At 37.3% G+C, this 71,133-nt stretch overlaps 2 protein-coding genes across 8 annotated transcripts in view; one reads left to right on the plus strand and one right to left on the minus strand.

Annotated features, from left to right (window-relative positions):
* Nucleotides 1–6,913, plus strand: part of LOC145978584 (sphingomyelin synthase-related protein 1-like) — a 40,167-nt gene extending 33,254 nt beyond the window's left edge. For 2 of the 3 annotated variants that reach the window (XM_083111293.1, XM_083111301.1), the window contains exons 5-7: nt 154–225; nt 2,741–2,891; nt 5,939–6,913. In XM_083111293.1, coding sequence (XP_082967419.1) covers nt 154–225; nt 2,741–2,891; nt 5,939–6,321 — 606 coding nt within the window. In that variant the 3' untranslated portion in view covers nt 6,322–6,913. The remainder of the gene's footprint in view (nt 1–153; nt 226–2,740; nt 2,892–5,938) is intronic. The other variant, XM_083111310.1, reaches the window with a different exon arrangement.
* A 14,103-nt stretch (nt 6,914–21,016) lies between these two features.
* LOC145978601 (E3 ubiquitin-protein ligase RNF4-like) lies at nt 21,017–54,728 on the minus strand. Of its 5 annotated transcripts, none has more exons than XM_083111323.1 (2): nt 54,624–54,728; nt 21,017–23,330 (listed from the first exon to the last, which is right to left on the minus strand). In XM_083111323.1, the coding sequence occupies exon 2, from the start codon at nt 23,306–23,308 to the stop codon at nt 22,661–22,663; it is 648 nt and encodes a 215-aa protein (XP_082967449.1). In that variant the 5' UTR covers nt 23,309–23,330; nt 54,624–54,728; the 3' UTR covers nt 21,017–22,660. The 5 variants fall into 5 exon arrangements, with proteins under 5 accessions (XP_082967449.1, XP_082967483.1, XP_082967467.1 ...); XM_083111357.1 differs by lacking the exon at nt 54,624–54,728 and adding an exon at nt 54,600–54,615; XM_083111341.1 differs by lacking the exon at nt 54,624–54,728 and adding an exon at nt 54,231–54,248.
* Between the last annotated feature and the right edge of the window lie 16,405 nt (nt 54,729–71,133).

Consider the following 71,133-nt stretch of genomic DNA (forward strand, 5'->3'; position numbering starts at 1 on the left):
ATCACATCACATTTTTAACACCACTGAAACACCCTGTTTGGCTTGTGTTACATTTTACAGATTGTATGTGATGTATATGTCTGATTACGAGTCATGAATTGGAATACTTGGTAGGGTATGGTGGGAGTGAGAGTATGTATTCGATGCTTACAGGTATTTTCTGTTGGGGAGGAGAGACTGGGAGATAGATCACATGCTTCCTCGGGTGCAGGAGACAAAGTAGAGGTATTTTCACTAACACATTCATGGCTGATCGTTAGTCTGAAAATAATTAAATTGTGCCGTTATATTTGTATGTATGTAAATGTGTGTGTTTTATATGAATCCTACATGCATCATTCGAATATGATTGAATTTTTTTGGCATATGTTCTTATGCATTGATAATGAATCGTGTCTATGTAACCCTTGTTTTCTGCTCATTTCTTATACCCGATCAACATTTCTTGCACGCAAAAGAAAAGAGAGAAGATTCAATGTGCAAAGCAGGAAAAACATTCCGAAAGAAAGATGATGCATTTGAAATCTACTTTAGGGTTTAATTTTGTATAAGTGCAGTAACACAGCAGGATAACATAAGCTACTTAAACATTAATCTTTATGAAATAATTAAATGAATCTTAAATTATTTTTTTTTAAACTTCTTACATCTTTGAGTTTAAAGAACACACCAATGGAAATTGGAAGGCTTTGGCCAGCATGCTTAGCCCTTTCTGTACTGAATTATAAAATTATTTAAGTTCTTAAGGATGTAGTAATAAACCTGATGGCATGTAGGTAGTTACTATTTTTGTTTTGTAGGAATTTGTAAAATAAAATTGGTTACATAATTAGTGGTATAGTCATATTTTTTTATGTTACTGCACTATGTAGGGGATTAATCTTAACTGAACATCGTTGCTGATTCCAACATTATGTGTTGATGAAGAACCTCTTCTCTCGTCTTCAGGCAAACTGTTTTTCTTATCCTAATGTCGAGATTAAACCCGTGATGTACCCTGTTACTACTGATCCGGTGTCCTAACAAAACTACTCAATATTTAGAATTACTATAAAGAATAAAATAGACAGTATCATATCCAAATAAAAGTGCACCACATTGTCATTGATGTTTTTAAAGTGAAAGCAATTATTGAACAGAAATGGATGTCCAGAATGTGCTAGATTGAAGAACAGTTATGTCAACATTCCGAACCATGTAAACAAAATATACAGTTGGATTTCATTTCCCTCACCTTTCTAGTTGTAAATAAATATTTCAAACTTGAAATTGCACCCACACTTCACCAAAATTACTGGACTTTAACATAATGATGATTTTTGTGAGCTGCATATGAATGGATTTGCATTACACCTTTTAACATCAATTTTTGACAGACAATTTTAAATAATAAAACCAAAACCTTCAGTACTAACGATCAGCCATAATTTACTTGTGATATATTTGTATTATTTCATACTCATTTTCATATAAACCTTTTATGTACTTTTTTAATTTGTCTTGTAGATGGGAAGTTAAATGTAAGTTCATTATGTGCAAGTATTGCATGAAAGCATGAATGTTTAGGAACATTTGTTGTCTACACAGTTCTTGGTATGTGGAATATGATGCTAGTATTGTCCCCATCATTGAATTCGGACATTTTTTAAAACAAGGCATAGTGTGTAAAGCATAAGTTGTTAGAAATCAAGAAAGCCATATTGCTGATATTAACTTCAAGTTCAACTGTATCCTCCATGAAGTTTAATTTAATGTGATCAGTTTTTTTATATTAGAATCTTTGCATAAAGAGAAATTCAGACCTCAAAAATGTTTGTTTACTGAATGTTCACATTTCATTAGTAAATTGAGATATTTCACAATCAGAATGTTGAGAGTTGTGATATTTTGAAATTTTTCTTTTCATATGAATTTTGTACTTTTTAAAACTTTACAAACCGGTATAAAAGCTAGCTTGGTAACTTTACAAACCAGTATTTAACCTAGCTTGGTTTTATTAATTTCAGTGACTGAACCTGTTGATCGATTTGTGCATAATATTGCCACCAAATGTTCTCAGTGTTGAGTCCTGGTCTGGGCATGCGTTCGTTCCTCTGTGAGTTTTCATCTGATCAAAGTTCATGCTCATTGCCAAGAGAGGCAGAATAACATTGTTAAATGACAAAATTTTAGGTACAATGTCATGAAGAATTTTTCAAAATATTTTTTTGATTTTTCAATGACATCTGCACTACCAAATTCTTGCTAAATCCAGCGCATGAATCATGATGATCCTACATATAAAACTTAAGTCCAAAATACACTGGTTTATGGCTCAATGTGAAACATTAATGCTTCCGACAATATTAACAATATGTTGATTACAAATATAACATCAGAATCTGTGAGATTGAAAAGCACAACCAATTCCAACAAAAATATTTTTATCTAGTTTCATAACTTGGAAATTGTTGAATTGATTTTCAGAGTTCTACAGCATTACTGTACATACTGTAGAATTTATATTTCCCACCCCGACCCCACCCTTTTGTCATAAATACTCTCAAAGCACATGCACCAAAATGTAACATGTTGAATTTCATTTGAGGTCTGTATCTCTCAATGCGATCATCTTTGTTATTTGTGTTGAGCAATGTAGTTTGTAATAATTTAGATTTTATGGTCAACTTTGAATGTCTATAGCTTAAGATAAAGTGATAAATAAATCATGATCAGTAATGATACATTTTGTGTTTCTTAGCCGTATGGAGATCTATGGGCAAAAATTTACCAGGCTTACTTAATTTGGCGAGGAGCAGGCATGGCCATTCAAGGAGTGCGCACGTGTGGAGATTACATGTTCAGCGGACACACTGTGGCACTCACAATGCTGAATTTCTTCATAACCGAATGTAAGTATTTGCATGATACATTTGGTTCATTCTAATATTACTTTTTTATTGTTTTTAACACCTTCCACGCAGAGAATGTATATCTACATTTTCTTGTATGGTGCACAAATCACAAATAACGTAGATATACATTCTTTGCTTTTGAATGCCTAAGGAAACTTGTATGCATTTCTATGTCATTCGTTGAATGTTTTGATGCAAACGTTTGATAATTCAGTTCATAACTTGCCTGCTTGACGGCAACACAAGTGCTGTTTCTATATTCTTTCTCTGAAAATTCATTGGTATGTGTTCGGTGCTTTTTTTCTATATGCCACAAAGGCTGACAAAGTTGCTCCAGGTCGTTCCTGCCAGATACTCTCCCAGGATGATATTTATTATTGTCTGGAGAAGGTTGTGAATGATTCTGGGTCAACTGAAGAAGTGAATGTAGAAAGTGATATCATTCACTGAATATTTAGAAAAATAGAGATAATGAACAGACATTTTTTTTAGAGATTTTTTATTATGATATTATACTGATTATGTATAGTTTGTAATTTGTAAAATTTAAGGTCTGTCCAGTACATAGTGACGAAGTAATAAAGAGAGAATTTTAAAAATTGGAATTTTTGTATAAACAAGGATAACAGGTCACCTGACACTGATTAGCCTTTACACACTAAACTTTCAAACAGGCTTAAAAACAGTACTATCCTTTTTTACTTTATTTCTGATAATACAGTGGAACCCCGATTTTACGTTCCTCGGTTTTACATTTTACCGCGTAATACATTCAATATTCACGGTCCGAATAGAGCAAAATGCTATAAAATTTTCCTCGATTTTATATTTTCCCGCATTTTAAGTTTTTTCAGCTTGGTCCCCTGAAAAACGTAAAATCGAGGTTCCACTGTAACTGCATAGGATGTATGATCTGCTTCTCTTGCTCTGCAAAGGAAAATATCAGTGTGTCTACCAGTCTGGAAATCCTGGAAAAGTCATGAAAATTTACTGTGTTTCTGGAAAAGAAAAAAAAAATCAACATTTTTGTATTAGTAAACTAAAAACAGGTTTTTGAACGAAGAAAAATTTACAAATAAGAAATTTTAAATTTGTTTTGGATAACTATACTTCAGTTTGATATACTGCATAGCAGTGGTAGTTACAGTAGAAATTGCATGTTAAATACTCTAGGGAAAGGGGCCATGTTTTCAACTATTTTCAAGTAGAACATCGGCTACAGTAACTGGCTAATGGCATTTACCACTGAATTGTTGAAATTTTTGGTTGATATTAGGATTAATACATATCTTACTGAATTTTACTATAATTATGTATTCTCTATGCTATATGCATTGTGATGTCTGTTGTTGGCAGCACATGCATAGTGGATGCTTCTCTAGACTGGATAGGGATTATGTCGCTAGCCACTTTGGTGTAAAACTCCTGTGTTGCTTGTCACTTTGTTGTGAAGGCTCCCTTAGACTTAACACAGGTGGGGGGGTTGCTGGTTATTCGTGTTAATTGACACTTTATGGGGGAAGGTGGGTTGATTGCCTAATTTTAAATGTGGGTGATCATCATTTATTCTTTAACTACCTCTGTCACCCTTCCTGCCTGTTCTCTTAACCCTTCGTTGGTATATGGTGAGCGGGGTGCTCACATATGGATTTCATTTTTTTTGTCATTTTTTCGAATATCTTTTTGCATTCATTATATCAAAAATAGATTATAAATATGTATTGCCTAATATGTATCACTTACAAGTTAAAATTTATCTTATTATATAACAACAAAATGATATTCTTGTATTGCAATATTACTCATTACCTATTACGAGAGACAAATTATCAAGAAAAACAAAACATTTTTTGTAATTTTATTTGTAATTTACTTTTTACGTTAACTAATTTGCATAACATTACTAATAAATTCAATAATTTATTACTTGTTGACGAGAGAGATGTACGTTCTACTTCGTAGTTTCAATCCTGCCCAATGTATTGAGGAAAGAAACAAGCATTGCTTTCATTATCACTTTTCAATGACTCATCAGCAAAACATTATCATCTGGGACCTTAGAATCAAATGCTCTGCCCAGGTTTTCTCTATTCTGATCACTTGGTTCAGCAAGCAATGCTCGGAACTTCTGTTGTTTGTTCGTAACGAATATCAGGTAGCAGTGTTCATTTAGCCAGAAATAGTGGCAGTAATAAGTGAATGAAATCAAATCTAATAATTACCGAAGAATCAAAACAGAAAACAGCGACACAACACGAATTCAGCGTACACAGAAATAAAATATGTGTGCAAAAAATTGTTACACGGGTGGTGTACGTGTGGCTCAGGCATGTCTGCACAGACTAAGAACAATGCCACAACCTATAACGTATCATCTAGCCATAGACAGTACAAAAGAGAGCTACACAAGACCAGAATGTGATATCATTACCTGGGCCTGAGAAACTTACAATTATATCCTAGGGTGAGCGCCACGCTCGTACCTATACCAACGAAGGGTTAATCTGCCTAGAGGTTCCTTGTTTGATACTTGATGGAGGCAGATAGTGGTAAGCCCAGTCCTGATTAACTTATCAGTGCATAAAGAGGATTCAAACCTTAATCTGCCCATGAGGCAGCATGTAGCCAATTGCAGTGTTGACCACTCCTGTAGCTGATCATACAAGACTCAGATTACCTGTCTTTATAATTTTTATCAAGCATATCACAAGGTTTCTTTATCCTGATTCTGTATCCTTGTTCGTAGAAGGCTGGATGAAATAAAAGCTACTCTATTATGAAGAAAATAGTGCTTTCCAGTCAGGTTTTCCATTAATTTCTAGAGCAGTGGCCATAACAGGAAGATTAGTCAAAAGCTCATCTCGTCTAATATGTTTTAGTCTTATTTACGATAAATTTTACATTGGCATTCCCATAATGAAGACATCTTGAAGAATAAATGGAAAAATTAAAAATAAACATGCCAAAGATTAGCAGTGTATTGAAGCACATACCTTTGAATCCATTATGCATAGTATAGATATATATATATTTCTTTTTTCCAGATACACCAAGACAGTTGTATTTCATCCATACATTCACATGGCTGATGAACATGTTCGGAATATTCTTCATCTTGGCTGCACACGAACATTACTCGATTGATGTCTTCATTGCGTTCTACATTACCTCCAGACTTTTCCTTTATTATCACACCCTAGCGAACAACCAAGCACTTATGCAAAGGGACTCAAATCGAACCAGAATTTGGTTTCCGCTTTTCAGCTTTTTTGAATCTGAAGTGGATGGAATTGTCCCAAACGAGTATGAATGGCCAATATCGATTACAAGAATTAAAGCATGGGTGAAAAATAAATGGGTGAAACTTGTGCTTAATGTTCAGGATTCAAATTCATACAGCGCAACAAAAAACAATAAAAGCAATTGACCAACGTATTGGTTGCCTGCAAGATCTGTGATGAGCACAAAGTATTTTGTTGTGGAACCTTACAAATGTGAACGGACTGTGTGTTATCGGTTCAGTCAGGATTGTTGTAGATGTGTATGTGCAAGGCAGTAAGCATTGTGCTACCAAAGTGAGTGTTATATTTATTTCAAAGGAATACTCAAATGTTATTGTCAGTTGACAACTTGTTTGTTTTGTATGTACCATTATTTGGTTTATGACTCTCACTTACAAAAACAACTTCATTTTATTTTTCATTTCAAGATTAGTAATTTATTGCAGGTCTTTTTTAAAATTGTGCATGTACACAAACAAAATTCATTATATGTGTGTATGTATGTATGTGTGTGTGTGTATAAGAAAGACATTTTGTACCTAAGTCACAAAAGTAATTTATATATAGTTTATGTTCTGAGAGAGAGATATATATATATAACATTGTTACAAACCAAATTTTTAAAAACCTAAATTCCATTGTTTATATATTAAAGACAACTACAGAAATGTCATGCTAATTCATGCAATGTTACATATTATATATAAAAAGTTATGCAATATCAAAATACAAAGTGTTCAATCATTTTAGTGTGTATTTTTTTTAGGTAATATACCTTAGACAATTTGTAGTGTAGAGTGAGTACAACTGGAAATAACTAATTTGCTCAATAGCAATCATTAGCCTTCAGATCATTTCGTTGTTTTTCCAAAGCAAGAAGTGCTGTGGGTTATTTCCATAAAGCAAATTTCTTTCCAGAGCCTTTACCTGGTTGGGAGAAGGTGCAAAGAGTGTATTATGTAGTCAAAGATTTCAGAGTTTAATGAAACTATCAAGTTTCAGTGAAGTTTTCAGAATTGTGTACAAATGATTGCAGACTTGGTAAAAGATAAAGTTCCCTGTGCATATAGCACCGTGCCATGAAGGCACATATAGGGGATGTTGGGTATGGCCCCCACATTCTCAATCTCTGCCATTTTGGAGGTGATGTGACCAGCACTACACTCCGGCCACCTTTGCCCCCCCCCCCCTAGTACTCATTGATTTGAGGCTGGGTAAGCCCCAGAGCCCCTTTATGTGGGACAAGGCTGGGAAAATCCCAACCTTAGATCACCCACCCCAAATCTCCCGCGTGGCAGTCAGATGCTCTACCAACCAGACCACAGTGGTGGTTGTCTTGCCGTACATGAAATAACAAATCTATCTATCTATCTTCGACCTGTCATTACTCAAGGCAATTGTTTGGAACACACATTTTGTCTTTATACAGGGTGTTTCATAATGTTCTTCAGGGTTCTTCACTGGCCTCAACGAAACCAGGAAGTCAATTTATTTTCACACGTACAATTGTTCAATATGTGCACACTGGGTGACATGACAGATGCCAACACGATATTCCAGTTCATGCCACACACTCTCCAAACCTTTGTTCTGTGGATGCAGTAATTCACCCTTTTAAGTCATCAATATCATGTGGCAGCAATCTTTTTCATATCCCCACAAAAAGTCGCAAGGTGTGAGGTCTGGTGATCGTGGGACCCACAGCATGAGGTGTTGGGTCATGTTCAGCTGCACATCCTATCGAACACCCTGGTAGCTCTGTGTTCGGGTAATGACAGACTTCATGGTGGAAGTGCCATCCTAATGATAAACAAAATGCAGGTCATCAAGCAATTGGAGCATAACCAGATCCGGACTGGGAATGTCAAGAGGGCAGTGGAAATTTTCCCCCAAAATCGGTGATTGTAATGTCAGTGTGTTTCAGTAAAGGCTGAATTGATTTGATTGATTGTCTTTATTCATTTGGTTTATTTTACTTCGCATTTTTGCAACTTTTGGCTAACAGTGAAGATGAGAATGACTGACAATATGAGAGCCTCCCCGATGGCATAGTGGCAGGGTTGTTAAAGGTCCAGTAATTTGAAGTAAATTCAATTCCGGTCCAGGAGAGAAAATCAGCAAGCGTAAATGGGTTCTGGACCGTAAAGAACCTTTTTATCTGTAAGGTATTTCAATTCGTTCCAGGAACCTTTTCCCTGCTGAATTTAAATTCAGTCCAGGAACCTTTTTTTCTGCTGAATTTAAATACTGTCCAGGAACCTTTTTTCTGGATCTGTTTATGAGTCCAAAGTCCTATATTGAAATGAAACAATACGAAACTTGGTCCGAATTGTGCGAGAAAAAAGGTTCCTGTTCTGTAACAGAACCCATTAGACTTAAGAACGTATTTATGTGGGCGTCCAGGGGGTCCTAGGACCCCCCTTCCCTGAAAGACTTACTAAGTATTAAAATTAAATATTGAAAATAATAAAATAACTTAAATTTAGTAATGAAAAATATACTTGTTGTTGAATCAAGGGTGTATTATTTCAGCCAAACTACTAATTGGAAGGCAATGATTATATTGGGATCATACGACTTTGAATGACAGAACCAAAGAAAACTTATGCAAACTCTGTTACTACTAACAATAATGTGCATAAAATATTACCAGGAACTTTACTTTTCGTCAACTGGATCTAAAATCCTTTTTTTGATATTCAATATTCAATTCTTTATCTTTTTGACATTAATTTCCTTGGCAGGGGGCTTGTTTCTTTTCTTCACAAATTTTTGCGACAGTTATACATAAGCTACATAATGAATATGTGCTGTTACATCACTATCTTTAACCAGTCTTTTACCTATTCATGTAATACAAATATAATTAATTTGAATATTTTCATTAATACTATATTATTATTAATTTGAGACACTTGGTTCAGACCTCCCTCGAAATATATTTCTATATGCGTCTCCTCCTGGATCTTTAAGAAACCCAGGATTGTTAAAGGTCCATGAATTGTAAATAAATTCAATTCCCATCAGGGAGAGAAAATCGGCAAGTGTAAATGGGTTTTATACTGTAAAGAACCTTTAAAGTATTTCAGTCTGGTCCAGGACCCATTTCTTCGGATGAATTTCAATATTGTCCAGGAATCTTTTTTTCCGGATCAATTTAAACACAGTCCAGGAACCTTTTCTCTGGATCAATTTAAATAGTCCAGGAACCTTTTCTCTGGATCAATTTAAATACAGTCCAAGAACCTTTTCTCTGGATCAGTTTAAATACAGTCCAGGAACTTTTTTTTTTCCAAGATCAATTAAATACGGTCTAGGAACCTTTCTCTGGATCAATTTAAACACAGCCCAGGAACCTTTTCTCTGGATCAATTTAAACACAGTCCAGGAACCTTTTCTCTGGATCAATTTAAATACAGTCCAGGAACCTTTTCTCTTGATCAATTTAAATACAGTCCAGGAACCTTTTCTCTGGATCAGTTTAAATACAGTCCAGGAACCTTTTTTTCAAGATCAATTAAATACGGTCTAGGAACATTTCTCTGGATCAATTTAAACACAGTCCAGGAACCTTTTCTCTGGATCAATTTAAACACAGTCCAGGAACCTTTTCTCTGGATCAATTTAAATACAGTCCAGGAACCTTTTCTCTGGATCAATTTAAATACAGTCCAGGAACCTTTTCTCTGGATCAGTTTAAATACAGTCCAGGAACCTTTTTTTCAAGATCAATTAAATACGGTCTAGGAACCTTTCTCTGGATCAATTTAAACACAGTCCAGGAACCTTTTCTCTGGATCAATTTAAACACAGTCCAGGAACCTTTTCTCTGGATCAATTTAAATACAGTCCAGGAACCTTTTCTCTGGATCAATTTAAATACAGTCCAGGAACCTTTTCTCTGGATCAGTTTAAATACAGTCCAGGAACCTTTTTTTAAAGATGAATTAAATACGGTCCAGGAACCTTTTTTCAATGAAACAACTCAACTTGGACCGAATTAAAACTGTGCGAGAAAAAAGGGTCCGGTCCTGCAGCGGAACCCATTAGAATTTATGGGTTCCTGGACCTTTGACAACCCTGTACAGTGGTAGCTTTGTTAAATTGTAATCAAGGGGTCCCAGGTTCGATACCGGTGGAGGCACAAAGCGCAGTGGTTCGGATCCCACTTTAAACTGTAGGTCCAGTCCTGACTTCCGTCACTGCATAAAGAGGACTTAACAAACAAACGAATGATGAAATTGATGAATGGACATTCACAATGAACACCCATGGCCTTGCCGGGATTCGAAGCCTGGACCCCTGGGGTCATAACACGGTGTGAAACCACTCCACCACGGAGGTTGGCTAAAGGTTGAATTGGAATTCATATTTTTATATATATTAAAAGAAGACAAGAAATTCAAGATATTGTGGATTTTTATGTAATAAGTACAAAATATGTAACAATCATTAATAAAATATGTACAGTAGAGCGTCGATTATCCGAAGTAATTGGGGGACATGGGTGTTCGGAAAACTGGTTTGTTCGGATAATCGAACTGTACATGTTTATTTGCCAAAAATAAGTACTGTACAGTAAATTTATTCATAAAAACAGGCATCTCTTTAAGTATTACAAAGTAACGTACAAAGGCAACTTTAGTAGGAATATATAGTATGTGGTACAGTTTATTAAACAAAAATATGTACATATTACATACGCATTTTGCATGAACAATACATACACCGACAGAAGTGTGCTGATTGTTGAAACACAGCGACTGGCAGCTTGGCCGGTCAGCAGCGCCTTATGAAGGCCCCATTAGAAGCAATGTTCCGCCAGCGGTGGCTCAGTGCGGCAACTACTGTGGGAAACTTGGTTTGGGAGTTAGGGGGATGATGGACGGTAGGGTGGGAGAGTAACAGGTGCGAGCGAGTACACAGTTTGGTTAAGCGGTCGTTCGGTTGACCGACGTTCGGATAATCGACGCTCTACTGTACTTAAATATGTATTATCAAAAGGATATATAACTAAATATGTAGTTTGTTTTTTAATTTGAATTTAGAACTTTGGGTGCATCAGCACTTAGGCTATTTTGCACCCTTACCGTAACTAAAGTAACTAAACTGTAATTTAGTATAACTAAAATATTTAAAAACATTCTGACTGGTTAATACTAGGAGGACAGTGATATCCTAACTAAATTTTAGGACGAACCCATCATTTTGACTGGTATAGTTTTTCCATGCAATATTTCTCTCTGCTTTTATTCTGAAAGTGAAAAAAACTCCTCTCTCTATTTCCTTTATTTTCACATCATTATAAATATTCATTACAAATTCTGCCTCATGCAGTGGCTAATAGAGGGGCACAAAAGGAACAAAATGTCTGGTCAGAAGGACCGTGTTATTCATATTCAGTTAAATCATGGAAGACATGGGGTTAAATTAACATTGTCAAAATTATGAAATATATCCATAAATATATAAATAAATCACCAAGGTGTGTATGTGTATTTCATGTATTTATTTAATTTATTCTTTTTTTTTTTTTTAGAAACATTTTTCATTACCATTTAGATTACAATTCCCTTCTTCATTGATGGGAACTTTTGAAAAATATAATTATGTTATTCTATCAGAATAGTTAGAATTACACGAACACTCACTTGGAAACAAGAAAACGTCGGCCTCTGTGGTGTGCTGGTTATCACATTGCGCTGCAACGCCGGGGTTCCTAGGTTCAAATCCCGGCCTGGGCATGGATGTTTGTGAGTGTCCATTCATCAATTTAATCATCACTCTTTCCCATCTTCGCAATTAGCCAAAAGTGGCACAAAAGCGAAGTAAAATAAACTAAATCATTCGATAAAAAATCAATACAAGAGGAAACATCTATCTGCCGACATTCACATGTATTGCCATCATCTTGCACACCTTCATCTGAAGATAATGTAAACAAGTTTGTAAGTCGTACGTAATTAACATCTATTCTGGCATTGTCATTATCTACTCTGAACTCACCATATTCATCAATATTGTCCTCTCCCTCAGATTCGACATTGACAAATCAAGGAGATAATGAAGTAGGTACATCACAATCCAGTAAGCCAGGTTTGGGTGACATATTAGACACTGAACTGAGCCAAATAGATTACTCTAGATAATTCGTTGGCCTATCTGAACTAACATTCAACTTGAAAATACGTCCGTTAAACGAACAATAATGAGCAAATATGAACTAAAGTTCACTCACACTTAGAATACGCTACTGCTAACAGATGCATCTACCTAAAAACTGTACCCGTCAAAATGACGGGTGATCATACTTATAGTAGTAATTTAATCTATTATCCTTTACACGTGAGATAAAAATTTAACTTTTTACACAAGGGTATAGCATTAATATTTGTTAAAAGTCGGAGAACATGGAAGCCGTGGAGTAACATTAACATTGTCAAAATTACAATAAAAACAGGGTCACTCATGAAATTGACAGGTCCCGTCTTTCCAGTGAAGTCTCCTGTAACGGTACAAAGAAGATTCCAGCAACAATATGGACAGGAAGCACCAGAACGTCATTACATTGTTAAATGGCATAAACAATTGCTGGAAACAGGGTCTTTGTTGAGGAAGAAAGGTAGTGGTCGGAAGCGTATGAGCGAGGATAAAGTGGTTGCAGTTCAGGAAGCTTTCCAGAGAAGCCTGCGTAAATTTGTGAGACGTGCTAGTTCTCAACTTCAAATTCCACGTTCTACTGTGCATGATATCGTACATAAAAGGTTAAGGCTTAGAGCCTACAAGTTACAGCTTGTTCAGAAACTAAAGTGCAGTGAGATCTAGGTTTGATTATGCTAGTGAAGTGCTATCACGCATTGATGATGACAATGAATTCCTGACACACGTAAAATTTTCAGATGAGGCTACCTTACACATTTCTGGAAAAGTGCATAGGCATAACTGTAGAATATGGGGTGAGCAGAATCCCAATGCAGTTCTTGAACATGAAAGCGACAGTCCAAAGTTGAATGTGTGGTGTGGTTTGACACAAGATTCCGTAATTGGCCCTTTTTTTTTGAGGAAGCTACAGTTACAGGTGCAAGTTACCTGCAAATGTTGCAACAGTATGCTGTACCTCGTATACCTCATGGGTACATGTTTCAGCAGGATGCCCCCCCCCCCCCCACATTATGCCCGTTGTGTTACTAACTTCCTTAATAACAATTTCGCTGGTAATTGGATTGGGAGGGGTGGACCCATTAAATGGCCACCACGGTCACCAGACTTGATTCCTTTGGACTTTTTCCTTTGGGGTTATGTGAAGACTATGGTTTACCAAACACCTGTGCAAGACCTCAATGATCTCCGTGAAAGAATTATCGATGCATGTGGCTCCGTCACTCATCAAATGTTGAAGAACACTTGGATGGAGGTTGAGTACCGCCTTGATGTTTGTTGCGCCACCAAAGGAGCACACAGTGAGATCTACTAAGGTGAATTTTTTTCTTGTTCTTTGGTTAAAAAAAATTATATGGTTTTCTCTTCCAAATAAACGTTATTTGACATTTCTATCGTTAACGATTGTTGAGTTATTTAAATTCTTTATTGGTATATTTTTTCTCGGACACACTGTATGTTCAATCATGCACAAGTTCCACTATGGAATATAGCTTCAGCACTAAAAATTACCTTATCCAGAAGAGCTTCATCAGTTGCTGCAGTAGTTGAAGACTGTATGGTTTGAAACAGGGGTAGACAAGCATAGGGTGCCCAGTTGTTATGGCAACCAAAAAATTTTCAAATCTAGTCATATATTTTTTAAAAATTAAAGTTCACTTATGAAAATTTCCCCGGTCGAGAAGACCTACAATGGCTGGGGGTTCGTCGGGCTGACCATCCGTCACCCCAATACTGGTCTAAGATCTCCACGCTATAACAGGTGATGGAGGAACAGTGTGGGAGGGAGACCAGCAGTCGGTAGGTAAGCCAAGGCTCTCATAGGGCTGTCGCGCAGTGGTTATATATGAAAATTTCCATTACTTTTTATTAAAAATGAGTACATGTGTTTTCTGTATTATGTCAGGGTGGCTACAAACAAGCAGAAATGAAATTCCCTGACTTTTCCAGGTTTTCCAGGACAAAATTTACATTTTTCCCTGACAATTACAAACTAAACTAAATCGATGTTTTTGCAAATGGAAATAATAAACTCATACAGATCCACGTATGGTTTTGTTAAGTACCAATATTATCTTCTATGAAATTGACTTAATTTCTCTATTCTCTATGATTTGAAATCGAACCGCAAAATAGTGAACTTGGAAAATTATTACAATTCACAAGCTAGGGAAGGATTACGGAATTTTGTCATACGCAATAAGAGTGAAGAGTGATTGATTAAGAAATAAAATTTGTAATTTATCAGTCTCCTTATACATTCTCGGTATTATATGTTCATATTTCCACTGAGGTTTGGAACCCTCTGCTTGCAAGAACCATGAGTGCGGACTCATTTTTCAATGCATAAAGCTACTTCTCTCTTCTCTGTAAAGCAAACAACTTAACTCTTGCATATAAGTGAAATCAATTGAATCAAACAAAATAAAGTGTCATATTTCCTTACATTATCAATGGGATTTCTGCTTGAGTACAGTATATCCAAGTGAAGTACTGTGAAACTGACAACATGCAGTTATACTATTAATGCTGGTGAAAAGGGTATGTAGGTATTAGAAATTTAACGCAAGGAATTTATAGAATTGCATTGTATAGGTACCTGATTTAGCTAACCACACATTAAAAAAGGAACACACTAATAATAAAAGCTTCTGAAAATTCATATACGAGAGGCATCATGAAAAAAGCTCCAATGGTGCCTATACGCAGCACTAGTGGTCAGAGATACACACACAAACATGCAGGCAGGAAGAAGTGGCATGTAGCTGTAATCTGGTACAGTTGCAATGCAGCCGTTTTAGGGCAGTTCTAGGTTAAACATTGCAGCTCTCATACAGTCTCCCACCGACTGCGATGTAGCCTACATTGCACGCTCAGAATTTGGCACAGAGCCACCACCAGCAATTGTGTGAGGTGTGCAGACCGGACGTCGTGAGTGATAGTATGGTCAGACGATGGTGCAGACAATTCACGGATGGCCAATCGAATGTGCACAACCCCATACAGCTGAGTACTGTGGCTGAGTACACACGGGCCCTTTGCATCACTTCAGGTGAGAGATCTTGGACCACTCCCTGTACAGCCCTGGCCTTGAATGTACCGACTTCCATCTCTTTGTTTAACTGAAGAGGTTTCTGGCAGGGCAAGGATTTGACAGCTACACTGCGGTAGATATAGTTCCAGTCTTTGCTGTCAGACACATATACCACGGGCATACAAAATTTAATGCCATGCTACGACAAATGCCAGAACAACGGTGGTGATTATGCCAAAAATCAGGTTAGGACTCACTGTTACTAATGCAATAAATTCAACTGATATTCTTGTTTTATTTATGCCGAATCGGTAGGCACCTTGATATTTTTTTAAAAAAATTGGTAATTTTTTTTATTTTTTACTATACTGTGTTATTTTTCCCAAAATCCTCATTTTCATTTTAGCGCATTTTCTGGCAAATATCTGAAATTATACCTTCATGGTGTTTTTAAACTACTGCTTCAAATTGTAAGTCACATGGTTTACGCCTCTTCGTGAGAGTTTGATATCTTAAAAGTTATTTTCCATACCCCTTTTTTAATTTGAAGGTAAGGATTTTAGATAATGGAATTTTCCCCGTATATAATGAAGGGTGCATAATGACCATATGTGGCGACGCACCCAAAAAATTAAATCAATCAATCTCACTTGACAGATACCGATATATTATGGCACCAAAAATTGGCATTATCTTTTCTTGACTTGTTAGTGTTACGTTTCCCAAAATTCGCGTTTTTGTCTTAGAACATTTATCTGTCAAATATACCGAAACTTAATACTCTATTATGCTTTTAAACTATTATTTTAAATTGTAGGTCACATGGTCTACGTATTTTCGTGAAAGTTTGATATGTTGGAATAGATTATTGAGGAAGTAAAAGTACAGTGCTCCCCTGCACTTTTCCATGAAGGTGTATAGGGGTGTGGAGTTGGGGCCCCACACTTTCTTGATCACGGCTGAAGGTGGAGGTGATGGGATCAGCACCACACTCCTGGCTACCTTTATCCCTCAAAATTTCCTCAAGGTACCAGCTTCATATGATGCTGGGTGGGTGCCGGAGCAGTTTGAATAGGTGGAAAACATCCTGGTTCTGCAGGGGATCAACCCCGGGTCTCTCGCATAGTAGTCAGATGCCCTGACGACTGAGCTCCATTGTTATTCGTTCGACAAATGCCGATGGTGTGCACTTAGCTTAGTAATTCAAAACATATCTCGTGCGACAAATACGAAGATGTGGCTCCCGTGTGACGGTAGATACGCACTCAATCTCCTGTTAGAACCCTGCCACTTTGCTCTGTGATGCAAATGGTTTTGATAGAAGTTGAAAAAATCGTGGGAAATACATGATTTAATGTGGCTGTCAGAATTATTACATGTACGTATAACTCTATAGTTTACTCTTGAGTAAAATGTTGGAAAACTTCCATGTTCTATGTACACAAACATGGCCTAGAAAAGACAAGAACGTAGGATTTCATGGAATTTTTCGTTGTTTTAGGACATTTCTTTTTAAAAAAATCTCTAAAAACGCCAACAATTCGCATTATTTCGATATTTCGAAGGGGCAAAAAATGTGTCCAGACATCACTGCACATTCCTAAACATAACTTCGCAGCAATTACCATTTTTCACAGTTTTGGCGTTTGCGAAAAATCAATGTCCCTACTAATTGGAAATTACTTTCTGGTCACCCCTCGTATAAATAAGCAGATGGAAAGAGAAAATTTAGCAGGACTGGCAGAGAAAAGTCAAATCTTGAAGAAATTGATGTGCTTTTATGATTGAATGATTCGAGTAAATATATTAAAATATTTACGTATTTATTATTAGTATTTTATTTCATAATATTGGACATTAACCTTACTCAGTGAGAGATTAATGACCATTTCTCACGAGTTTAAACAGACAGGACAGAGAGAGTGGTGTTAATTTCATTGCAATACTAGTGTTGCAGTAAATTTGAGGTTGGGATCATGCACTTGCCAATTTTTATAACGTTCACCAATGCAGATTTATGTTTCACTTTTTCGTGATAGTATTCAATATATATCCAGTTTCGTTGGATTCTTCTTGATATCTAAGAATAGTGTAATGTCATTGTAAACGTATGTTAACTTGTGCGAAACCAGTAATACGTCAGGATGATGAAAGAAAACCTTCGTAAGCATTGCTACATTAAATAAGGTGAAGTGAGCCAGAAGAGTAATAAAATTCCAGCAGCATAGCGTACTTGCAGTCTAAAGCTTTTCTTGTTTATGCATGCGATTTTTGTTGGATGTTGCAGTCCATGCAATTTGTCGCATGTTTTAGTGAGATACTTTGTGGTGGCGATATTCGACAAAAATCGTATGTATCAATGGAACCTATTTGTTTCCATGTCCCTTCAGTTTGCCCAACAAAATGCCTTACTACGAAGTCCGACAACTATCGGACGGCACCACCCGCTCTTATCCCCTCCATCTGTTGACAAGTCCCCTTACTACTCCCATACGGACAAGAAAAATTATAATTCAATGCATTTTCCACGTAATATTTAGAGGCTTAACCAAACTCCCCCGATGATACCATATGGTATCATCAGAATAAGGTCGTACTGGCCCAATGATACCAAATGGTATCATGGTGCTGATTACGAAATGAATGTGCTTTTTGAACCTTCATACTCTTATGTTTGGGTGGAAACTCTGACACAGGTCTGGAGCAAGCCTGGGAAATTCATATTGATGACCAACCTCCCCCCTTCCCGCATCATATCCATGCCACATTTCCGAACATAGTTTTTAGGCTCATTATTCATCTTGTATGGCACCCAGGAACATGAAATATGTTTCAATCTCTTTGGAAACGTCCATTCTTTGAAGAGAATACTAAGGTTTGCACCTTCTCCACAAAATTGCAGGAGTAGAGGGGACAAACTCAAGATTTTTATGTTGTTTTTTTTCATTGAAATTCGGTGGTCGCACCCACAAACCCCCCTTTCTCGGTTCGGCGTTCTGAATTGTACATGGTTGCATGCTATGATGTTTTAGCTGAAAAACAAAACTTATCCGAAGTAGATTGCTCCCATAGTGCCCGAGTTATAACAATTTTCCTCCAAACATGCAAATTACCTATTTTTCGTAAAGAAAAAAAATCCCATTTTGGCTTATTATTCAACTTGTATAGCACCCAAGAACATGAAACATGTTTGATTCTCTTGAGAAACGTCCATTATTTGAGAAGAATACTAAAGTCCGCGCCTTCTTCCCAAATAGCGGGAGAAGAGGGGGCAAACTCCAGATTTTTGTTTTTTCATTGAAATTTGGGGGTCGTGCCCCCCAAACCCCCCTTCCTCGGTTCGGCGTTCTGAATTGTATACGGTTGCATGCTCTCCTGTTTTATATGCAAAACAAAACTTATCCGAAGTAGATTGATTGCTCCCATAGTGCCAGAGTTATAACAATTTTCTGAGCAATATGCAAATTTCCTTTTTCGTAAAAAACAGAGTTTCACATTTTGACTTATTATTCAATTTGTATGGCACCCAAGAACATGAAACATGTTTCACTCTCTTTGGAAACGTCCATTCTTTGAAGAGAATACTAGGGTTTGCGCCTTCTCCCCAAAATAGTGGGAGAAGAGGGGGCAAACTCCAGGTTTTTATGTCTTTTCATTGAAATTCGGGGTTTGTGCCCCCCAAGCCCCCCTTCCTCAGTCCGGTGTTCTGAATTGTACACGATTGCATGCTCTGGTGTTCTAACTGCAAAGCAAAACTTATCCGAAGTAGATTGCTCCCATAGTGGCCGAGTTATAACAATTTACCTCCAAAAATGCGAATTACCTATTTTTCGTAAAATAAATCACATTTTGGCTTATTATTCAACTTGTATGGCACCCAAGAACATGAAACATTTTACGTTCTCTTGAAAAATATCCATTATTTTAAAAGAATACTAAAGTTCGCGCCCTCTCTCCAAGATAGCGAGGGAAGAAGGGGCAAACTCCAGATTTTTGTTTTTTCCATTGAAATTCGGGGGTCGTGCCCCCAAGCCCCCTTCCGAGGCCCGGCATTCTAAATTGTACACTGTTGCATGCTCTAATGTTTTAGCTGCAAAACAAAACTTATCCGAAGTAGATTGCTCCCATAGTGCCAGAGTTATAACAATTTTCCTCCAAAAATGGAAATTACCTATTTTTCGTAAAAAAAATCACATTTTGGTTTATTATTCAACTTATACGAGAGCACCCAAGAACATGAAACATGTTTGATTCTCTTGAGAAATGTCCATTCTTTGAAAAGAATACTAAAGTTTGGGCTTTCTCCCCAAAATAGTGGGAGAAGAGGGAGCAAATTCCAGATTTTTGTTTCTTCCATTGAAATTTGTTGAACTTGTTCCCCCCCTAAGCCCCCTTCCTCGGTCCGGTGTTCTGAATTGTACACGGTTGCATGCGCTGATGTTTTATCTGCAAAACAAAAGTTATCCGAAGTAGATTGCTCCCATAGTGCCAGAGTTATAACAATTTTCCTCCAAAGAGTGTTCAAATTTAAAATCCCGGGCGAGAGAAATTTCTCTCTCTCTCTCTCTCTCTCTCTCTCTCTCTCCCCTCCTGCCATCATGGTTTCTGGCACCGTGGTTGTGTTGCGCATAAAAGGGGCCTAAAAGTTGAGGCCGATACTTACGAACGAGATTTCCTGTTCCCGTGCAGAGTTCCATAACGATATCTTCAAATAAATAATAATAAAAAAAAAGTCAATGAAGACGAAATTCCCTGACTTTTTTTGACACCTCAAATTCCCTGACTTTTCCCGGTTTTCCAGGTCTGTCGCCACCCTGTATGTGTATCATTAAATCAGAATAAAACATGTCATTTTAAATTTTTGCACTGTTGCTAGCCGAATTTTAAAATTTCAGCGATATTAAAATATATTGCATACTTATTTTTGTGATGTTACCATTCAAGCCTCCTTTAGGTAGGTACTCTGGTGCAAGATTCAATCGTGCATTTATTAATTAATCATGTTTTAAGGTCACATTTCAAAAGCTGGCTCCTGAGAAAAAGCAGCTGGCACCCAAATTATTTTTAGTTTTTATCTACCCCTGGTTTGAAGCATAAATGTTTAAGAAGAACCCTCCACACAGTTGTTTTTGACATATCCTGTTATGTAGTTGAATGTGCGACTGACTTCTTTCAGCTATGCAGAAAATTTGTGTGATGCTGGTAGGTGGGTGACCAGTCTATTTGCAATTACACAGGCAACTTGTTTCACTAAACTGTTTATTCCACACGCACATTGAATTGCAGTGATCAGAATGTTACATTTTAAAAATAGCTCGCTACATCTACTCCTCTGCGCTACTCGCTACTTTTGCATTAAAAAATAAACAACTACATGTATATTTTTTTAAAAAAACTCATTTTTTAAATAGACTAATACGAAGGCAGTATTTTGAACGAAAAAATATATAAGTAGCAACACCAGTACAAAAATGTGCAAATGCCTTATTGACATTAAATTTCTGATATTTCCTATTCATCCTTTTTTAAATATATTTTTATTTTATGCTGTTTGATGTCTTTAGTATTTACAGAATTTTTTTCACTGTTAATTTTTATTCCAGAAAGTTTGAAGTTTCAGTAGCCATGAATGCCAGAAGAAATACTAATTGTTTCAAATTGTTTATTCTTAATTAAAATACAAACTTTGTTTTGTGTATGTATCTTCAATTCACAGACAAATTAGATAAACACTGATAAAGTAAACTCTATATACACAGAAAATAAAAAAAAATATATGTTAGCTGTTTGAAGGGAAACAAAGTATGTTTTTTATACAAATTATAGAATGGATACAAATAAAAATAATAGACACAGGACAGACATTTCCCATAAAGCACTACTACTACTACATAAAATAAATCTTCACAGTTGCTGTGTACTGTACAAATGCAATTTACATTAACTTTATCAAGTGAATGAAATAATAATAATAGACATAGCCAAGAAATTATGACAATTTGCATACAAGTACAATTTACAGGATAGCATCCCTACTTCTTTGCCACAATGCAAGAAGCAACTTTATGACTGGACATGATAAAAGCAATGTGGATAGAGTAACTTTAGTCCTTTTGCTGATGAGACCCTTCATGATAATTTTTGTAAAAAAACAGACAAGAGCTTACCCTAGGGTGCACATCCCTGGACACTCATTTAGTCACATTACAACAGGACATTGAAAATACATCTGAGTAAAGTAGATGGGGAAAATCAAGGCAGGAAATAAAAACCTACTTTGAAGAGAAACAAATTCATGAGTATGCATTAGTAACCCACCAGCTAGCAATTGTAACAAGTATAGGGGATTACTAACTCCTGTGAAAGAATTTCCCACATCTTTGTGTTGAGAGCACCACTTGTAACATAAAAATGAGCATCATAAGTAAGGCTGTGCTAAAATACTCGAGTATGAGAAATTGAAGGAAAAAGCATTGAAATAATGCAATATACAGAATGAGAAGTACATGTGTTGTACAAAATATAACTCTCCATACATCAGCCACATCTTTATCAGTTCTAAATATTTGAATATTCTTCTTGTGTTTTTCCTATTCCCTACACTACTTTATGAACTAAAAGAAACTCATTTGAAAATCTACACATCAAGCAAGAAAACCCAAGCTAATTTAGCATATTTCTTGATGCTATTTATTGCCTGGAATCAAATTTGTAAGATCTTTAAATAGTGACATTTTACTTTAATTGCATGCCAATTTAGTTTTGACAGATTTTGGAGGAAATTTTACAAATAGTTAAGCACTTTTTTTCTTAGTATTGTAAGGTTCTTAAAGAAAAATTTTGCATTTTGGCATGGATATATATAAATTTTGAAGTTTTCTGTAAACCTGTTTACCTGACTTTCAATTTCACGGTGAAAATTAAATAAATAAAAGAATTTATTAAAAAATCGTGAAGCACTAGATTTGGGAAACAAACCCTCCTCTTAATACGCATGAATTAAAATTACTGGCACTTGCTCCTGTTTATTGCATTAAACTGTCTATTACACCAATTTATTGTTATCCAATTGCTGAAAGCTAGTACTACAGATTTTATGTATATCACTATAAGTTGACTCATTACTGTCCACTGTATGTAAATCACCCTTAATTTAATATTCTTAATTAAGAAAGAAGAGAAACAAAAAGAGTCAGTCTCATTTTTAATATGACACTCATGAGAGATCAAGCACAATATCCAAAGTATCAATCACAATGCTTTAGAATAATGATAACAATGGCATGTGTAGCTCACAGATAAAGTGGGTGCACTTGCTTTTGGGTCAGCTTCTTCCGACACATAGGACACTTCCGAAACTTGTCCAAAATACCTTTCATGCATGGCTCGCAAAACACATGCCCACACATTGTGGATAAAATTTGTTTCTTAGCTGCTGAGAGGCGTGACAGTGATTCTAGACACACAGCACAGGCTATGGTGGTCGGAGGAGTTTGGTCTACAGGATGTAATATAGATGAAGATGAAGGAGTTGATGCACCTGCATCATTACCATAATCACAGACAACATCGATGACTGTATCAATATTGTTGCCATCACCAGAAGCACGTGCTCGAGAGACCAGCGTAACAGGGGTAAGCTCCTGGAGCGGTGTTGCCTCTCCTGCAATGTACACCACATCACTACTCTCTGCATCGTCAGCATCACAGGTAAGGTCAATGATTGAAACAGACAGGTCAACTGGCTCGGCAACAGAAAGATCTACTATTGGTTCTTCCAGTACTTCCAACCTCTGGACAGTGTCACCATCCAACAGACTGGGTGAGCCTCTTGTGGACTGCCTGGTTGTTCTACCAACTCGAGAGGATGAAGCATTTCGTTTGCTCCGAGTGACAACTCCCACGGCAGCAGTTTCACTATTTCGTTCTCTAGCACTCATAGCTACTGCTTAGATGAAAAATCTAAAAAGTAGACAAACACAATAATTAACCTAACATCATACTTGAAACATTCATTTAGTCACGAATAAATAAATACACAAGTAATAAAGTTCTTCACATGTTACTACACTCGCATTCAACAAATAATAAATGTATACATCTTATTGTGATAAATTTTAAAAATCCTTCAATGCTTTGACCTTGTAAAGAGAGAAGTTGAAATGGCTGAGGAAGGTAAAAAAAAAGTTACAAAAGTTGATTGTCAGGTAACACACCAAACTGAAAGGAGTGGTTGAGGAAGGTAAAAAAAGGTTACAAAAGTTGATTGTCAGGTAACACACCGAACTGAAAGGAACTATCATTGAGGAGTACACACTAACTTCCTGTGATGTGATCATTTTACAAGGACTGGAAACATTCAACTGAATCAAGCTCTAGAAGTGTAATTCCAATACAAATTGCTATAAGAACTAATGGAAAGTTTTTTACAGTAAAAATAAAATTGTTTCTTGTCTTGTATTGAACAGAAAAGCTGAAAAATATCCCAGTAATTAAAAACTATACATGCAATACTGGGATAAATAAGCGAAAAACAAAGCCAGAAAAAGTTAATGAGAAGCCACATTTAATTTACATGTGAAGGAATGGGTAAGGAGGCAGTATGTTTGATGGGTTGTCGACTGGAGTATGTCCACTTCTTGCCTTCCCTCTGGTGTCATCACTGCTGATTAGAATGCTGCATCGAGGGTTTTTTGCTCGAGTGTCTAATAGTTCGCATAGATGATGCTAGACAGCGTACGGAATTGGCAACTTCTTTGCTCAAGTGAATAACGCTCGAACAGGCAAAATGTTCGGTATACGCTGGAAGCCCAGCAGTTCACGTATAACTGTAATTCGTCTGTGGTAGCGGTCCCTCAAATATGGATCATGAAATTGAAACTTAAGTGAACATAGTCATCATCTCCATGTGAAAATGTAGTTTAGTCTGTCTTACCAATACTTAGTGATAAGTAGGGTGCAGTTTTTGCCTATTTGCCTTTTATATTCCTTTGTAGTAGAACATAGGCTTCAATATTTTAAGTTCGTTTCATTATGTTTCTAGTCCAAAAATGCATTTTTATAGTGCCTATAAATGTCTATTTTGAGAATTAACGCCTATTCTGCAATTTTTGCTTACTTCGGCTTTTATATGCACCATTGGCTTTCCTTGCATTGAAGAAGGTACGCCTTTGTTCATGTTGAACTGATTGAAATCTGGTATTCAGCTGATTTGAGAGTCGCAAGGGATGTCAGATCTTTGGAAATACCAAGTGTCCCTTAATCAGGGCATGCAAACTGGACAACCTGTTGGTGACTCGTACTTGGACAAAACGACGCCAACCCACTCCTTTTATTCCACCTGAAAGCTTGTAGGAGTCAATCAGTACTCATTTGCTTTGTTGTGTGTGAGAAATCAAGTAGGCAGTTATCTGTGGAGATATCGTGTTCATGTGTTTAAAAATGCCAAAGTACATGATGGTCACATGTGTATTAATTAAAAAATGGATTGCTGCAGAATCTTGTTTTACCACAGTCGCTTTCCTTCCACTTTTGTTTAATTACGACAATTAGTATGAGTGGCAATATGATGAAATTTATGAAGGAACACTCACACGAACACCCATGCCCAGACTGGGATTCAAATCCAGGATCTCTGGTGCAGTAGCCATGCTGTGCTAACCGGTCTGCCACGGAAATCAGCCCCACTGACAGAAAAGTAATTTTCTGTCAAGCTTGTGTTAAATTACATTACAAATAAACATTTATCCCACATGTACTTGTACATGCATAGTTTTACATAATGGCCTTGTTTAAAACTCTCAGCTGACGTGATTTCCGGCTCCTCTGAAAATGTTATTCGGAAACAAGGAAATGGTGAACAATGCACACTGTGATGAACCATCTTACATTATCTCAGTTCTGAATAGAATAATGGTAAGAGTGTATTGGTCTTGTGTTGCATAGAGAGAAATATACCCACAGATTCACAGCTCACATACTCATGCAAGAAAATGTTCAAAAGCTTTAAATTAACCAGAGTGTGTTATCCTAGCCTCTCTGCAAATGAGGACTTGATTCAAACTAATGGCTATAGTTCCTGAAACATTTGTGCGCAACAAGCACAATGGGTAACACAAGTTCATTTCTTCAGAGAAATTTTGATTGGAATCTCCCTTATTATGTCCTTGTTAAAAGGTTACAAATTGTTCTTTCATCACTTGTGAACAATTGGGCATGAAACTGGGACATTTGTTCAAATTGGCACAATCGTTAGCACATGCTCTTTACGTGAGAATTACTTTACCTGTAAATGTGAATTTCTATGAAAATAACGTTAATAGTTAGCACTCTTCTATGTATAAACTGTAATGATAATACAGTATAACCAGAAGTGTGCCCAATATTTTTGAAAGGTAGGGTTACATATACTTTTTTAGTAGTCAACCCTAATTTTACCATAATTTCTTGCCTTTCATGTTCTTTTTTTCTAGGAATGCTGGGCCAAGGGGGAGTGTTATGACACCACACAAACCCCTTTAGGCATGCCCTGAGTGTAACTGTGTGTGGAAGAAGACTGAAATAAGCTCATATTTAATGCCAATTCTGTTTTGTTTTTTTTGTATTTTGGGGCAACCTTCAAGTGCCTATTTTAATTTTATAGCACCTTTTAAGTGCCTATTTGCATAATTTTCTGTGCCTTTTTGCCTGCCTATTTGAGAGGTTTTTAATGGCTATAAATCCGTACCCTAGCAATAAGTGAAAATGAATACATGATTATGGGCTGAAACTACCAGGGCAGATTTTTACACATGCACATATATTTCTACGATTACTGAAATGATATTTGATTCTATACGCTCAAGCATGTAACTCGAATGAGTACGATCAAACGACCATGCAGTACTCTACTGCTGACACATAATGCACGAAGTCCTATACTACCAATGGCAAAGTCATCTTTTGTGATATTTATGAACAGAAACAATCAAATCCACTGTTTGTCGTATGCAATTTGCCCTCATAAAGTAGCATGTTTTCAGATATGGGCTTATTGCAAGTAGTTTTATTTTGCAGTAAATTGTGTTTCCTCATGATTGTGGTTATGGAGTGCAGGGGTGGAAACTAGTGCTCAGTCCTATATCAATAAATGGTCATCCTTAAAGTAAAAGTGGCATTTCATTCTTTTAAATTATTATCTGGCCCCATCATCCTCATAAGCCAGCCATCGCACAACCTTATAATAATGATGAGACAATGTTTTCATTATTGTACAAAATTACGTAAGGCGATAAAACAATCCTTCTCTCTTTTTTTTTTAAAAAAAAAAAGAGTAGGCTGTATAGCAGATAATGAAATTTAAAAGATACTTCTTCAATTTTGTTTTGTTTTATTTAATAAAAATATATTATTAACCTTTAGCAGATAGGCATGCACGAGCTTTTCAAACTTGCCGCGATGCACCAAAAAACGTAACAGGAGAACTTATTGTCATAGATATATATTTTTTTAAAGGAGGATAAATTTATACATTTTACCTCCCAATAACTCAACTTAAAGGAATAAGAAAATCAAAATTTTACACAAAAATGTGTTTCTCACACAGAAGTGAATTTCTATGTACTGTATTGCCCCGAATATAAGCCACACATTTTATCCAAATTTCAATTGTGAAAAAATAGGATAAGTCATGTTCGCGACCTTAAAAAAATTATGACATTTCATCAAATCATATGCTGTTAAAAATTGTAGAAACTGGCCGCACTGTAGATACCATAATGCTATCCAACAATAGCATTGTTGTTTCTAGCTGGAACAATAGCATTGTTGTTTCTAGCTGGAACAATAGCATTGTTGTTTCTAACTGGGCATTGTAAAAACTGTCCGCATTCTTGATAACGTACTCTTTGATTTTATTAATATTGTGTTCCTTCTTTTCTAAGCTTATACACGTATTCATTTCTACTGAAGGGTCGGTCAATCCATATGAAATCATACAACCTGGTTGCTTGACCATTTTTAAAAAAGTTTATTTTTTGAGTGGTGTGAGCCTCATATATTGACAGTTCAGAACCACTCTTATTTTATTTTTACTATCACCGATTTGAAGATGGCGGGCATTTATTTATCATGGCACGCGTCATTTTCTCCATTCGTAAGCATCAGCGGCAACTTTTTTTCCTCAGCTCTGGTAAGTCCTATGACAATGAGATAAAATCTGTGATGTTAAGCACATTATAGGCTACAATTATATTTCTGTGTAATTTTCTAAATATTATTCCTTCATAATAAATTTTAAGGTTAAAATTGTGTATTTTAATCGCTCAAAATGACATTTTCGGACATTTTTTTTTGGGGGGGGGGGAAGGCAGTTTGCTTGACACTTGAATTTTTTTGTGCAAGTACCTGTGTACCAATACAGTATGTCGAAATTATTTGAAGCTTGAGACTTTAATATTTGTTTTTCTACAGGGTCATAAACATGTACTTTTTGTTAAAAAATTCCAAGTTCAGGGTTAAATATCTCTGGTGGGCAGTTGTTTAAAAATCTGAAATTTGTACACAATACAGTACTTCAGGATAAGTAACTTCAGTAAAAATTTTGAGTTTGAGATTTAATTGGTTTAGGAGATACAAAACTCGTGAAAAATTCAACATTTTGCATTAAATATGGCATGTCTAATTTCATTTCTTATTAACATTTTGTGTTGAAATTCTGCAAACTGTAATTTGGAATGTCAATGAACAACATTACAATCCTGAAATGGCTCTGCAATAAAGTATATATACGAGGCCATGCTGAAAAGTAATGCTTCCTATGTTTTTATTTTCTTTGTTACCTTGTAAACGCATTTTGGATTTTGAGCAACCATACATTGCACTTACAAGACTTTCCCACTTCTCCATTGAAGGTTTCAAACTTCTATCGCCAGGGGGTGCTGAACTATTGCGAGGAAAATGTCAGCATGTAACCATGCAATGTTGATGAAGCGCCTGAAGTAGCGTGCCGTGATTATAACCGCAGAAAATGTGCTACAAATTGACATTCATCTGAGACTGAGGGAATATTATGGGGATGAATGTGTTAGACATCAGTACTGCGCGATCTTGAGTATATCATGCTCTTAAAGAAAACCCCAGCTGAACACGGTTCCGATGACCTCCATCAGTTGCAATTCGTGGCCTTTCACTCCATTCTCTCGCATAGCTGAGATTTTTTCAGCTGTGGGTTTTCTTTAAGAGCATGATATACTCAAGATCGCGCAGTACTGATGTCTACACATTCATCCCCATAATATTCCCTCAGTCTCAGATGAATGTCAATTTGTAGCACATTTTCTGCGGTTATAAACTCGATCACGGCACGCTACTTCAGGTGCTTCACCAACATTGCATGGTTACATGCTGACATTTTCCTCGCAATAGTTCACCACAACCTGGCGATAGAAGTTTGAAACCTTCAATGGAGAAGTGGGAAAGTCTTGTAAGTGCAATGTATGGTTGCTCAAAATCCAAAATGCGTTTACAAGGTAACAAAGAAAATAAAAACATAGGAAGCATTACTTTTCAGCATGCCCTCGTATATATACTTTATTGCAGCGCCATTTCAGGATTGTAATGTTGTTCATTAACATTCCAAATTACAGTTTGCAGAATTTCAACACAAAATGTTAATAAGAAATGAAATTAGACATGCCATATTTAATGCAAAATGTTGAATTTTTCATGAGTTTTGTATCTCCTAAACCAATTAAATCTCAAACTCAAAATTTTTACTGAAGTTACTTATCATGGAGTACTGTATTGTGTAGAAATTTCAGATTTTTAAACAACTGCCCACCAGAGATATTTAACCCTGAACTTGGAATTTTTTAACAAAAAGTACATGTTTATGACCCTGTAGAAAAACAAATATTAAAGTCTCAAGCTTCAAATAATTTTGACGTACTCTATTGGTACACAGGTACTTGCACAAAAAAATTCAAGTGTCAAGCAAACTGCCTTCCCCCCCAAAAAAAAATGTCCGAAAATGTCATTTTGAGCGATTAAAATACACAATTTTAACCTTAAAATTTATTATGAAGGAATAATATTTAGAAAATTACACAGAAATATAATTGTAGCCTATAATGTGCTTAACATCACAGATTTTATCTCATTGTCGTAGGACTTACCAGAGCTGAGAAAAAAAAGTTGCCGCTGATGCTTACGAATGGAGAAAATGACGCGCGCCATGATAAATAAATGCCCGCCATCTTCAAATCGGTGATAGTAAAAATAAAATAAGAGTGGTTCTGAACTGTCAATATATGAGGCTCTCACCACTCAAAAAATAAACTTTTTTAAAAATGGTCAAGCAACCAGGTTGTATGATTTCATATGGATTGACCCTGAAGTGGATCTACCGGGTGACTACTCTAGGATCTTGACAAAATTCAAGCATAATTCCTGGTTTTCAAGACGAACTTTCTAAAAATTCAAGGGTACAAGAAGATGTTTTCTCTGTTTCAAGCTTACGTATTACCGCCTCTCACCACCCATACATAGACATACACAAATATATTAACAATATAAAGGGCCTACGTGATTCCAATCTATCCAAAAATTCTAATTTAATTCAATTAAACAGTATATAAACCTCAGTATATAATTTAAGGTGCGGAGTTTGCATTTGCCTTTTCACATACTCAGACTCGAAATAAATCTGCAAACACAAGTCGCAACTGTTGCAGGACATACTAATCTACGAAAAATTGTTAATTGTATAAGAATTTCAAACTGGAAATTTACCTAATCAACTTTCAAGATATCTTGCAATAATCTTCCGTCTGCCAATGCGCCATAGATTATTCTGCAAAGGACACTAACAAAGCAAACAGATTGACAGAATTCTGTTTCTTTTCTTTTCCTTCTTCGATAAAAATAAAAGCTAAACTGTCAAAGCCTTGCCTCAGGGCATTAATAAATATGTATAAATTCAATGGGATTGGGATTAATAAAAGTTGCCATTTTTCACGTCTATGGAGAAAAATTCATGTAGAATTCACGCATAATTCCTGGTGAGTATCCACCCTGATCTACAGGTTTGTAGCCAATATGAACGATCGTGTGGAGATGAAAGCATCATCAAGCCTGGGAATAAGGTGAGGTTACGATGCCAAGTTTCAAACTTGCAGTTGTTAGTTACGCTACACCACAATCAACAGAGAGCCCAGAAGAAAAAATGGACTTGACGAATCTAATGTGCGACATTAGGGATGGCGGTGAATAGGCAAATTTTGTTGCCTAATAAGTTCTGTGCCATAGTTAACAGAAAGGTATAGCACACAATTGTAACCTTAATTTTTCAATAATGATACTGTATTTTGTATGTACTGTATTTATAAAATAAAATATGTACCTACCTAATTATATTTCCCATAAATGTTTACCGGTATTTTATTTTCTTCCCTCGGCTTTTATTCGGATATCATCTTTTTTTCTTTATGCTCCTTCAAATTTTTGGGTGCAGCTTATATTCGGGCCAATCAGGTGTCATTTCTCCTACTTCCGTGCTCCCAGTCGACTATTGCTAACCAGGCTGGGTCCAGTTCAAGCCCCATATCCCTGTTGAGGTTTTCCTTTTCCCGGTGGATGGTGTGATGATTGGATAAATTCCATTTATTTCTAACCTCCTCATCACAGCTGACCCTCCCCCACAGTGTGTGTGTGCATGGAAGTTATTATCCTCATTCTACACCTTCTGTGTCACCGAGGTTCTCGGTGCAGGGTTCTGCCCTCTACTGATGACTCTCAGTAGCTTACCCTCAAGGGTGTTCAGGAGAAAAACAGTTGATGTGTAGACTCCTGTTAACACTCAGTAACCTTGGCCACACTGAGGATTCTTCCTACACGGCTTGCTTGAGATAAGACAGGTCCTTCCTTTCCACGGAAGCTCTGCAAGTACTTGATGGAGATACCAGTGCATTTTTCTCCGCCCTTTAATACTGGTAGACCTTGAAAGTTTTGACCTTTTTTGTTAGTGAGCAGTGTGCAAATAGATTGAGCAATGAGTGGCCTTAGAGTGACAATGACAACGAATGCTGCAATTAAATTACCATTTTTATATTGTGTAAAGGAACATATTTATGTACATTATCTTATCTTACTGAGTCAAATAATGTAATGGGTATAATTTTAAAAAATATATTAGGATCCAGACTATTGTTAACAAAAAGGAAAATAAGGGATTGACCTTCTTAATTTATTTTTTTTTTTTTGGATATTTTTATGAAGGATTTGTATTGTTAAACTGCGGGAAGTTGAATGCTACATTCTCCTCAATTGGGAAGATGGAAATTCTTAAATCATTGTTATCAGCATTAGCTTTTGACAAGGACCGATTATTCTATTTGTTGAATTGAGCCAACATTATTGTAATAAATGGGTTGTAAAATTTAAAAACCCTTTGTGTAGACTTCATTGCTTAAAAATTCAAGGCATAAAGAACATGAGTATTGTGTGGGACAGGTGTGTGAAGAACGGAGAAAGTGAGAGTGAGCAATAGCCTTCATTGTTCATTACATATATCTGCACCTTCTAACTTAATCATAGATCTAAGGAGGTGGATGGCTAGACGATCATCTACAACTTTCTAAGCAGACCCACGTGTTTCTGTTACTGGTTGCAAAAGATCAAAAAATTATTCTTTCCAGATCTACGTGACCTTGGGGTTCAAGTTTCCTAGCGATCAAGTCTTTCTGTATGATAATATCTTTAATAAGGCTAAAAATTGAGGAAACTGGGGACCTGTGAAACCTTTATAGTAAAGAGGGCTGATTTTGAAGACTGTAACCTCTTTTGTTTGAGCACCAAAATACAGAAAGGTTTGCAATGCAGTATTTTGGAGAGAAGAAACTATTCTCTTTCAGCAACTTCCAATTTGAATAAGATCCATTTAGAGAACTCCCTCCAAATTAATCATCACTTGCGTAATGTTCTCTCGACCCTGCTGGTAGTAGTATGAGATTCCTGGTTTTGGAACACCTACAGCAGAATATTCAAAGTATATTACGATTTGTGTATAGAATTGAAGCTCTGCTACAGCCCATGCAAGTTAACCGTCACAATGGCTATTGCTTCTTTGATGATACGGTCCCAGCAATTGAATGGCTTATTGATGATCTTAGTTATGAAGTCAATTCTAAGGCCCACCTCGATGGAATGTTCTGCTAACTTGAGCACCTTCAAGATGAAATAAGTCACCTGCACATAGCATTCAGACAGAACGGTAATGGAAGTACAAAAACAGAGTCAATTTCGGGTTCAAAAGCGGTAAATAAAATAAAATATCGGTGTTATAGCGGTGAAAAATTGGATGAAAAATGGTATATAAAAAGACATTTTGGTTTTAAAATTGTGAATATAATCCTAAATTTGATTTAAAAACTACACTTATTCCACAGAATTAACATTTCACTTCTAATAGCACATTTATGTAGTTATCAGAGTATTAAGTTTATTTCTGTGTAAAGGAGTCCATTTTTGCTTCTCCATTATTATTAACAGCAGAATTAATAAATTTTCCGGAAATTGCATATCTCTCTTTGAATAAACCCTGATTTTCGTGTTTAAGAATTAATTTTGCTTTTTGCAGTTCATTTCGCATTATTTCGTGACAAAACATGGTCACAAAATGCATCTCGCACCTTTCAAAAACATGAAAAATTAACAACAATGTGTTTCTTCAAATTTCGTTTTTTTGTCAAAAACGAAATATGCATGCCCCTATCAATAAGTCATCCAATTACTGGGACTGCACCATCAAAGAAACAACAGCCATCCACCGGGACAAGAAAAACCTCAAACAAGGATATGGGGCTTAAAATGGACCCTGTCTGGTTAGCAACAGTCAACTGGGAGTGTGGATGCCAGAGACGACACCTGATTGGCCTGGTACCTACACTGGGCTCCTCCTACACTAAATACATAAAAACTCACATCTGACACATCCCTGCACTTCAATCCCTGAAGATGACAGTGACGTTATAGAGCGACCACAAGGAAAAGAACCTTGAACGAAAAGTCCCCATGCAGCTTTCCCTTCTTCTGTTCCGCTCGGGCCATAAGGAAGCATGTTCCACTCTCCCCTCCCCTCCTCGCGGGAGTATGATGCACAGGAGTCGCGGATCTGCGCAGGTTTCTTTCCTTGTGGTTCCACTATAGCTCTCGGAAGCCTATCTGGAAATCACCTGGTTGATATTCCAAGAAAACCTCTTCATCAATAAATATATATATTTTTCCATTGCAGTATGTCACACCTTCAAATGTATGTTAATGAAAAAGACAACTGAATTTGCAATTGTAGATTTCAAGAAACGGCACGTTAATTCCTGCCACAAGATGGTGATTTCGATTGAAACCAGCTGTCCGGTAAGAGTTTACAGGGAATTCTATAAAAAGTGGTCTTAATCCATATAAATAACAAAATGAATCAATCTGAAAATTATTATGGTTTTTAATTGTATTAAGATTTAAACATTTATGAATGCATACAATTTGAATATTTCACCAACAAAAAATATTAGCTCTGTAGCCTATATGGTACCATTAGTATACAATTTCTTTACTATGTAACAGACACAATTGAAAAATCATTGGGAAAGCGTTATTTAACTTTTAAGTCAATTGCATCCTACATCAAGTCTTTACTTCTACTTTTGAAAGGTGGGTCATTCCATGTCAAATGAAACCAATTTTAAAATACTTGCTTGCATGACCATTTTAGAAAAAAATTCATTTTTATTACATACGTTTGTACATGTTTCTAGATATCAAAACCGATGTTAAAAAAAAATGTCTTTAGTTTTCTGGGCAGCCATTTTTCCAACATGGTGCATTGCTTTTTTTGCTCATGTAGCACTTTTCAGAAACCTTAATATCTCAAAAACCATTAGAGCTAGAGACATGAAACAAAATTCATTTTGTGGCTAATGAAGTACACTTTCTATAATATTCAAGTATGTTTTGCTTAAAATTGCATCATAAGTATGAAAATTATGGTGGAAATTGGGGTAACAATAGTTAAAAAATTGGATTTTTAAGCCCGATTTTTTAAATGAAGGGGTTTAGTCTAAGGCTTGATATTTTTTTCGTGTGTAGACCTACCTGCAGGGTGTCTGTAAATAAAATATCAGTGCTTAAGAAAGCAACCCTTTTTACAGCATGGGCTCAAACATGGCCGTTCATTGAATTTTGACAGTTTTCGGGGTTAAATATCTCAGATGGGTCCCCTTTAAAAATTCTGAAATTTGGTACATAGGAAGCCCTTCATGAACGTAACTCACAGTAAAAATCTCAACTTTTAGATTCAACTCGTATTGGTCAATATGAGGTAACGTATGTCACCTAATTTCTGCCATTGCAAAGTAAGGTTAAACTACATCCCATACTTAGAGTCTTTTCTTTTTCTTTTTTAAATTTAGGTTAAATAAATCTTGAGAAAATATAGTAATATAAGGTTTTAATACTTGACTTACCAGAAATTGAAATTATAAGGTATGACAATTGAAAATATGCAAAATATCATTGTGATAGGTTTGATTTATTAGGTACCCATGACCAGTTGGTGTTGTCAGCTCCAGTTTTCTATTCATTCTCTGTCAAATCAGGCAGAAATCTTTGTTCTTTCACCAAGTTTCTAAGTAAATTATGAGAAACCTTCAGTTCATCGCATATATTTTTTCTTCACTAAGTGGTAGCAATCACACTGATGATTCTGACCTTTCCAACATTAGTTTTCGCTAATTTAAATTTTTATTCTTATAATTTCCATTGTATGATTGTACTGGCCTTGCAAAGGATTGTCACACTTGCCTTCCTTTTCTTCAGTTCTAATACTTTGTGCAAAGGAAATTTCCAGTTTCCTTTGCACCCCTTGTATGATATTGATTTAACTGGTATAAGGCTTACTTGACACTTTTTTGCCTTACCATATGATGCAAATTGATTTTAAAAATTCCCTTACTTAACTTTTTCTGTAAGTGGTACTTCTGAAGATCACAACATACTTTACCATATAAAAACTGTTTTCAATAGTATTTGCAAATTGTCTCTAAGCCATTCACCTGTAGTCTTGACGTAAGAAGTGTTTTATCATACATACTGAGTTCATTAAGATTAATTAGGTCTTTGGGGACCTTACCAAAAGCATATTTATAACGGTCCTCTCCAGTTAAAAATTGTACAGAACACTCCATTTCCAATCACAGATAACAAACATTCACAAGTCACTACTCTCGGCACATAGGCAAAGGAAGAATGACAGCAGAGATTGTAAATGCACAGATCAATTCCAGGCTTGCCTCACATCGTATCAAAACATGTCTCTGAAGCTTCTGCTGTGGAGGACTCACATCTTCTTCAACAAATGTCTTTTCTTGAAAAAAAAATAAATAAAGGAAACAAAAAATAATATGTTCTACCAGTCTTTAGTTATAAGTGTTGTTGGTTGTGCAACAAAAGAAGTTAGTACACTGCTCGATAAATATTTATCTAAATTACCATCAAAAAGATCGAAAGTTAGAGAGATACCCGTAAAAAATTATTTTGGTCCTCCAAAATAAATAGCCTACTTCCAGTGGAGTGCACAAGGTGGGGTTGGAGGGGGTCATAACCCAATACCTTTGGCCTAGTATTCCATAAAAAATTACGTCGAAGGCAGGATAATGTGGCAAAATCAGGGCTGTATACTAAAAGAAGTATATGTAATCTCCCTTTCGAAATTCCTGCATATGCCACTGCCTATCTTAAGCTGCATGCACTGCTACATTTAAGAAATGTGGGGGAAGCTCAGTTTTGGAGCTGACAACACCAACTGGTCCTGGGTACCTACTAAATCAAACCTTTTGCACATTTTCAATTTCTGGTAAGTCAAGTATTCAAAACTTATGTTACTATATTTTCTGAGGCTTTATTTAACCCAAATTTAAAAAAGAAAAAGAATAGACTTCATTATTCTATACTGTTTCCAGCTTTAAAATGAAGTAGGTGTGGCCAATAAGTTACCGAAATTTGTATTAATGCGCGCGGTGCCCACTTTCTATTCGCCAGCACTTGCCCCTCCCTCCCAGCGCACGTGTTAGCTTCAGTGTCAGTATTTTCCACAACGTTTCGAAACTAGAGTGACTTTTAAAAATGTGCAAATATTAGTTTTTAAAATGAACACTGTTGTAAATACGAGAGATGAAGAAAATATAATAAAATAGAGGTAAACACTTACCAACGATGTCAGTTCTCGTCAATGGTAATATACCATGTAAGAATTCACACAGCTGGCCGTTCTAGCGGAGTGGTTATCACTGTGCGCTACGACGCCAGGAGTCCCGAGTTTGAATCTTGGCCTGGGCATAGATGTTCTTTGTGAGTGTTATTTCATCAATTTCACCATATCATCACTTATCCTCATCCTCGCAATTAGCCAAGTGTGGCAGAAATGCGAAGTAAAATAAACCAAATGAATCGTGCAATAATTTAACCAGCGTAGACAAACTCATATCCATGAAGGAAAAAAAAAACATCCACTTTCCTGCTGACGGCAGCAAGTACAAAATCGGCTAAAATGTGCCATCCGTGTTTTTGTTCGGCTGAATTTCCTTGCGGACCGCATAAATGCTTCTTTTTAAGACACCTGTTCAGAAGTTAACGATTCAACACAATAGTCTGGGTTCACCGCAATTTTGGTATCGCCACTTGTTCAAGGTTTCAAATGTAGATGTTTTGTAACACTTGCTGTTGAAGCCACATCAACATTCAATGATACTTACAACCTATAAACACTACGCAAAATCTCGAGAACCACCACATGGCAAGGGAGAGGAGGGCAGGTTTTGCAGGGTCGAGGGGAGGAAAGCTATAAATAGCCGTGTGCTTGAGGGTTCCGGAAGATTCTTGACCACGAGAAGTAGTGTCTCCAACTATGTTATTTTTTCCCTTATGAATTAGATACAAGAAATGTAAAGGTCTTATTACGTACACGCATCTTGGAACATTAATAAAACTTTGTAGTTGCGAAGTTGGCTATATAGCAATTAGATATGATAACAGCTTTGGAATATTACCGAATTGTAACGATGTTTCTATAAAGGTTGGGTAGCAACACTGAATGGCCCATCTGTAACGCCAAAAGCTTGTGTCCCCGCCCTCTACAAATTCCTTCTTGGAAGCAATTGCCAGTGTATGCATCTGGCATTTTTCTTTGACAAACTGGGGGAATTCGGGTTTTTTAAATCTGAGCATGTTTTATGTGGGAAGTAAAGGAAAGGAAGCGTAGGTGGATCATTTAATAAATGCTAAACTAACATTCCGTACGATTTTAAGCATCACTGGTTGTATTTGGACCAAGCACTTTGGCTCTTCTCAAAGGTTTCCCTACAATCTTTTGCAGTGCGTTGATTTTACCATTCTAGATAAAACGCATGAAGTTGAAATTATAACACCATTAAGCCTTGTTTCCATGATTATGAAAAACTAAAATATGCTGACCAAGGCAGTAATTTATTTTATAAAAAAACATAAACTAACGTAACGTTTCAACCTTCTAGCAAGGTCTTCTTCAGACTCTGTATCAAGTACAAAAGTAACCAGATACCACAAAAGACCATTATATATACACAAACATTACTCCCTCCAGACTATTTAGAAAGTTGTTTGGAACTTTCTAGCAGATGACTTTCACTTTGCCAACTTCACTTTCACCTAAAAGGCTAAACACAATTACTTCCATATAGAATGTGGTTGGGCTTTTAATCTCACACTCTTTTCCCTTCATTTTTCTTCCTTCTCCTTTCCTCTTTCTCTCTTGTCCTTTCCACTCTTTCCAACATCTTCTTCCATTCTTTGTTTAACTTCAGTCCCCCATTCCAGTTCATTGTGTCTTCTTCACCTTTCTTCTCTATTTCCTTGGCTTCCTTCCATTTTCTCACTAGCATTCTCTTCTCCCTTCCTATCTGCTTAGCCTCATCCCACTCTATGTCATGTCCTGTTTCTCTCGTGTGTTTAAATATTGCATTTCTCTCTCTCTTAAGTCGTACATCATCCCTATGTTGTTTCAACCTGTCTTTCAGCCTGTTTTTCGTTTCTCCTATGTACACACTCTGACATTCTTTACATTTCACTTCGTAGATAATCCCTTCCTCTTCCTCTTCTCTGTTTTCTTTTTTCTTGTTAGCATTCCTCGCAATTCCTAAGATGCTTCTCCCTCCCTTCCTGTATGTTTTAACTCCCGCTTTCCTAAGCACTTTGCATATCTTTTCTGTGGTCTTCCCCATACTCCTTATTCCAAACCTTTTCTCCTCTTTTTCTTTCTCTTCCAATTCTCCCCTGCCCGTTTTCTTACTTCTTCTGTTTATGTCCAGTCTATCCTGCTTCTCATAGCCATTCTTTTCCAGCTGTTTCCATAGGCTATTTATTTTGCCTTCTTTTTCACATTCTTTCATGCATATTTTCTTGATTCTGTCCTCCATATTCTTTATAAAATTTCTTTTTGTCACCTCACTTACATCACTTCTTTTGTGGCAGAATACCCCTGCTGCACACTTCTTCTGATGCCAAGCGGTTTCAATTTCTTGTCCTCTTTTCCTTTTCATCAATATATCTAGATAGCTTATCTTGTCTTCTTCTTCTATTTCAAGTTCCAATAATATCCCTCTTTCTTCATCTTGAATTTCTTTGACAAAAATGTCAAGGAACCAAGAGGCAGCTTGACATTTTTGTCAAAGAAATTCAAGATGAAGAAAGAGGGATATTATTGGAACTTGAAATAGAAGAAGAAGACAAGATAAGCTATCTAGATATATTGATGAAAAGGAAAAGAGGACAAGAAATTGAAACCGCTTGGCATCAGAAGAAGTGTGCAGCAGGGGTATTCTGCCACAAAAGAAGTGATGTAAGTGAGGTGACAAAAAGAAATTTTATAAAGAATATGGAGGACAGAATCAAGAAAATATGCATGAAAGAATGTGAAAAAGAAGGCAAAATAAATAGCCTATGGAAACAGCTGGAAAAGAATGGCTATGAGAAGCAGGATAGACTGGACATAAACAGAAGAAGTAAGAAAACGGGCAGGGGAGAATTGGAAGAGAAAGAAAAAGAGGAGAAAAGGTTTGGAATAAGGAGTATGGGGAAGACCACAGAAAAGATATGCAAAGTGCTTAGGAAAGCGGGAGTTAAAACATACAGGAAGGGAGGGAGAAGCATCTTAGGAATTGCGAGGAATGCTAACAAGAAAAAAGAAAACAGAGAAGAGGAAGAGGAAGGGATTATCTACGAAGTGAAATGTAAAGAATGTCAGAGTGTGTACATAGGAGAAACGAAAAACAGGCTGAAAGACAGGTTGAAACAACATAGGGATGATGTACGACTTAAGAGAGAGAGAAATGCAATATTTAAACACACGAGAGAAACAGGACATGACATAGAGTGGGATGAGGCTAAGCAGATAGGAAGGGAGAAGAGAATGCTAGTGAGAAAATGGAAGGAAGCCAAGGAAATAGAGAAGAAAGGTGAAGAAGACACAATGAACTGGAATGGGGGACTGAAGTTAAACAAAGAATGGAAGAAGATGTTGGAAAGAGTGGAAAGGACAAGAGAGAAAGAGGAAAGGAGAAGGAAGAAAAATGAAGGGAAAAGAGTGTGAGATTAAAAGCCCAACCACATTCTATATGGAAGTAATTGTGTTTAGCCTTTTAGGTGAAAGTGAAGTTGGCAAAGTGAAAGTCATCTGCTAGAAAGTTCCAAACAACTTTCTAAATAGTCTGGAGGGAGTAATGTTTGTGTATATATAATGGTCTTTTGTGGTATCTGGTTACTTTTGTACTTGATACAGAGTCTGAAGAAGACCTTGCTAGAAGGTTGAAACGTTACGTTAGTTTATGTTTTTTTATAAAATAAATTACTGCCTTGGTCAGCATATTTTAGTTTTTCATGAAGTTGAAAGTAGTGTGTGCGTGTTTGTGGTATATACATCAACACGTGTGTAATCTAGAGAGTCCCATGTCAGTCACTGTCAGTCTAAATCATGTTTTCTGATTCTGTCTAGTCCGGTGCTTCAAGATTATAGACTTTACTTAATATTGCGAATTTGCAACACTGCACAACACAGAGTGACGGACAAGTAGCGGGAATTTCGTTAATTTGAATGACTGAATGTCACCATAGGTGCTTTACTAAAGAATGATTATGAATTCATAAGCAAGGATAAGGCTAGTAAATGCTTTGAACAGCATACAATGCTGTATTACTCTAGTTTCAAGACGGCATTGAATGGACTATCTATCAGGGTGCAAAAGGTCTGCGGAGGGACTACTGCCAGAATCCACCAATAGGGCTGCACTGGCTTTCTCTAGAACACGTGCTTTTGTTTACATCCACTTCGTAGTGGAAAAAAATGGACAATAAGTATGGGATGTAGTTTAACCTTACAATGTCAGAAATTAGGTGACATATGTTACCTCATATTGACCAATACGAGTTGAATCTAAAAGTTGAGATTTTTACTGTGAGTTAGATTCATGCAGGGCTTCCTTTGTGCCAAATTTCAGAAATTTTCAAGAGGTCCCATCTGAGATATGTAACCCCGAAAACTGTCAAAATTAAATGAACGGCCATGTTTTGAGCCCATGCTGTAAAAAAAAGTTGCATTTCTAAGCACTGATATTTTATTTACGGCCACCCTGCAGGCAGGTCTACACATGAAGAAAAGATCAAGCCTTAGACTAAACCCCTTCATGAAAAAAATCGGGCTTAAAAATCCAATTTTTTAACTATTGTTACCCCAATTTCCACCATAATTTTCGTACTTACGATGCAATTTTAAGCAAAACACACTTGAATATCATAGACAGTATACTTCATTAGCTACAAAATGAATTTTGTTTCATGTCTCCAGCTCTAATGGCTTTTGAGATATTAAGGTTTCTGAAAAGTGCTACATGTTGGAAAAATGGCTGCCCCACGAGAACTAAAGACAATTTTTTTTTTGAACATTGGTTTTGTTATCTAGAAACATGTACAAACGTATGTACTAAAAATGATTTTTTTAAAAATGGTCATGCAACCACCATTGGATCGTTTGGCATGGAATGACCCAGATATTGATATGTGGATGGGTGAGCCCCGGAGCCACTTTATGCGGGGACAAGGCTGGAAAAATTTCAACCTTATATCACCCACTCCGGGAATCGAACCCGGCTCTCGATCATGGTTGTCAGGTGCTCTACCGACTAGTAGCATAGAAAGCATTTAGGATTATTAGGTACTACTATACTATGGGGCTGACACCTATAAATCATATACATATTTCGCACATTTTTACATTGCTAACTTACTATTTTGGAATGCGGAACATTTTCTACGGTGAAATAATGCATTTCTAAATAAGATAATGTCTGTTTCTTAGATTGTAACACACATTATGGCGACAGTGTACTGGTGTTTTGTCCATTCATGCAGTGATTGTTCACCGGAAAATACCAACTTTCGTGCCCAGATTTGAAATTATGCTAATACCTCGCAAAACATTGGCGTTAGCCTCACAAACCATTGACGTTAGCCCCACAAACCATTGACGTTAGCCCCAAAAACCATTTTCTATAACGTTAGGTTAGGCAAACATAGTTAAAAAAAATAATTAAAAATTAAAAATACTAGACACGTCATGTTCTAGTGAAAACATGGCAAGTTTGAAACACTGACTACTGGGTTACATCATCTAACACACGGAACACTGTGCTTTCGTGCAACATGTATTCGCATTAAAATGGATCAAAACTACATTCACGAACTTCCACAACGCTACAGAAAATAATTTCCGTAAGTACTTTCTCCCGTAAATTTGAAGAAATCTGTCACCCCTATATTATACGGTTACCGGATTATTATTAGGAAGTGAAAAACCTGTGTCAAGGAAATACACAGTAAGCAATTACTAAAACTCCACAGTATGTGTTAACTTGATGTGCAGACGTGAATCGAAATTGAAACATGTAAAAAGAGCATTTGTAGCTTGATGAAATTACAATATAAGAAAAGGAACTTGGGCCTGGCAAGATATAGTATTATTATATTTTTCTTTATTGGTATGAATTTGCCAAGCGAAGAAATTTGTTACTACAAATCAAATAATCCAACTTCACAATATTAGGGCCTATTTTGAAGACTAGTGAAAAATGAGTCATTGGTTAAGTAAGTGGACGGAGGGAGAAAAAGAAGTTTAAACTCATTGTTGCATCACTTAACATGCTAAGTCGCCAGGAGTGACACATTCAATTCCCAGTCTGGGCATAGGTATTCTTTGCGAATGATCCCTCAGGCCCAAGTTCCTTTTGTTTTATTGGGATTTCATCATGCTACGAATGCAATTTTAACATGGTTCGATTTTCATTTACTTCTGTTAACACATACTGCGGAGTTTTAGCGATTACTTAAGATTTTGTTCAACTACGCTTTCGTAATTAGGTTAGGCAGGCCAGGTTTGGTTCTCTCAGCATTAAAATAAAGTAACTAAATGCATTCTACTAAGGTTCCAATTTACTTCTACATTAATTCCCACCAGTCTACGATACTTACAGTCACTTGTCAATAGAAAATACATTGTCCATGGGAAGTCTGCATGCTTGCGTAAAGTAATTTTTAAGTTCTTTTCTTGATAATTATGCGATATCGCCCGAACACCTCACTCTCGTTTATTTCGTTATTTTAGCATTGATACTTACCTATTGTGCATTGCGGAAGATTCTTTAAGGTGAAGTTATGTCTTTTTCCATAAAATAGTGTCAACTTTTCATATTACGAGTCATTATTTGTCTTCCATGTTCCGCTTGGGTAGCAGACAATATGGCGTGCACTCGTCATGGATCATAGCGCGTCGTGCTTGTGTTTTGTCAATTAGGAGTGGGTATGCAGTGTTTCAATCTTCTTCACCGAAAAATACCTACTTTCGTGTTCATTATGTCATCACAAACCATTGACAGATAGCCCCACGAACCATTGACGGATAGCCCCAAAAACCATTCACGATAGCCCCACGGACCATTTCCAGCAAGGTTAGGTTAGGTAAGCATAGAAAAAAATGTTCATAAAAAATGCAAGTTTGGAAACACTGGCGAGACCGCATGACTTTCGACGCTCGCGCCATCGGCAGGTACATAATAGAAACAATGGCATAATGTTGTTGCTTTACAGAAAATGCAAGTTCCTTACATAAAAAGTGATTATTTCTTGTTCTGCAGCATTCTATGGTGAAGTTTTCAGTTTCCGCGACAGATAATTGAATTGAATTGAATTGAATTGAAAAGTCTTTTTATTTGCTACAGAGCAAGATTCAGCCTTGGGCTGCTCTACCACCTAACTCTGGTGAATAAAAGTTAGAATACATACATTTATAATACTGAATAATACTGAAATCAAATAACATAACATGAATGAATACGACATAAATGAAAAATAATAAAATTATAAGAGGATACAATGACAGATACATTCACACACACACACACACACACACACACACACACACACACACGTGTACATACGCAATTTCCAGATCGATACTAAAATAGCATGCACACAGGTTGAAATATTCGTTGTGTCAGATAAGTGTTTGCAAATACATGGTTTTACATTACTTGATTCCTGTTGCTCAGCCGTACGAGCTAATGCTCAATTGTTGTCTTTGCAATAAAAATAATATGACTTGTTCTTTGAAGTTATTTGGTGTTGTTGCAAAAGAAACGTAATCGGGAAGAGCATTCCAAAACTTTGCAGACCAGAGGGAGAAGGAGCCATCGAAACTGACAGCAGAGTGGCGGGGAATGTCTATTTTTCGCCGACCTCTAGTATTGTATGGATGTATGGAATTTTTAAATGTCAGTTTCTCGTGGAGATAGATAGGTGTTTGCAATTTTAATACCTTATATATTGTAGAACACTGATGCAGGAGGCGTCGCCTAGACATGTTAAGGATTTTGTATGTATTGAGCAAGGGTAGGATGTGCTGATTTCTCCTGATCGAGAGAACGTAACGAATGCAAGAATTCTGTATTTTTTGTATTCTGTTCGATATTTTACGTTGTAAATTCGTGCCGTACACCACATCACAGTAATCGAAAATAGGATATATTAGAGTTTCGATGAGATATAATTTAGTTTCTCTAGTGAAAAAGTCTCTCCTCCTGTAGAGTGATCTCATTATTGTTAGTGCTTTTGTGCATTGCGCTGAGATATGCGCTGACCAGGAAAATTTGGGATCAAAAGTAAGGCCCAGATTTTTAACGGTTGGTGCATAAATTATGTTTTGGTTTTTAATTTTGATGTTAATTGTATCATAATATACTTTTTCAAGATAATAGTTAGAGCCTAAAATTGTGTATACGCATTTATTCTGGTTAATTGCGAGCCCATTTGCAGTGAGCCACTTGTTAAGGGTATGTAGATCATTGTTTAGATTATCTATCTTGTTTAACAAATCCGATGGTGATGACGATATCATCAACTGCGTATCATCCGCGTAACAATGTATATTACAATGGCTGATGGTCTTTGATATATCAGCGACGTATAAGGTGTATAAAAGGGGGGGCCAGAATGGAACCTTGCGGGACTCCTCCGTTTAATGTTATCGGCGATGATCCGGTGTCGGCAGGGTAAAAAACCCTTTGTCTTCTTTCGTGTAGATATGATTGGAACCAGTTTATTACAGGCTTCGAAAAACTGTAGTATTTCATTTTTGCTAGGAGAAGGTTATGATTGACAAGATCGAAAGCTTTAGAAAGGTCTAATAATACTAGTATAGTTAGTTTATCGTTAATCGAACGTAAAATATTGTCCGTGACAGATAATAATGCCGTGGTTGTACTATGAGAAGTACGGAAACCTGATTGAGAATCAGGTAAGATTTTATATTTTGCAATGTACTCTTTTAATTGTATAGATACTATCTTTTCTGTGACTTTTGAAAATATTGATAGAATGCTGATTGGTCTTAAATCGCTTAGAGAGGTTAACGTCTGCTTTTTGGGGAGCGGAATAACTCGAGCTTCTTTCCATGCATTTGGAAATTGGCTGGTTTTCAGAGAAAAATTTATGGTATGCGTGAGTGCCGTAAGTATGAAGGGAAGGGCCAGTTTAAGCATTTTGCACGTAATGTTGTCCACTCCTGCAGCATTTGATCGAATGCTGTACACTGCCTTTTCAACCTCAGAATCTTGAACCTGGCGAAAGGATAATTCTTTTGCATCGTTTTGAAAGCAGTTCTCTAAGAAATACTTGCACTCCTTTGCAATAATGGTGTTGTCTCGAGGAACACTGTCGTAGACATTTGCAAAATGTTTATTAATTTCAGAGGGACTGCTCAGGTGAGGCGGAAGTTCTCTCGCGTTCCGTTTGCTACCGATACCAATTGTTTTCAGGCTATTCCAAATGTTCTTTGAATTTCTCTTATTGTTATTTACAATAAAAGAAAAATAAGCTTTTTCTCTTGCCTCATAACAGAGGTGGTAAAATTTCTTAATCTTTTATACTCGTCCCAATGTAAAATTAATTTCGCTTGTATTTACGCAGCGTACCATCCCTCAGTTTCATGAGCAGCTTAAGATTATCTGTTAGCCACGGCGCTGGCTCTTTCGTCACCCTAACCGTTCGTAATGGGGCGTGAACGTTAAACAGGTCGACGAGATTTTTCTCAAGAAATTCTATTTTAGAATCGATGTTTCCAAGTTTAAACGTTTCGTTCCAATTAATGTTTACAGCATCTAGACAAAAATTTTCATATCCAAATTTCTTAAAATCTCGGTACGTAACGTATTTGGCTTTATCCCTGGGTTTTGCGCAATGCAGTGACACGCTCGTCAAGCAGTGGTCTGATGTTCCGATTGGACTCGCGATTTCGAAAGAAGATACAATGTTGGGGTTGTCAACAATTATTAAATCTAACAATGTTTCGGAAGATTCTGTTATTCTAGTGGGTTTATCAATCAATTGTGTTAAACTATACGATTTTATAATATCTTTAAGAAACAGGGTCTCCGCTTTTTGTGTGCTGAGCATGTCGCAATTAAAATCGCCTAGCATAAGGAAAGCGTCTACACTGGCATAGTTATCTGAAATAATTTCTTCTATGATGGCGAGATTTGTATAGGGTACATTTGGTGGACGGTAAAACGCGCAAATGCCAACTTTTAAGTCACTTACACTAACTATCATGCTAATATATTCAATATCATTGGCTTCGGATGGTCGGAAGTCTACGAATTTTACTGCCAGCGCTGAGCGGATAAATATGGCAATGCCCCCGCCTTCTTTCTTGTTTCTGTCGTTACGGAAAACCGAGTAACCGGGGATGTTGATTTCGTTCGTCCCGTCTGCGCTACAGAGCCAAGGATTAAAGAACGAATGTTTGCGTGTGCTATGCTGAGGTCGGATAAATTTGGCAACCTCTGCTTCCGAACCAGGGTGTCGTGGGTCTTTGACCGAGTAACGGGGGTTGAGACTGTTTGATGGTCAGGCGGGTAGGGGTCGCTCTCGCTCATGACGTTTTCACCCATTCTTGAAAGAAAAAGGCGCTACTGTTTCTCCTTCCCTCCCCTCTCTCTGCGGCCGATCGGAATATGTAGCTGTGGGGACATTCTTTTATCGAAAAAGCGAACGATATATCAAGGCAAGCACTTACCTGACTTACACGAAAATTTCTAAGACACACATCCAGGTTATTTCTTCTCTTCATCGGGTGGAAACAAGTACACAAACAACGACACACACATTTACACACACTATTGCTTGAGACGAAGACACAAACACATAATATTTTAATGGCACAATAGAATTAAACATATTTAGATTATAAGTTTTCATGGCTCTTGTAGAATAATACACTTCCTACGAGCGACTTGCTGCTATCCCAGAGTTTTTTCTTGTTTTTTTTTTCTTTTTTCGCGTATTACGGCTAGATTGTTTTACAGGTTTGATAGTTGTCTACATGATGTGACATAGTGTTTCGTGTTACCTTTCCTGATCACTATTTTCCCATCTTCCGTGTACACCTGTTTGAGACCGAACTTCTCGATGGCCTTCCTGAGAAGCTGCAGCCGTGCATTGCAGAGATCTTCTCTTATGGAGATTCCAGAGTTTTTTAGTTTTCTTTTGTTCCTGAAAACTAGCGACCTTGCCCTGTAATTAGTAAATTTCACGATGATGCCTCTGTGCGACCCGGGAGACTTCGGACCTACCCTGTGGGTGCGGCACAAATCACCGTTGCTTACATGAACCCCTAAATGCTCCTCAAAAAGAGACAGGGCGATGTTGTCGGTACTTTCACCCTCGGTCTCTGGAATTCCGAAGATACGTATGCTATTTCTTCTTTGGTATTGTACCTTCAAGATCTTCGACAATGCTACAGAAACTGATTTCAGTAATTAATTTCTCCTGCTAATTTAAAGAAATCCGTTAGGGCGATATCGCATATTTACAGTTTTCTTCAACATAAATAACTTTTTTTAAAAATTCAAACAGTGCTCATTACTTTAAGGAAGGTTCAGATTTCGTGTGACAATGATTGGCAAAATTATATGATAATTAGTCTTCCTGCTAGGACAATTTGAAAAAATCATAAAACAATCAAAATCGTTACCCCCCTTTCATCCTTATCTTCACGATTAGCCAGAAGTGGCAGAAAAGCTAAGTAAAACAAACCAAATCCATCAATCAAATATTCTTGCACCCAAGTCTCGAGACTTCTATATTTCAGTTAACACAATTTTGCTTCATTATATAGATTAAGTTCGTAGAATGTTACAGTGGAATTAAGTGTGTTTCAAATCTGTATATTGATTTTATTTTGTTTACTTGAAATGGTTGCTAGTTTGTTATAATCAAGTTGATTCAATTTGCATTCACAGTAGCAAAACCACAAACAGATACAGGGTCATTCCATGCCAAACCATCCAATGGTGGTTGCACGACCATTTTAGAAAAATTTCATTTTTAGTACATACGTTTGTACATGTTTCTAGATATCAAAACCAATGTTCAAAAAAAAAAATTTTCTTCAGTTCTCCTGGGGCAGCCATTTTTCCAACATGGTGCATGGCTTTTTTTGTTCATGTAGCAGTATACAGAAACCTTAATATCTCAAAAACCATTAGAGCTGGAGACATGAAACAAAATTCATTTTGTAACTAATGAAGTATACTTCCTATGATATTCAGGTATGTTTTGCTTGAAATTGCATCGTAAGTATGAAAATTATGGTGGAAATTGGGGTAAAAATAGTTGAAAAAAATGGATTTTTAAGCCCGATTTTTTTTAATGAAGGGGTTTAGTCAAAGGCTTGATTTTTTATTCATGTGTAGACCTACCTGCAGGGTGTCTGTAAATAAAATATCAGTGCTTAGAAATGCAACCCTTTCTTACAGCATGGGCTCAAACATGGCCGTTCATTGAATTTCTCAGATGGGTCCCCTTTAAAAATTCTGAAATTTGGTACATAGGAAGCCCTTCATGAACGTAACTCACAGTAAAAATCTCAACTTTTAGATTCAACTCGTATTGGTCAATATGAGGTAACGTATGTCACCTAATTTCTGACGTTGCAAAGTAAGGTTAAAATATATCCCATACTTAAAATAATGAAGTCTTTTCTTTTTCTTTTTTAAATTTGGGATAAATAAAGCCTCAGAAAATATAGTAACATAAGGTTTTAATACTTGACTTACCATAAATTGAAATTACAAGGTATGACAATTGAAAATCTGCAAAATTTCATTGCAAAAGTTTTGGTTTATTAGGTACCCATGACCAGTTGGTGTTGTCAGCTCCAGTTTCCTATTCATTCTCTTTGTTAAATCAGGCAGGATTCTTTGTTCTTTCACCAAGTTCCTAAGTAAATTATCAGAAATCTTCAGTTCATCACATATTTTTTCTTGACCAAGTGGTAGCAATCAAACTGATGATTCTGACCTTTTCAACATTAGTTTTTTGCTCATTTACATTTTTCTTCTTATAATTTCAATTATATGATTGTACTGGCCCCGCAAAGGATTGTCACACTTGCTTTCTTTTTCTTCAGTTTTAATACTTAGTGAAAAGCAACTTTCCAGTTTGCTTTGCACTCCTTGTAGGATGTGAATAGTTTTTGGAACAAGATCACTGTTTTTCTGCAATCAGCCTCCTCAGTTTTGAAACAGGAGATGCATAAAAAACAGAACAGACTTCGAGCATTTCCTTTAGTTTTCCTTGGCTTGGCACAAAGACATGATTTCAATTCTGGCATTTAAGTGAGTCACTTTCTCCACATATGAAACTTTTACTCCAACATATCAGGTATATTGATTTAACTGGTAGAAGGCTTTCTTGACACTTTATTACCTTACCTTACTTAACCTTTTCTTTAAGTGGCACTTCTGAAGATCACAACATATTTTACCATATAAAAAGCTATATTTAATGGTATTTGCATATTGTCTCTAAGTCATACGCCTGTAGTCTTGATCTAAGAAGTGTTAACATTTTCACTGACTTTGTTAAGATTAGTTAGGCCTTTGGGAACCTTACCAAAAGGGTATTTATGACAGTCCTCTCCATTTAAAAATATTACAGAACACTCCATTTCCGGTCACAGATAACGAACATTCACAAGTCACTACTCTCGGCACATTAGGCAAAGGAAGAATGACAGCAGAGATTCTACATGCACAGAGCAATTCCAGGCTTGCCTCACATCCTATGAAAACATGTCTCTGAATCTTCAGCTGTGCATGACTCACATCTATTTCAACAAATGTCTTTCCTTCGAAGAAAAAAGTGGAAAATAAAGAAAACAAAAGATAATATATTCTACCAGCTTTGACACTCCAAAATAAATAGCCTACTTTCAGTGGAGTGCACAAGGAGGGGTTTGTGGGGGTCATAACCCAATACCTTTGGCCTAGTATTCCATAAACAATTACGTCAAAGGCAGGATAATGTGGCAAAATCAGGGCTGTATACTAAAAAAGTATATGTAAATTGGTTGATTTGACATGGAATGAACCAACAGCTGATCGTCATGACACTAGTCTTCCAGAACATTTTAATGTAAAGGGTTTGAAGGCTGTAAAGAAATCTTCTAGAATTTCATTCATAACAGTTGGGAAGCCTGCTCATGCCCAATAAATGTTTCTCCATAGATAACACACGAAATTTTTGTAAAACAGAGGAGAAAAAACAGTGCAACATTTTGAATACTTTGAATAGGACCATTTACCCCAGGCGCGGTTGGCTGTATAGCGCAAATGTGCACTGAACCCCCAGTAATATACAAGATAAACAATAACTGAGATGTTCATAAGCTTAGAGTGCCAAATTCTCGTAGTGAGAAGGAGAAACCGCAGGCCAGAGCCACTCAGCTCTCCTCTGGTTCAGTTTCGTGCAAAGTCTCCGCTGAACCTCCGCAAGGCAACCCCTACCATGCTAAAAGCATAGGACGGCTAGCACAAGCTCGATGCGTACATATGGCGAAAAGAGATGCAGTCTGATACTCTAGGAAGGTCGTCTCGTCAAAACGGACATGCGCAGTTCGTAGGATCACCAGCGAGCTGGAGTGAACCACGATCTTCTCTCTTCCAGTGTTGCCCTGTGTGTTTCAATTTGAATTCATTTGGCATTCTCTTTGTATTATTTATATTTTACAAGACTTATTAGATTAATGAAGAAGGTGTAATATATATGCAGAGGTGACCCCAAACGAAAGCTAGAAGTAAAGATGATGGGACAACTAAGATAAATATGATAGAAAACAACTTGCCTACACATTCACAGTTTTCTTCTTTAAGATGGAAACACTTCAGGTAGGAGGAGCCGAAAAGTCAAAAATAGCGCGAGGACAAGGGGTTGCTTATCGGACAAGACTTAAGGAACCTTTTGGTCTTCTTATGTCAGACTATATGCTTTCGTTGACATGTTAGGCTTTTTAGGTTTAGTTGTCTTAGAATATATACACTGCAATTTTCGGGGCTTTACCGTGCTTGATCAAAAATGTAGTATTTACTATTTATTCAAGAACCTAACATTTCGCACTTATGTCAGAAGACGACCAAAAAGTTGTTTGGGTTTTGTGCGATCAGTTATACTCTAGCGTGAGAGGATGTTCGAGGGGACGCGCACATTTGACTTTGTTACGTGTCATTGTCTCCATACTTGTTAGTTTGTTTTGAAGTGCGTGGCTGGTGACTGAAATATATTTGGCATGGTGATACGTTGAGTGGAGTGAGGTGGATTGTGTATTGGAAGGAGTGTAGTTGTTGCTGTGTGAGAAGTTAACATATTGCATAGAATATAATCGAATCGCCTTGATTTAGCGATATAGTTTTGAATAGTTATATACGAATTATCTTGTAATCAAGGGGTCTTGGGTTCGATTACTGAAACATACTTATTTTAGCAGGCAGAGATTTGTATTTTTAACTGTAAGTTCAGGATCCAGTTCCAATAATATAGTCTATTTGAGAGTGGTGGGACCAAAAAAGAGTTGGCAAGAGTGGAAGAGGCAAAATTGAGGCGAGAATATTTTCTGAATTCTGAGATACCCCTAAATACAATACCATACAAAATCTTAAATTAAAATGATCGCCCCCTACACACACACTCCTTGGAGCTGTCACTGTTATCTGAACATAAAGCAAATTAACTTTGTCAGTAATCTACCGGCCAAAATTTGATAATTTTCCCAGTACTATCTCTACGAACCAAAGCGTGTAGTGTCTCAAAAGGTTTAGATAAGTCCACTTTGCATAATTTTGGTGAACCCCAGGAAAATAATGCACGAGCCGCACCTGATTTACCCACTTGAGAATTACGTAGAATTTTATTTTAATCGACAGATTTCAATGTTTTATATAATGTAAAAGTGGTTCCAGCGTTAGGAAAGCACACATAACGGAGATATTTGGGTACTTTAGTATTATACAGGCTACCTCATTTGTCTATGTTAAATTATATTTCCCTCGCACACATGAGTCACCTAACCAAACCCGTTTCTTTTGCTTCCCCAGAAAACAGATGGTCTGAAATGAGGTAGTCAGTATAATAATAAAGTACCGATATTTGATACCAAAGAATAGCCACGTAAGTTAAAACCCACAATTTCGAAGTATTTTCGCCGCTCTTTGTTAGTAAAAACTGTTTCTATGTATACTAAAATAGCGAAAGAACATGCCTAAAATAACGCGGTTTTGTAAATGTGTAACAGTTCTAGAACGTAAATAAACGTGAGTTACTGTCCATTATTTCTGATTACGAACTTGCGACAACATGATGTGCACAGGATCAGTGGCATGCTCAATGTGAGGTTGATGGGGGTTATAACCCCCCCCTTTCACCCAGTGTCTCTAAGGCTATTTATGAATGGTTCGTGGGGTTATTTATGAATGGTTCGTGGGGTTATTTATGAATGGTTCGTGGGGCTATTTATGAATGGTTTGTGGGGTTATCCGTGAATGGTTCGTGGGGCTATTTATGAATGCTTTGTGGGGCTATCTGTGCATGGTTCGTAGGGTTTACGAACCCGAAAAAATTTCTAATTTTTAAAAACAAATTTAACTATGTTTGCCTAACATAACAGAACCTAACCTAACCTTGCCGTGAATGGTTCGTGGGGTTTTCGAACCTGGAAAAAATACAAAATCAGTAACACGAAAGTAGGTATTTTTCTATGAAGGAGGTTGCAACACTGCATAACCACTGATCATGGACTACGCTAGTCAAGATTTCTCCGCCATATTGCAAAAGCGAACAAAATAAAAATACTCGATATTTCGAAAATTGAGATTATCTGCGTGCAAAAAACGAAACCCGAACTTGAAGAATCGGTAACATTATCGTATGAGGGAAACGGATTCCTTCAAATTTTCTTCAAATTTACAGGAGAAAGTACTTACGGAAATCATTTTCTTCAGCGTTGTGGAAGTTCCTGAATATAGATTTGATCCATTTTAATGTGAATGCATGTTGTTTTCTGCGAAAATCTCTGTCCGACACGCTGTTCCTGCTCCCGCCATTTGCTTTCTGCATGAGAGTGCAATGTTCCGTGTGTTAAGATGATACAACCCCGTAGCCAGTGTTTGAGCCTCGCCGTGTTTTCACTAGAACCACGTGTCGAGTATTTTTTTTTTAACTACGCTTGCCTAACCTAACTTAACCTAACCTAACCTTACGGAAAATGGTTTTTGGGGCCAACGTGAATGGTTTTTTTGGCTAACGTGAATGGTTTTTGGGGCTAACGTGAATGGTTTGTGGGGCTAACGTCAATGGTTTGTGAAGCTAACGTCAATGGTTTGCAACGTATTAGCATAATTTCAAATCCGGGCACGAAAGTAGATATTTTCCGGTGAACGAGGTTGCAACACTGCATAAATCGACAAAACACTCTCAGAACGCCCCCTAAACCAGTATGCTATCACGGCCATAATGTGTTACAGATTCGAAACAACAAGTAACAGTAAGTACTCGTAAATAGAAGAAATAAACATTATCTTAGTTAGAAATTCATTATTTCACCTTAAGAAATGTTCCGCATTCGAAAATAACACGTTAGCAATGTAAAGAAGTCCGAAATATATGATTCTTAGGTGTTTCCCTCATACGATAATAGTACCGAAGAATCCTTAGGAATGCAGAATACGTAAGTATCAATGTGAAAAATAGGAAAATAAGGGAATTAGAGACGTTTGGTGGTTACTGAAATTTTAATCAACAAAAACTTCCTCTAGGGGGTACAGATGGACAAGGGTACCCTCTCAATCACAAACTAGCTATCAAAATGTATGTCAAAGCAGCATTCTTTGATAGACAACAAAGGAACATGCTCTCAAAAATTACGTCAAAGGAGCACTTCTTTGATGGACAACAAAGGGACACGCTCTCAAAAATTACGTCAAAGCAGTACTTCTGTGATGGACAACAAAGGAACACAGTATATGTTCACTGTGTGGAATTTCTACCTAAAACATACTAAACTATTATGAAATATCAGCAGAAATTCGAGTGACAAAGCACAAGTTAATAGTCTTGCTAGCGGACAACACAAATATGTAGGTATATTGTAACAATTTCCCTTGCAATATTAAAAAGAAAACCTGTCCCACGTCGTTAAGCAATACAGAGAATTTCTTCACGCGCGTCTTACTAAATATTAACACACGTATGATCTAAAACAAATAAAGTAAAAATAATAGACACACTTCTTACAGTTCTAAAGTTACCATCACTTACCAGCGAAGTTAGTAGATGATTTCTTTTGAACTGACACTGCACAGACAATTGAATATCTTCAAGAGGAGATTTAACTCATCGCACGTAAATCAAACACCTTCTCAGTCGAGCGCCTTATTCCATCTTCTAACGCAAGCGAGGAATGCTTTCGTGGTTAGGTTAGGTTTAAATCTCTCAGCATAGATACACAACATTTAGCTTAACAACGAAAACATTTTACTTTATGTCAAAAAAGACGATATATGGCACTTGACGGAGAAGGTGCTTGGCTTACGTGCGATACTGATCTACAGATACGTGTTGGTATCTGGGGCGAGTCTGTGATGAATGAAACCGAACAGGTCTGCTACTGTTACTAACGAGCAATTCCACATTCTAATTTTTTCCTGTAAGGGAAAATACCAAAATAGCTCCAAGGGTATTATTTTTTCGAACAGCACACTACCTATAATATAAGCAGTGACGTCGACACTTGGGGTAGCCATCAGTGAGGTGTCTAGGGGGGGTGGTGTGGGTCATAGGCCCCACCCTTTAGCGCCCAGTCTTCCTTAAAAAAAAAAGAAGAACGTCAAAGACAAGAAAAGATTGCAAAATGAGGAATGACTACTAAAAAGAAAGTACACGTAACCCCACCGCCTTACGAAAATAAAAACGATTTGATTTTGACAAGTAAGCCAGAGATCCTGGGTTCGAATCCTGGCAAGTGTGCTCTCTTTTAGAACAATGAACTAGATTTCTTTGTGAAGCTAGAATGTTAGTGGAAAAAGTTAGCATTACGAGATCCAGACTATGCAATATCAGGAATCTGCCTTCAAAATGAACGAAATCTGGTGGCGATGAAGGCTGTGTTGGTGAAAGGATGGGTTCTGAAAATTTGCAAGTGGATCTGCACAAGAAGGCAGCAGGCCCGTAGCCAGGAATTCTTTGTAGGGGGGGCGAAGTCAATCCTAGAGGGGGCAAATTTTTAATATATTGTGTCGCATTGGCAGATATGGTAGGGTACACAGAGGCACTTGCCCCCTCCCCCAAAAGCTATAAGTAACAGAAAAGGGATGGTATCTTGAAACTGCAACGAACACCACAAAAAAAAAAAAAAAAAAAAAACTTCGATCAACATCAAATAGCAATATTTCGATAATGACCTTTCAAGGTTGCCAAAGAATATAAAGTTTAACATAAATAGGCTAATAGGGACTGTACCTACTTGATATTGTAATTGATTGATTTGGTGTTTTAAATCCACTTTATGCACACTAAGGCTAATTGGGACTGGACCTACAGTTTAAAGTGTGATCAGAACCATTATGTGCCTCCACCCTACTTGATATTTACAGGTCGATAATGTTAATTGATGACTAAGAACAGCTTTGGGCCTCTCTGCAGAACTGATTAAGGGAGCCCTTTATAAATCATGCTTCATAATGATTCCCTATAGTTTCCAGTATGCAAGATTTTTACGCACAAAGGAATCTATCGAGAATCCAACAGCACCATTGTGTTGTGTTGTACAAGCAAAATCGGATTAATAACATAATAATGGTTACATAATATCTGCACTTTGATGAATTGTGGAAAAAATTGTTAATACTTTTTTTGATCTTGCTAAAACATTAAAACATGGGTCCCTTAGTCCTCCACGGACTCTATTTCCTTCAAAGGGGAGACTCTTGCATCACTACAGACAATGTTTGCCTACTTGTTACGTTAACCATTTTGCAAAATTATTGTATGAATTGCATTATATTATAGTTGAAATACATGTTTCGACACCTGACAAAAAAATAGGAATCCCTTGATTGATCAATGACTTCTTGGATTACAGTGTCATCATTTATATTTGATATTAAGTTTCATAGAAAGAAATTGTTTTAATAGGGTGCAAATAATTTTAGGGGGGCTCCCAGGGCTGACTCCCGCCGCCCTATATAGCTATGGCTCTGAACTTGGACTATAAAAATAGGAGAAATTGCGAGCGAAGCGAGCAAGAAAATTTTACGAAATATATTTTTATTTGTATAAAATTTTAAATCTAAGGGGGCAATTGCACCTCTGTGCCCCTTGCAAGTACCCTTGGCCGTCTGGAAGAAAAATGCAAGGAACACGTCCTCCCCGATGGCGCAGTGGTAGCGTCATCGCCTTGAAATCAAGGGGTCTCGGGTTCGATACCGGGTGGAGGCACAAAGTGGTTCGGATTCCGCTTTAAACTGTAGGTTCAGTCCCAATTAACCTTACTGTGCATAAAGTGGACTTAAAATACCAAATCAATCCAATCCAAGGAACACGTAAAAACTAATTCCATCCTGAGTATCCAATTGTCCTGCTATTCTTCCTAGTCTTGTCTTTTTACTTCAACGTTTGCTTCCCCTACAATGAACTTCCGTCCAAGGTTGGGAGGGGGAGATATGGCCCCTGCCACCTGCGGTTGTGACACTGTCTGTGAGTGTCTCTTCATCAATTTCACGTCATCATTCATTATTGCGATTAGCTAGAAGTGGCAGAAAAGCAATGCTAAGTAACAAGATTCAAATATCCACTCCCTCCCTCTACCACATGAATCACTATTATCAAAAGGTAGACTTGGGAAACAAAAAATTAAGCAGTTCCAAGTTCATAGCAACACATCCAAGAAAAAACATCGGAACACATTCGGCACCATTAATACAAGACTACTCAAAATGTCACAACTGTTCTAGATACTGAAAATTGTGAAATCATTTCCCGAAGTTTGAATCTGGAAAGGAATTTGCCCCCCCAATCCTGATACCACATTATACAGAATCCCATACACCCTAATAAATCACAAAATTAATTAGTGTCTTTGTTATGTTGCTAGAGTAACACATGATATAATTTCAAACATTAGTGAGAATTTCAGGTAGGAATGTGTTCTGTATTTTTCACAGGGGGGGCAAAGGAGGCTCTCAGGGGGGGCAGTTGCCCCCCCTGCCCCCCCTCTAGCTACGGGCCTGGAAGGCAGGAGTATTAAAGTGTTGGGTTCCTTTTGATGCTGGCTGCCTGTGAAAAATTTAACAACTGAAAAATGACCCGGCCATGGCTTGATGTGTCTAGTGATGTTACACTATCACTAAATTAAAACACATGAGCCGGTCTCCTTAGCAGAGTGGTTAGCACATTGTGATACAACGCCAAGGGTCCGGGGTTTGAATCCCAGCCTGGGCATGGGTGTTTGTGAGTGTCCATTCATTAATTTCATCACATCATCACTCATCTCCCTCTTCACAATTAGCCAAAAGTGGCAGAAAAGTGAAGTAAAATAAACTAAATCAACCAAACTAACATTTTAAAAATATCATGACTAAAAGTACAGAAGAATTGATATTGAATTCATTCTCTTGGTCGTCTCGGTAACAACAATTGATTATGAAATTACGTACACAATGATGGGCGTTAGATATATAATAGTGGTAATCACTATTGTTTTGTATTCAAGGAGCCCCAGATAATTAGCCGTAACTTGGCAGGGGCACTCGCCAACTTAATTTTCTTTTAGATTAAACAAGCTAATGAAACTTGTGTTAGCCTCTTGGGACCTGAGAAGCAAGTTAATGAGTAATTTTTATGATTTTGCAAATGTAACCGTAATTTAGCAAATTAGTCTTCGGCCCTATTTTTATGGGGTAGAAAACTTTTTGATTTTAACCCCCCACCCTAAAGTTATGTCCCAAGTTCGATTCAGATTCCCAAAAGTTAGGTCCAGACTATAGATTTCTGGGGGTGGGTGTCAAAATCTCACTTTAGAAATTGTAGACCCAGTCCCGATTAGCTGTTTTGATCTTTAATTGGACTTGGCCTTTTCTTTCTGTCAAGATACAAATTTAAATCAGCAATTTTTAGCAAATTTTTAAAATCTGTTTTGTTCAAAGCTCTTCTTAAAAAAATGGAGTGGCATAAAACGAAGTGTAGAGTGACCCCATTTACCATTTAAAATTGTCGAGATACATCCCCCCCACACACACGCCTGCAACCCCTCTCCTCTAGCAGCCACGAACATATGTGTATTGTATATCTACACTACCGACAAAAAGGTTAAGACCACCAGGAAAAAGTGTCAAAAATCAGTAGAAATGAATGAATTTTGTAATTAATGTACCAGAAACAGATGTAAGAATCTGCTTGGCAATGTACAAACATAGGTACATCACTATACATACTAATGTCACCTCATATTTTGCTTTCATCAATATGTCCGCCATGGGCCTTAATGACAGCAGCGCAAACACGTGGCATGTGCTCCAATAGTTTTTCCAGATAGGATGGTTGAATGCTATGCCAGGCATCGTTGATGAATTCCCATAGCTGTCGAGTGTTGCTGGGTACCTTCTTCCTGATGTCCCTATCAATTTGGTCCCATAGCAGTTTAATTGGTGAAAGATCAGCAGACTGTGGTGGCCACGTCATGAGAACTAATGCCCCTTCTGTTGCCTTGCGTTCCAAATACCACATGCACAATTTGGACATATGTTTGGGATCATTATCTTGTTGAAAAATAAACCCATTACCAACAAGATGACGACCAGAGGGGATGGCATGGTGCACCAATTTCTGATGATACCCTTCTTTTACCAATGTTCTCTGAATTTTATGAAGGTTCCCCATCTGGTTTCCGGCAAAACAACCCCACACCATTACACTTCCACCCACATGTTTCACTGTGGGAACAAGACACTCTTCTTTCATTCTCTCGCTGACCTTTTCGACGCACAAAGGTTCGCCTATTGCTGCCAAATAATTCATATTTGGATTCGTTGGTCCAGAGTACCCGTTTCCAGTTATCCACATTCCAACCTTGGTGCATTTTAGCCCAGGCCAATCATTTCGTCTTGTTCACACGTCGTAACAATGGCTTTCTAGCAGCTACTCTGCCATGCAGCCCTTCTTCAGGCAACCTAGTCTTCACCGCTGACACACACACAGGTGTCACTCTGCTGTTATTCAGGAAAGCAGCGATGACTGGTGCTGTTAGGCACCTGTTCCGTTTGATAGTAACTGTAATATATCTATCGTCAGATGCAGACATTACACGAGCTCTTCCACTACGTGCACGGTCAGAATAACTGTTGGTTTTACGGTATCTGTACAATGCACAATGAACACCAGTCTTGGAAATATTCAGTTTTCTTGCTTCTTCGAGTTCCAATTAACCTTAATTTTTCAGTGCACATATCACAGCACACTTTTCAACCGAAATTGTCTGTTCCCCACGATGACAGGCCATTTCACACAGCTCCACTTACCTTGAACACCACACACACAATAATGGGCTTGCATTGTCGCCTGCATGAACAGCAACTGACCCTGAGCCACTGATAAGGATGTGCATGAGTCTGGCTACTGTACTCACCGGTTTCACGCACACAGCTGCAATGTTGCCAGTTTCAGCAACAATTTTGTCACTTTCCATTTTGCAAACCACATGCTACAGATTCGGAAAAAAAATTGGTTTCCTGTCTTGCGAGGTTCAAACTAGACTACTTTGCATTTTCCATGTGTATCATCATCATGTCTTTCTTGGACAGGAACAGCTGGTTCCATAGAACACTCCATACTGATTTTTTGGCTGTTTTTCATGGTGGTCTTAAACTTTTTGTCAGTAGTGTATATACACATACACACACACACACAGCATATAAATCATTATCTCATGCTCTCTCTAGACAGTCATGTCTGGAAATTTCTTAAATACCACACTGGCCATGGGTGTTCTTTGTGTGTGTCCCTTCATTCATTTTATAGTATCATCTTCGTGATTAGCCAAACGTGGCAGGAAAGCGAAGTAAAATAAACAAAATCAATCAATCAATCAGATTTGATTTGATTTTTGTTACTTAGCATCGATTTCTTGTCACATTTGGTTAATCATGAAGATGATACGATAAAATTAATGAAGGGACAAACACAAAGAACGCCCATGCCCAGGTCATGGTTCGAACCCGGAACTCCTGGTTTCGCCATGGTTGGGTGATTTGGTGTTTTAAGTTCCACCTAGTGGTTGCAGGACCTTGTAGTTGGTGGTGGGGATTGTGTGCTCTGATGATCCCCTAGGCTATACCGGCAGTAGCATACCTACTGGCAGGGTCTCCCATGCCAGGCAGGCTAGCAGGTGAAGAGCCAGACTAAGAAGCAACCTAATGGTCAACTGCTCCAAAGGTGGAAGAAGATGGACGGTCATCTCAACGGCTGAGGAGATGGAGGAACCTAGAGGAGTAATACCTCTTTAAAAAACCCTTGGTCCATCTGGCTCCGGATGGTAACACCTTGTAAGGTATATGGTGAAGACCTCAATGGCATCTGTGGCGGAGAAGGAGACCTTCGGAATGGCAGAAGAGGCAACCCACGCTCTTGGGAGAATAGGGAAACCAGTGCCTTGTGGAGAAGGGGAACTTCAGAGGCAAAGGGATTAAACCCTGAAAGAAAATCCTGGTTCCCCAGGTTGGGCACTGTGGCAACCAATGATGGCACAGGTAAAAATGACTGGGGGGGGGGGGGGACAAAATATTGTTGGGGGAGCAGTCACATTAAAACGTATGAAAACATTATATATAAATATATAATAATGCTCATAATAATAATATTATATTCATGTATGGTGTTTTGTGCTTGTCTTTTATTCTGAGTGGACATTTTCTGCCTAAATTTACTTCTTGATTACGAGTTTATCTCCATACGATTCACTTTAATAAAAGCATTAATTCTTATTTATTCGTGGGAACTGCTGCAAATTACGTTGTTTCTCGTTGCCTATTTCAGTATTGGAAGACATTTATAATTTTATGATTCATCATCTTTCTTGAGATGAAACTACTGATATTCAAGTTATAAGATAATAATATAAATGCTGAAAAAAAAGTTTCTAAGAGTTTAATTTTCTTGCAAAATAAACATGACGTTGGAGGAAATTAACCTTTTTAAGTATTAGAAACAACGAAAGCCACTTAATGAAATGCAATTCTCCTGTAGGAGAATTCTGTTGTATGTGCCTTGGAGAACACATTGCCTACCTTCGGTAGGACTTGACATTTCTTTTCAATACCAAGGACAGCCAAATGAGGCAATCCAGCATCCTGTTTCGAGCAAAGCTTTTCAAAGGTTTCAAACACGAAAAGGTTCTCACACATGCTGCATTAGGAATTGGAATTGTTACAGAGAATACAACTAGAGTGTGAACCTTGTGAAATGTCCATTTATACTTTCCTAGGATTTCGAAGGAATCCATTAAGTGAAGTACTTTTGTTCCATCTTCGTAACGCTGAAGAGTTTTGGGCAAATCTGCATTTCATCTTTCAGGGAAATGTTATCACAGGAATAAAATCTGAAAAAGGTTACAGTTATCTCATAATTCAAGAAATATTCTGATCCTGGTGCACCTTTCACTCTACCACTCCCTAGTATGTTTGTGCTACACAATAACAGGCACCTATGGAGTTCTTGGGAAGAAGTTCTTCGATTTTGATATGTACGAGAAAGAGCGAACCTGCATCTAATGATTGAAGAATGACAAATCCTTAAAAACATCCTTTTACCTGCCTGCGATACAAATACAAGGGTGGTTCAATAATTATTGTCCCTGACATATAAGCAGTATTATTTTTCCACAAAGTCCCCCTTCACAGTAATGCACTTCTTCCACCTATGCTGTAAAGCCACTATGCCAGGTTCAAAGAATGTCTGTGGCTGAGCCGTGAGCCATTCTTCCGCAGCGTCCATAACAGCAGCATTTGAGGGAAAATGCGTCCCCTTGAGGTGCTCCTTCAACTTCGGGAACAAATGAAAGTCACTAGGGGCGAGGTCGGGTGAGTAGGGAGGGTGTTCCAACACATGGAAACCAGCAGCATGGATTAAGGCACCAGTAACATGGCTTCTGTGTGCTGGAGCATTATCGTGGTGAAACAGCACTTTTCGCCACAACATCCCACGCCGTTTCTCCTTGATTGCTTCGCGTAACTTAGGGATTAGGGCTGCATAATAGTCCCCAGTAACAGTGTGTCCCACCAGGTAGTCAATAAGGAGCACACCCTTCGCATCCCAAAAAATTGTGGCCATAACCTTGCGTGCTGATGCTTGCACCCTGAATTTGCGGGGGGTAGGTGAATTGCTGTGCCGCCACTCCATACTCTGTCGTTTGGACTCGGGATCATAGTGATGGAGCAATGTCTCATCCACTGTCACAAATCTATCACAGACCTGCTTCAGGTCTACCCCCATCAGCTCCAAACCAGCCCTTGAACATTGAACTCTGTCTTTCTGTTGTTCACGGGATAACATTTTGGGGACCCATCGCGCTGACACTTTTCTGAATCCCAAGTGTTCATGCACAATGGTTTCCACTGAGCCTACAGAGATGTGCATGATGTCTGCTAACTGTTGCACCGTGATTCTTCTGTCAGCCATAATCATGTCATGCACAGCATCAATGTTTTCTGGGGTGGATGCTGTTCTTGGAGGACCAGCACCAGGGGCCTGTTGACAGCTTTCCCTGCCGCAACGGAAATCGCGGCACCAGTTTTTTACCACCTGGTAGGTAGGAACCCCATCACCTAACACACTGACCATGTCCTCATGAATCTCCTTTGGGCTTAGCCCCTTTTTCTGGAGGTACTTGATGACAGCTCGTTGTTCGGTTTTCTCCATTTTTCAAACTAAGTGCCACCTCTCACACATAAAAAGAGAAAAACAAATTTACTGTAGCACCTACGGTTCTGAAATTTTGCATATAGGCATCTAAGACATTAGGCTACAATATCCCCATCATTCATTGCAATTCATATCCTCTAAGTATGCCGGGGACAATAATTATTGAATCGCCCTCGTATATGTCATGTTCCTATCTCGCAATGTCTTTTGTTTCATCTGACATCAGTGCGAATACTTTCACCCGATCCACTTCCTGGCTTATTTTGCTGAGAATAAGTGTGGACATTATCATCAAATTTTGAGTGTAATTTGCATTTTAAGGTTCAAGGTCAATTCATTTCCGAATAACATCTCCTCATTTTGAAATTAACTTCAAGAGTATCGAAGAAATTCCCTTTGTTAAGGTTTGCCTCACTCACCATTTCAAAAATCAAATCCTTGAATAGTAAGAACCCACGATGCACAAGAACTGACATGTTGTATCGGTTCTCTTGGATCAACTTTGGTCCCAGGTTCGATACCCAGTGGGGACACTTTAAACTGTAGGTCCAGTCCCGATTAGCCTTACTGTGCATCAAGTGGACTTAAAACACCAAATCTTGAATCACTTTTGAATGTCTTTTACTAATTATCATTATTACTAACGACCCACAATTAGAATAATTTGCTCATACTACAGATGATGTTTTGTGGTCCTTGGAATGTTCATGATATTTTAAAACAATTCACATTCAACACTTTTTTCCAGTTCTTAAAACTCGTTAAAACTTAGGTTAATCGGACGATTACAGGACATAGTAAATGAATGAGAAATCGCCTATACCCTAGTGATGGCGCCAGAGAAAAGTAAATGGGGGGGGACGACAAATTTTGTTGGGGGGCAGTCACATTGAAATGCCCGAAAACACTACATATAAATATAATATATATAATACTTATATTATTATTAATAATAATTATTATTATTATATTATTAGCTATATTCATTATGGTGTTTTATGATTGTCCTTTATTCAGAGTGGACGTTTACTGCCTAAATTTACTTCTTGATTACACTTTAATAAAGGCATTAATTCTTTTTCTTATTCTTGGGAACTGCCGCAAGTTGTGCTGTTTATAGTGGCCTATTTCAGTATTGGAAGACATTTATAATTCATCGTCTTTCTTGAGATGAAAGTACTGATATAAATATTCAAGTTATAAGATAACAATATAAATGAAGAAACATTTTTTTCGAAGAGTTTAATTTTCTTGCAAAATAAACATAACGTTGGAACAAATTAATCTTCTTAAGTATTAGAAACAACGAAAATCACTTAGTGAAAAATTCTGCTGTATGTTAGTTGGAGAACACATTGACCACCTTCTGTACGTCCAGAACTTGATATTTCTTCTCAATAGCACGGACAGCCAAATGAGGCAGCTGGCATCCGGCATCCTGTTTCAAGCAAAGCATGTCAAAGGTTCTTTCACATGCTGAATGGGAGAGAATACAACTAGAGTGTGAACCTTGTGAAATGTCCATTTATACTTTCCTAGGATTTCGAAGAAATCTAAATCCATTAGTACTTTTGTTCCATCTTTGTAACGCTGAAGAGTTTTGGGCAAAATCTGTATTTAATCTTTCAGGGAAATGTTACCACAGGAATAAAAATCTGAAAAAGGTTACAGTTATCTCATAATTCAAGAAATATTCTGATCCTGGTGCACCTTTCACTCTACCACTCCAAAGTATGTTTGTGCTACACAATTACAGGCACCTAAGGAGTTCTTGGGAAGAAGTTCTTCGATTTTGATGTGTACGAGAAAGAGCGAAACTGCTTCTAATGAGTGAAGAGTGGCAAATCCTAAAAAGCATTCTTTTACCTGCCCGCGATACAAATATCTTTCTTGTCCCTATCTCGCAATGTCTTTTGTTTCATCTGACATCAGTGCGAATACTTTCCCCTCTTCCACTTCCTGGCTTATTTTGCTGAGAATAAGTGTGGACATTATGCAGATTAATTTGTTTTGTATTTGAGTGTGATTTGCATTTTAAGGTTCAAGTTCAATACATTTCTGAATAATATACCCTCATTTTGAAATTAACTTCAAGAGTATCGAAGAAATTCCCTTTGGTAAGGTTTGCCCCAGACTCATCATCTTGAGAATCAAGTCCCTGAATAGTAAGAAACAGCGATGCATCCACAACAACTGAAATGTAGTGTCGGCTTTCTTGGATCACTTTTGGCCCCAGGTTCAATACCCAGTGGAGGCACTTTAAACTGTAGGTCCAGTCCTGATTAGAATGTGCATAAAGTGAACTAAAAACACCAAATCAACCAACCAACCAAATCTTGAATCACCTTTGAAGGTATTTTACTAAATAGCGTTGTCACTAACGACCCACGATTAGAATAATTTGCCCGTACTACAGATGATGTTTTGTGGTCCTCAGAATGTTTGTAATGTTTGAAAACTATGCACATTCAACGCATTTTTCCAGTTCTTAAAACTGGTTAAAACTTAGGTTAATCGCGACAATTAAAGGACATAAATGAATGAATGAGAATCTTGAACAAAAGTCACAAACAAACAAACACACACACATAAATACTAAAACAAATAAATATTTGTTAGTCAAGATGGTATTATAAGCAGGAAAAGTGATATCATGCAGAAATAGTGAAAATCGTCATACTCTTAGAAATGAACTCTCTTATTATTCGATATTTCATTAACTTCAGTTGGGGGGGGGGGGTAAAGTGCCGGACTGGGGGAGGAACCCACCTGCATCGTCACTGATGCTAAGTCTGGAGCTTAGAACATATGCCAGATGACTGGAAAGAGAGTATAATTTTCCCAATATTCAAGAAAGGGGATAAACAAATGTGTGAAAATTACAGGGGAATATCGTTGCTGTGTGTAGCATACAAGATATTGACAAGCATACTTAGGAAAAGACTACAACCATATGCAGAAGAAGCATTAGGAGAGTACCAAGCCAGCTTCAGAAAAGGCAGGTCTACAATAGATCAAGTACACACATACAGATACTGGAGAAGTGTTGGGAAGGGAACATAGAAATAACACAAGTCTTTGTTGATTTTAAACAGGCATATGACTCCATTGATAGAACTAAAATTGGAAGCATATTGAATACATTCAGAATACCCACAAAATTAATTTGATTGGTAGAAATGACGATGCAGAACACCAAAGAACGTGTGAAGATTCAAGCCAGTATGGGAGAGAGCTTTTCAGTTAAACAAGGTCTCAAACAAGGAGATGGCTTCACATCACTCTTGTTCAATCTGTATCTGGAATATGTGATAAGGAAACTAATGATAGATACCAGAAGAACATTAGAATATAAGTCGACCCAAATAGTTGGGTATGCAGATGACATCAATATCATAGGAAGATCAATAAGATCAATTAGAGAAGTAGTGGAAACACTAGACGAGAAAGGGAAGGAAAATGGATTACAAATTAACACAAATAAAACAAAAATATTAGTCCAAACAAAGAAAGCAAAGTCAAAGGAAAATCATATAAAAATTGGAGAACACGAATTGGAAGTGGTATCACGTTTTCCTTATCTAGGAGATTTCATCACAGAAAAATATGATGAGATGATAGAAGTTAGAAATAGAATACAAAGAGCCAATAAAGCATACTTCTCATTACTGCCATTGATTAAATATTGTGGAGTATACTTTGTATAAAACCCTAATTCACAGCATACTTATATACGGGAGTGAAACATGGACATTTAATCAAAGTGCAGCTGAAATGGTGGACTTCTTTGAATGGAAAATACTGAGGAAAATATTTGGGCCAATAAAAGTGCAAGATATTTGGAGAATAAGAACCAATCAGGAATTACTTGAACCGTACAAAGATGTATCCATCTCAGCTTATATAACAGTTAAAAGGTTAGAGTGGTCAGGACACGTAATCAGGATGGATGACAGCCGAATCCCAAAGAAGGTGATGCAAGGAAGTTTTAGAGGGAAAGGAGACCGAGAAACAGATGGGAAGAAGCGGTTGGAGCAGATGCAGTACAACTGCTGAGAACTAGGAACTAGAAGAGAGCAGCCTTGGATAGGATGGGATGGAAGAGGAAGATTGGGGAGGCCATGGACCGAATACGGACCAGAGTGCCATAGAAGAAGAAGTCCACATTATGTACAGAAAGGCTAATCAGGACTGGACCTACAGTTTAAACTGGGATCCGAACTACTACGTGGGTCCACCGGGTGCCAATCCAGGACCACTTGCACTCCTCCCATGAATGTCGGCCAGCATCAAAGACAAGAGGAAAGCGCTAACCATTCGGATACGTGCTTCGGTACTGCATTTTCCCTTCGTAGTAATTTTCAATTGGATATTTGAAAGATCATCTTTGTGTACAATTAACGTTTTTTCAAAAATATTGCATTGCTTGATTTCCCTAATTTCTCCATCTCACAATCTCATTACTGAAGGATCAAAGTTCGAGCTCTGGCCTGTGCATGAGTGTTCTTTGTATCCACCCTTCACCCGTTTAGTTTAATCAAAGTTCATCATCATGGCAGAAGTTAGGATAAGTGATGGAAGAGCACCACTAAAAGAAAAGAATACAAATAATTTCCTACCAGCGCGTCTGCAGGGCACTGTGAAATCAGGAGTCCAGAGTTCTCTGTTCATGATTGTCCCTTATGACTTTTCATTAACTACTTATCAAGATTAAATCTATACAGCTAGAAAGAGTGATGGAAGGTGGCTAAAATTCAATATATTAAAGGGGATAAAGAGGTAACAATAAACACCTCTTTGTAGTTTCTTCAATAATATTCAATTGGCTTTTTGAGTTCTGGTATAAATTTTTCATTCCACATTATTTCATTATTCACTGCAGAGTACAACACACATGAACAAGAATGCGAGCTCGTCACAGGTTCGAATCCCGGCCTGGATTGTTCTTTGTGAGCTCCCTACATTAATTCTATCATGTATCACTCTCATCCTCATTTTCGTTATAACCAAATGTGACAGAAAAGCGAAGTAAAATAACCAAACCAACAACAACAATAAGAACACACGTTCTCTTGGAAAAAAAATATCTGTATTTATGACTGTTTTGCTTACTCAATTGTTTTCATTGAGGCCAAGAGATTTAGTATATTTAAATAAAAAAAATACTAAAACAAGAGCAAGAGAGAGAGCATGAGCAAATATTTGTTATTTAATCATTATATATTCCATATTTGAAAAAAAAGAAAGAAAGAAAGCATAACATTTTTTTCTGTACATAATACACATGCACATAAAGAAGTAGTTCACTATATGCACAGATAAGCTAATCGGGACTGGACCTACAGTTTAAAGTGGAATCTGAGCCACTAAGTGCCTCCACCGGTTATCGAACCTGGGACCCCTTGATTACAAGGCGATGACACAGCCACTACACCATTGGGGATGTCTAAAGAAAGTAGACTTGAAACAACAATTGAAATCAAGTTGTATAAAGGATTGCGCAGCAAGACCACAAATGTTTCATAGTTCATTAACTTTATTAGATAATGTTTATAATCAGGTGACTGCATTTGCTTTAGGAAAAGGAACTGTATTTTTTTACATTTATGTTACAAAATGATTGATTAATTTGGTTTATTTTACTTCGATTTTTTGACACTTTTGGCTAATTGGGAAGATAAAAATGAGTGACTATGAAATTGATTAAGAGAGACTCACGAAGAACACCCGTGCCCAGACCAGATTTCAAATCTGGGGACCACTGGCATGTAGCTGTTTAAACCACAACACCACAGAGGTCAGCAGAATATATGATTTATATGCTACATACATAAAATGATAAAAATACCACAAATGTGCAAATAACTAAAGGTTATACGCGAAGATTGTTTGGAAAATTCTGAGAATGACCAACAAATGGCAGCACTATTGCAGAAAGATGAATTCCAACATAAAAATTTCATTTGAATCTATGAAGTGTGATTTTGATACTTTTGTAAACTTTGCACTGAATATAAGCTACAATTTTACACACATTATGGATAAATCTTTAAAACATTTTTTTGTGAGAGAAGTTACTTTACCACAGGTAAATGTGAAAATATGCAGAATATGCCACTGACTTAAGGTTTGGCTGGACCTTTGACTGACACCAGTGCAGCTTTTATAGAATTTTCGTCTCCTTTCGAAAAACCATTATGACATTCCAAAATTTGCAAAATTAAATCAGCTTAGAACTCCTGTTAGAGTTTCATGGCTACGTTAAGTCTATTAAACTATTGAAAATATCTAGACAACAGTGAACTATTGATAATATCTTGACAATAGTGAATAATATCTGGAAAACAGTGAAAGCAAACCACATGAAGATTCACGTGAATTCTAAGGTCATGTAATTTTTCAGATTTTGGAACAAAGGTTGAGACAAGGCTTTTAAGTCAAGCCATCTCAAAAGTCAAAAGAACATCATAATTCACTGACTAATCTGAAGAGCCTAGAGGATATGCTCAGATACTACAATATTCAGACAAGAATGGAATCATATCATATATACTTGATGGGTATTCACCACTCACAACCACCATTCACAGTCAAGCAAAGTCCAAAGACTGGCCGCAAGGCATGTGAACATACCATTCCTAGTGGAATTATCAGAAAAAGATAAGCAAATTTGGATCCAAATTCCAACAGGCAGAAAAGACTAAGAGTATTTTAACACTACAGGAGACAACCCCATATAAACAAGTAAAAAGTGAATTCAGAGGAGCTTACCTAAGAGAATTTGAATGCCCTCTGGAGATGAGGATAGATACAAATGAAATGCACATGGAAAGAAGAAACAAAAAGGTTGAAAGAAGCAGAACATGCATGGAATGAAGCCCACAGAATATAGTGGATTCTGTGAGAACAATACTACAGAAAGAACAAAATTGGGAGCAAAGGAAAATAAGGAGTTTACATAGCTCTGACCCTGAACTCAATAAGATACTCCAATATTGAATTCAATGATAATATGGCTACTTCTTCTCCAGAAATAAAAGGAATTGGTAACTTTAAGTAATCAAGAAAAAAGTATGCATCATATGTACAGAGGTTGTTCGCTTTATATCCGACCATTTTTGATGGGTACTCACCTTAAGAGATACCGCGCATGTGGACTATCGCCTGGCATCGCAGTTTCCATTGCAGCAAGCTCCGGCGCAGAACAGGCATGGGAATTCTGTCCCACTCCTCCCTGCAAGCTTTCCATAGACCATCCAGGGTGCGCGGGCGGCAATGTTGAAGACATCGTTTCAACAGTCCAAATGCACAAAAGTCCATTGGACTGGCATCTGGGCTTTTCACAGAAATGTCTTCAAAGGAATGACACAAATTCCTAATCCCTCTGCCATTTCCCGATAAATACGTAGTGATGTTCTGGCGGTATGACTCGAAACCTTGTCCATATGGATTATCACCTGGTTCGCGTCCATTCCATGCAATTGTGGGATGTCTCTCCGATAGATACGTGTCAGAATGGAGTCTTGGAAGTATCTGGCATTCACCTTCACGTTTTTGTCCACCTTGCGTATCATCAACTTACCCTCATATCCGAATCCCATCACAACCATAAAGCCACAAGGGAAACTTTCCCTGCACTGACGAACAACGTTGCTGCGCCCCTTGCCATCAATGTCACGGTATGTGATCGCCCAAATGTGACCACCAGCAGTGACACTTTGCTTGCAGCCCTTCTCCTGGTGGTTTTCGTGGGTGAATGTATCGCAAGGAGAGCCTGTTGTGTGTAACGGGCCACAATAGCTTTCGCAGTAGTCACCCCGAGTGTTAATCCATTCTCCCGACATTGTTTCACAATGCA

Source organism: Lepisma saccharinum, chromosome 1 (assembly GCF_977018435.1).
Source record: "Lepisma saccharinum chromosome 1, izLepSacc3.1, whole genome shotgun sequence".
Classification (NCBI taxonomy): domain Eukaryota; kingdom Metazoa; phylum Arthropoda; class Insecta; order Zygentoma; family Lepismatidae; genus Lepisma; species Lepisma saccharinum.

Coding starts and splice junctions, on each gene's coding strand:
- LOC145978601 (XM_083111323.1), bottom strand. CDS start 23,308: ATGAGTGCTAGAGAACGAAATAGTGAAACTGCTGCCGTGGGAGTTGTC.